Source organism: Triticum urartu, chromosome 4A (assembly GCF_056163025.1).
Source record: "Triticum urartu cultivar PI428250 chromosome 4A, HENAU_Tu73, whole genome shotgun sequence".
Taxonomy (NCBI): domain Eukaryota; kingdom Viridiplantae; phylum Streptophyta; class Magnoliopsida; order Poales; family Poaceae; genus Triticum; species Triticum urartu.
The window spans coordinates 481830218-481902306 of NC_141876.1; positions in this window are offsets into that span (position 1 = coordinate 481830218).

The following is a 72089-nucleotide window of genomic DNA, read 5'->3' on the forward strand; positions in this document are numbered from 1 at the left end:
ATCATGTCTTTCAAAATATCGACGCTAAAGAAAGCTATCCCTTCAAAATAATATAGTCTTGTCATGCTCTGTCTTCTTAACACAAAGTATTTATCATGCACAAACCCGATGATAAGCCGAGCAATTGGTTCATACTTTTTAACACGCTTCAGCTTTTTCAACCCTCACGCAATACATGAGCGCGAACCATGGATATAGCACTACAGATGGAATAGAGTATGATGATAGGGGTAAGTATATAGAAGACAAAAAAGTAAGAAAGTCTCACATTGACACGGCTAACCAACGGGCTATGGAGATGCCCATCAATTGATATCAACGTGAGGAGTAGGGATTGCCATGCAATGAATGCACTAAGAGCTATAAGTGTATGAAAGCTCAATATGAAAACTAAGTGGGTGTGCATCTAATCCTATAATGAAAAATTCCCACTAGTATATGAAAGTGACATAGCAGACTATCCAAATGAAAAACATGGTGCTACTTTGAAGCACAAGTGTGGTAAAGGATACTAACAGTGCCCCTTCTCTCTTTGTTTATTTTTCTTTTTCTTTTTTTCTTTCTCTTTTTTCTCTTTTTTGTTTTTTTGTTTTTCTCTCTCTCATTGTCCGGAGTCTCATCCCGACTTGTGGGGGAATCATAGTCTCCATCATCCTTTCCTCACTGGGGCACTTCTCTAAAAATGAACAATGATGATCATCACACTTCTATTTACTTATAACTCAAAATAAAATAAAAATTACAACTCGATACCTATGAGAGAGTATGACTCTATATGAATGCCTCTAGCATGTACCAGGATGTGCAATGATCTAGCGTAACATGTATGAAAAATGATGAACGGTGGCTGAGCCACACACGCTATGTCAGCTATATGATCATGCAAAGCAATATGACAATGAATGCTCAAGTCATCAAACGGAAGCGGTGGAAGTTGCATGGCAATATATCTCGGAATGGCCATGGAAAAGCCATAATAGTAGGTATGGTGGCTGTTTTGAGGAAGATATGATAAGGCTTGTGTGTGATAGAGGGTATCATATCACGGGGTTTGGATGCACATACAAAGTTTGCACCACGTCTCGATGTGAGAAAGGGCAATGCATGGTACCGTAGAGGCTAGCAATTTGCGGAAAGGTAAGAGTGCGTATAATCCATGGACTCACATTAGTCATAAAGAACTCATATACTTATTGCAAAAGTTTATTAGCCCTCGAAGCAAAGTACTACTACACATGCCCCTAGGGGGATAGATTGGTAGGAAAAGACCATCGCTCGTCCCCGACCGCCACTGATAAGGAAGACAATCAATAATAAATCATGCTCCAACTTCATAGCATAACAAGAGACTATACGTGCATGCTTCGGGAATCACAAACCTCAACACCAATATTCTTACTAAACACAACCATTTACTAGTACCTCCCACATGTTCCATCTCTATATCGCAAAACTATTGCAAGGAATCAAACATATCATATTCAGTGATCCATAAGTTTTATGTAGGATTTTTTGACTAACCATGCAATTGACCAATTCCTTTTTGAATCTCTAAATAGATCTAAGTGAAGCATGAGATTTTAATTATTTCTACAAAAGACCAATCTCTAACAAATATAAGTGAAGCAAAAGAGCATTCTTCAAACAACGGTTTTCTATGTGAAGAGAAACAAGCAATCCAAACTTCAAATGATATAAGTGAAGCACATGAAGCATTCTATAAAGCCATACACAAAAGATATAAGTGAAGTGCAGTGAGAATTCTATAAATCAACCATGGACTATCTCATACCAGCATGGTGCATAAAAGAAAAGTAAAAAATCTAAACACAAAAGACGCTCCAACATCTGCACATATCACATGAATGAAACGAAACTGAAAACATACCGATAAATGTTGAAGAAAGATGGGATGCCTTCCAGGGCATCCCCAAGCTTAGACGCTTGAGTCTCCTTGAATATTTACTTGGGGTGCCTTGGGAATCCCCAAGCTTGAGATCTTGCCTCTCCTCCTTCTCCTCACATCGAGACCTCCCCGATCTTCGAACACTTCATCCACACAAAACTTAACCGAACTTTTAGTGGCGGGGTTAGTGAATATGGCAATGAAATCCCATCATGCACTGCTGTAACATTATTGTATAATTATAAACAAACATTACCCACTGTATTCTATCATAATCCTATGGCCCCAAGTTAAGGAGGCCTCAACAAGAATTCAAACATATGCAAATAATGAAGCTATAACAGCAATCTGTGAAAACAGGACAGTCTGTAAAGATTTGAACATCCACCGTACTTCTGTAACTCAAACAATTCTGAAAAATTAGGACAAAATAAAAAATTTGTATAGAAAGACAGTGCAAAACGTTTCATAACCATTTGACATTCCAGTAAAAAAAATGTAAAATCAAGCACTATAGCCAAAGTTTCTGTTTTGCACCGCACAAGCCAACAAGCAATCTAATCATCCTAAAGGCAAATCTTGGCACATTATTTTTATAATACAATGGAATTGTACAAGGGGATAATTGTTTTTATGAGAATATTCATGAAAAATTCTACATTGTTTCCATGAGCATGAACACAAGTGTTCAAGGTTGACCATCACTTCTCCAATGCATAACTTCCAATCGCTTCTCTTTTGTGAAAAGGTTTTTAAGTTCCCCTCTAGTTTTTTTGTTTTTAAAATTTATAAAATCACTCAACAGAAAGAAATGACTCTCTAAAACTTCCGGGTTGTCTCCTTGGCAGCGCTTTCTTTAAATCCATTAAGCTAGGCATAAAGTGCTCAAGTAATGAACCCACCCGGATCCCAAGGTATATCAAAGCCAATTTTAATTAACAATAATTTGACATTTAGTAATGAGCACAAAGCAACATATATCATGCAATGACGAAGTCTAACTCTCTTCCTATGCATCGGCACATCATACAAGAACAATTCGTGAACATCAAGTAAATGCCAATACATAGCATAAGTAGTTTCTTGCAATTCTTTCGTGTCAGAAACATAGAGAGGCGGAGATGTAGTTCCTCTCTCATAATAATTGCAAGTAGGAGCATAAAGCACATGCATATTATATTCATCAAAATTATCATGTGAAATAGTAAAAGGCAACCCATCAATATAATCCTTAATAAGTGCAAGCTTCTCCTATATAGTGTAGTTTGGAGAATTAAAAAAGATAATAGGACTATCATGCGTGGGTGCAATAGCAACAATTTCATTCTTAACATAAGGAACAATAGCAAGTTCATCTCCATAAGCATAATTCATGTTGGCATCTTGGCCACAAGCATAGCAACCATCAAGTTGATCAAAAAGGGATATTTCAAAAGAATCAACGGGATCATAGCAATTATCATAGCATTCATCCTTCGGTAAGAACAAAGGGGCATTAAATAATGTATGAGTTGAAGAGTTACTCTCATTAGAAGGTGGGCGCGGGTAGCTAATCCGTTCTTCCTCCGTTTGTTCTTCGCTCTCCTCATCATCTTTTTCATCCAATGAGCTTGCAGTTTCATCAATTTCTCCTTCCATAAACTCCTGTAGAATATTAGTCTTTTCTTGGACAGTGGAGTTATTCCCAATAAATACATCAATATCATAATTGTATTTATAATTATCATAGCAATATTTAAGGATAGCAAGATTTTCAGGTCTATAAACCGAATCATCAAAATCTTCAAACTTTTCAAACAAAGATTCAATTTCATATGCACCCTTAAAAGTAACAAATTCTTCTATTCGTTCCACATCATAATAATCATATATACATCTAGCATAAGAAGCCAAGGTTTCATTATCATTAAATTCACATGAATAGGGAAGGTGTGTATCCTCAATCTTAGAGCAACAAGTATAATCATATCTCAAGCATAGATTCCAAGCATACCATTGCAATATTTCTATTTGATCCCATAAAAGTTTTCCCTTTTGAGTCAAGCAATAATCCCTAAAGTATTCACATTGATTCAACGTTACTCCCATTATCAAGTTGAATGGGGTTTTCTCAGGATTATCAAAGTGGTGCATAATATTTTTCACATAACGAGCATCGAGGGTTTTAGGAGGTTCCCCATCTCCATGAGTAGCAAGTACCACTATTTTTTTGGTGTTTCATGTTCCATATTCATAACTAAAGATAGAGAACAACTTAGAATGGGAAATAAATTATACTTAGTGATAAAGAAAACAAGCACACATGAGAATATTCATCCCACGCTATTGCTCCCCGGCAACGGTGCCAGAAAAAGGTCTTGATAACCCACAAGTATAGGGAATCAATTGCAGCCTCTTTCGATAAGTAAGAGTGTCGAACCCAATGAGGAGCTAAAGGTAGAACAAATATTCCCTCAAGTTCTATCGACCACCGATACAACTCTACGCACGCAAACCCAATGAGGAGCTAAAGGTAGAACAAATATTCCCTCAAGTTCTATCGACCACTGATACAACTCTATGCATGCTTGACATTTGCTTTACCTAGAACAAGTATGAAACTAGAAGTACTTTGTAGGTGTGATAGGATAGATTTGCAAGATAACAAAGAGCATGTAAATAAAATCTAGGGGCTGTTTAGATAAAGACACAACTAAGTTAGTTTTAGTAGAGAGCTTTTGTCAACAAGAAAGTTATTTGTCCCTAGGAAATCGATAACAAGTATCGGTAATCATTCTTGTAATTTTATATGAGGGAGATGCATGAGCTAACATACTTTCTCCTCTTGGATCATATGCACTTATGATTGGAACTCTAGAAAGCATCCAAAACTACTAAAGATCATTAAGGTTGTGAAACCCAACCATAGCATTAAGTATCAAGTCCTCTTTATTCCCATACGTCATACCCCACCTACTTGGGTTTAAGTTTCTGTCACTCTCGCAACCCACCGTAAGCGAACCATGAACATATTGCAACACCCTACAGCGGGGGCCCCTCACGTTTGCGCGAGAATGGAGGGCACGGTAGGGTAGCACCATAAATAAAATATACAACCATACCAACCAAGATCACGATTAACCCACATGACAAAACGGATCTACTCAAACATCATAGGATAACCATAGATCATTGGGAAATAATATATGGAGTTGAGCACCATGTTTAAGTAGTGATTACAGTGGGGATAAGAAGTGTTACACCGCTGCATAGAGGGGGAGAAAGTTGGTGTTGATGGTAGAAAGATTGTTGATGTAGATCGCCATCCCGATCGTTGCCCCTGGCGGCACTCCGGCGCCACCGGAAGCGAGGGGGAGAGAGCCCCCTCCTTCTTCTTCTTCCTTGGCCTCCCCCCTAGAAGGGAGGAGAGTTCCCCCTCTGGTCCTTGTTCTCCATGGCCGCAGAGGGGCGGGATCCCGTCCGAGATTGGATCTCCCTCTTTGTTCTCTTCTGTTTCGCGCTCCAGATCTGGCCGAAAACCGTTTCTTATATTCCTGGAGATCCGTAACTCCGATTGCGCTGAGATTTTAACAGGATTTTTTTCTGGATATAAGCTTCCATGTGCCCGAAGTACAGCCCCAACTGACGTACGAGGTGAGCACAACCCACCACGGCACGCCTGGCTCCTCTAGCGCGCCCTGGTGGGTTGTGCCCACCATGGGCCTCCGTTTGTGGTGATTCCAACTCCCCAAAATCACATATGTTCCAAAATAATTCTCCGTAAAATTTTATTGCATTTGGACTTCATTTGATATGGATACTCTGCGATACAAAAAACATGCAGAAAACAGGAACTGGCACTTGACACTGGATCAGTGGGTTAGTCTAATAAATCATATAAAAAGTTGCCAAAAGTATGTAAAACTTGTATAATATTGGCATGAAGCAATCAAAAATTATAGATACGACAGCGACGTATCAGTATGGACATGGTGGACTAGAGGCCAGTCCATACGACCACTCATACAAGCGCTTGCGGTCGTATGGAACACAGTCTTTTGCTCTACTGCACCTGTTGACTTGGGCTTCTTTAGGAAAGTTGCTCCAACTGGCTTGATTTGTAGCAGTCCTTGTTGGTTCCCCTCCATATTTGATATTTCCTGCCAAACATTGGGAAAGTTGATTTTCTACTCTTTCGAGGGATTAGCATTAGAAATATCTGAAGAGTAATAAAAATTCCAGTGAAACCAAGCAAAAATCACTACTAAAACATCACAAATTCTCAGGCCATCAGCTAACAAAACTATTTTGGGTCATGAGGCATAGGAGTTGCCGTGGCATGAGATGTCCCCAACAACAAGAGTCGTATGAAGATACGATTAGCAAGAGTTGCTTACCGAGTGATCTCATCTTCTGGCAGTGATGCAAAAGCTCACTAGTTGACATGCTGATCTTGGATCTGGAATCACTAAGTATCAACAAAGGGATGTTGATTATAGTTGGAGTAATTATCTTATTAAAATGTTTAATATGAATTACTCTTCATGAATACATGTCCTAGTGTTTTGCATATTTCTATTGTAGATCAACGGCACCACCTGCTCAAGTTACTCCTTTTGCGTTGAAATCAATCCTGGAAAAACATAAGTGTAATGGAACAAACTTTACCACCTAGTATAGAAACCTAAGAATTGTTCTTAGGCATGAGAAAAAGGAACAAGTTCTAGAGAATCTGCTTCCAGAGGAACCTACCGAGAATGCTAATGCCACAACCAGAAATGCCTACCAGAAACTCGTTGATGAATCAAACAAGATCAACTATCTCATGTTGGTTTCTGTGGAGCCCGATATGCAGCAGCAGTTCAAAAATATTGAGGCTTTTGATATGATCGAGAACATCAAAAGCATGTTTCAAATGCAGGCTAGGACCAAAAGGTTCAATGTCCGATGATCCTTGATTGATTGTAAGCTAAAATAAGGTGATCTACTGAGCCCACAAGTGATCAAGATGATCGGTTACATGCAAGCTTTGGATCGGTTGGGCTTCCCACTTGGGGATGAGTTGTCCACAAATACAGTTTTGGGTTCTCTTCTGGATAGCTATGGGACATTCATCTCGAACTACCATATGCATGGGATGGAAAAGAAGGTCACTAAATTTCATGGGATGCTCAAGGTGGCAAAACAGGATATCAAGAAAGGTATGCATCGTTAAGTGTTGATGGTGCAGAGCTCAGCTAAGTTCAAGAAGAGCTGGTCCAAGAGAAATGCTAAGGCAAAGGGCAAGGAGAAGGAGGCAACTCCAACTGCCACCGATGCGCCTAAGTCAGGACCGACCTCGGGGACCATTGCTTTCACTGCAAGGAACTTGGACACTGGAAAAGTAACTGCAGAAATTGGCTTGCCGAGAAGGGCAAAGTGTGACTTCTTCTTCAGGTACACTTGTTGTATATGTCATAGACATTTATATTGCTGATATTTCTAGTAGCTCTTGGGTATATGATACCGTATCAGTTGTTCACATATGCAACTTGATGCAGGGGCTAAGCTGAACTAGGAATGTCGCTAGAGGAGAAGTTGACATATGAGTTGGGAATAAAGCAAGAGTTGCTGCATTGGCCATCGGCACTATGCAACTTAATTTACCTTCATGATTTGTAGTGGAACTTGATAATTGTTATTGTGTTCCCACTTTGAGTCAAAACATTATTTCTACGTCATGTTTGATGGGACAAGGTTATGAATTCAGTATTAAGGACAATGGTTGTTCTATTTGCTTGAATAATAGGTTTCATGGCTTTGCACCCGCTGTGAACGAGTTATTTATCCTAGATCTTGAAGGTGAGTCAGTCTATACCATAAATGTCAAGAGGCATAAGCCTAATGAGAAAAATCTGACTTACATCTGGCATTGTCGACTAGGACACATTAGTCAAAAACGCATGAAGAAGCTCCATGATGATGGAATTCTAACTTCGTTTTATTTTGAATCATTCGAGACATGTGAGTCCTGCCTACTCGGCAAGTTGACTAAGACTCCTTTTGCAAAGAGTTGCGAGAGGGCATCCGAGCTGTTGGAACTTATACATAGTGATGTATGTGGACCAATGAGCATGACAGGCGGAGGTGGTTTCCAAATTGTGACTTTTACCAACGACTTGAGTAGATATGGATATGTCTACTTGATGAGGCACAAGTTAGAAACTTTTGAAAAGTTCAAGGAGTTCCATAATGAAGTGGAAAATCAACTCGGGAAGAGAATCAAAATTCTAAGATCTGATCATGGTGGTGAGTATATGAGCTAGGAGTTTGATGATCATCTGAAGAGTCGTGGAATAGTTCCAGAACTAACACCTCCAGGTACACCACAGAGAAATGGTGTGTTGGAGGAATCGGACTCTGTTGGACATTGTCCGATCAATGATGAGTCGGTCGAATTTACCCTTGTCATTTTAGGGATACGCTGTAGAAACTACAGCTTACACACTAAAAAGGGTACCATCAAAGTCCATAGAGAAGACATCATATGAGATATGAACTGCGAAGAGTCACAATTTGTCTTTTCTGAAAGTTTGGGGATGTGAAGCATATGTCAAGTGACTCCAGTCAGATAAGCTCACACCTAAATCAGAAAAGTGTATATTCGTGGGATATCCAAGGGAGACCTTGGGATATTACTTCTACAACCGTGAAGATGGCAAAGTGTTTGTCGCTCAACATGGAGTTTTCCTTGAGAAAGAGTTTCTCAATCGGAAGCCTAGTGGGAGGATGGCCTGACTCGAAGAAATTCGAGAACCACACGGGGATGTTCCAGTAGGTGATTCTGTCATACCAGAGTTAGTCAGGGAACACATAGTGGAGTCGATGCTGGTTCCATGAAGGATGGAAAGGTTGCACAATATGCACGACTGCAATGCGTTGTTCTTGGAGAACAATGAGCTGGATGTGTATGCGGAAGCGATGGTGAGCCCTGATTCCGAGTTATGGCTTGAGGCTATGAGATCCAAATTAAAGTCCATGGGTGGCAATTACGTTTGGAACTTGGTTGATCTGCCAAATGGCATTTGAGCCATTGAGTGCAAATGGATCTTCAATAAGAAAACATATATGGACGGAAATGTTACAGTCCATAAGGCTTGACTTGTCACTAAAGGTTATCGACAAGTTCAGAGAGTTGACTACGACGAGACTTACTCACCGGTATCAATTCCTAAATCAATTCAGATAATTCTTCATATAGCTGCATATTTTGACTATGAGATATGGCAGATGGATGTCAAAACGACTTTCCTTAATGTAAATTTAACCGAGGACGTGTATATGACACAATTTGAGGGTTTTGTCGACCCAAAGAATTCTAGCATGGTAAGCAAGCTTCAGAGATCCACTTATGGATTGAGGCAAGCATCTCAGAATCAGAACATTCGTTTTAATGAAGCGATCAAAGAGTTTGGCTTCATCAAGAACGACTGTGATCATTGTGTATTGAAGGAGGTCCGTGGGAGCTCAGTAGCATTTATGATCTTATATGTGGATGACATATCACTACAAAAAATACACTTCCGTGATGATACGTGTTTGTCACAGTAGGTCACGTTTTCTGTCAAGCATGTACATCCATGACGATTTTATGAAAGAATCAAGATAGTCATACAAGTGCTGTCGTAGAAGTGTTCCATGACATTACCAAAATTATCATCACAGAAGTGTCCACTTCCATGACGATAAATGGCGCATCATGGAAGTGTTTTCGTCAAGGGTAACCGACACATGGCATCCACCATAACGGGTCACCGTTAAGCTATCAGGTCCGGTTTTGGATCCAATAACCTATTAACAGCCCGGACCAATGGGGATTTTCCACGTGTAAAATTCTCATTGGCCGAAGGAAACACGTGTTGGGTCATCGTTGGGACAGATGTCCTCCACTCATTGGACAGGAGGTGCCTATGATATGTCAGCACGTGGCAAGGCCCAACAGAGGCCCATTCCGGTGAAAAGGCTAGCCTGTTTGACTTGGTCAAAAGGTAACGGGCCGGCCCACGGATAGCTTGTTAATGGCCTGTTCGTATATAGCCCATTTACAGCCTGCTAACTCATGACCCGTTACGGCCTATCAGAGTTAAGCCCATTAGCTTCATCTGGGACGTTGATGACCCACAAGTATAGGGGATCGCAACAGTTTTCGAGGGTAGAGTATTCAACCCAAATTTATTGATTCGACACAAGGGGAGCCAAAGAATATTCTCAAGTATTAGCAGCTGAGTTGTCAATTCAACCACACCTGGAAACTTAATATCTGCAGCAAGGTATTTAGTAGCAAAGTAATATGATAGTAGCGGTAACGGTAGAAAAAGGTAATGGTAGCAAAAGTAATGTTTTTGGTATTTTGTAGTGATGATAGCAATAGCAACGGAAAAGTAAATAAGCGAAGAACAATATATGGAAAGCTCGTAGGCAATGGATCGGTGATAGAGAATTATGCCGGATGTGGTTCATCATGTAACAGTCATAACCTAGGGTGACACCGAACTAGATCCAATTCATCAATGTAATGTAGGCATGTATTCCGAATATAGTCATACATGCTTATGGAAAAGAACTTGCATGACACCTATTGTCCTATCCTCCCGTGGCAGCGGGGTCCTAGTGGAAATTAAGGGATATTAAGGCCTTCTTTTAGTAGAGTACCGAACCAAAGCATTAACACATAGTGAATACATGAACTCCTCAAACTACGGTCATCACCGAAAGTGGTCCCGATTATTGTCACTTCGGGGTTGCCGGATCATAACACATAGTAGGTGACTATAGACTTGCAAGATAGGATCAAGAACTCTCATATATTGATGAAAACATAATAGGTTCAGATCTGAAATCATGGCACTCGGGCCCTAGTGACAAGCATTAAGCATAGCAAAGTCATAGCAACATCAATCTCAGAACATAGTGGATACTAGGGATCAAACCCTAACAAAACTAACTCAATTACATGATAAATCTCATCCAACCCATCACCGTCCAGCAAGCCTACGATGGAATTACTCACGCACGGCGGTGAGCATCATGAAATTGGTGATGGAGGATGGTTGATGATGATGATGGCGACGGATTCCCCTCTCCGGAGCCCCGAATGGACTCCAGATCAGCCCTCCCGAGAGAGTTTAGGGCTTGGCGGCGGCTCCGTATCGTAAAACACGATGAATCTTTCTCCTTGATTTTTTTCTCTCTGAACACGAATATATAGAGTTGGAGTTGAGGTCGGAGGATCTCCAGGGGGCCCACGAGGTAGGGGGGCGCGCCGAGGGGGGCAGGCGCGCCTCCCACCCTCGTGGCTAGGGTGTGGGCCCCTTAGCCTTGATCTTTTGCCAGTATTTTTTATTATTTCCAAAAATACACTAAGTGGAGTTTCAGGTCATTTCGATAACTTTTGTTTCTGCACATAAATAACACCATGGCAATTCTGCTGAAAACAGCGTCAGTCCGGGTTAGTTCCATTCAAATCATGCAAGTTAGAGTCCAAAACAAGGGCAAAAGTGTTTGGAAAAGTAGATACGACGGAGGCGTATCAACTCCCCCAAGCTTAAACCTTTGCTTGTCCTCAAGCAGTTCAGTTGACAAACTGAAAGTGATAAAGAAAATAAATTACAAACTCTGTTTTCTCTTGTTGTTGTAAATATGTAAAGCCAGCATTCAAGTTTTCAGCAAAGATTATAAACTAACCATATTCACAATAACGCTTAGGTCTCATGTTTACTCATATCAATGGCATAATCAACTAGCGAGCAATAATAATAAATCTCGGATGACAACACTTTCTCAAAACAATCATAATATGATATAACAAGATGGTATCTCGCTAGCCCTTTTTGAGACTGCAAAGCATAAATGCAGAGCACCTTTAAAGATCAAGGACTGACTAGACATTGTAATTCATGGTAAAAGAGATCCAGTCAAGTCATACTCAATGTAAATTAACAGTAATGAATGCAAATGACAATGGTGCTCTCTAACTGTTTCTTTTTAATAAGAGGATGATGACTCAACATGAAAGTAAATAGATAGGCCCTTCGCAGAGGGAAGCAGGGATTTGTAGAGGTGCAAGACCTCGGTTTTGAAATAGAGATGAATAATATTTTGAGCGGTATACTTTCATTGTCAACATAACAACCAAGAGATGGAGATATCTTCCATGCTACACACATTATAGGCGGTTCCCAAATAGAATGGTAAAGTTTATACTCCCCCTCCACCAACAAGCATCAATCCATGGCTTGCTCAAAACAACGAGTGCCTCCAACTAACAAGAGTCCCAGGGGGAGTTTGTTTGCAATTATTTTGATTTGATTTGCATAAAGCATGGGACTGGGCATCCCGATGACCAACCATTTTCTCGTGAGTGAGGAGCGGAGTCCACTCCTCTTGAGAATAACCCGCCTAACATGGAAGATACAGACAACCCTAGTTGATACATGAGCTATTCGAGCATACAAAACAGGATATTTATTTGAAGGTTTAGAGTTTGGCACATACAAATTTACTTGGAACGGCAGGTAGATAACATATATAGGTAGGTATGGTGGACTCATATGGCATAACTTTGGGGTTTATGGGATTGGATGCACAAGCAGTATTCCTGCTTAGTACAAGTGAAGGATAGAAAAAGACTGGGAAGCGACCAGCTAGAGAGCGACAACAGTCATGAACATGCATTAAAATTAATCAACACCGAATGCAAGCATGAGTAGGATATAATGCACCATGAACATAAATATCGTAGAGGCTATGTTGATTTTGTTTCAACTACATGCGTGAGCATATGCCAAGTCAAGCCACTCGAATCGTTCAAAAGAGGATACCACCCTATCATACCACATCACAACCATTTTAATAGCATGTTGGCACGCAAGGTAAACCATTATAAGCTCCTAGCTAATTAAGCATGGCATAAGCAACTATAATATCTAATTGTCATTGCAAACATGTTTATTCATAATAGGATGAATCAGGAACGATGAACTAATCATATTTACAAAAACAAGAGAGGTCGAGTTCATACCAGCTTTTCTCATCTCAATAAGTTCATCATATAATCATCATTATTGCCTTTCACTTGCACGACCGAACGACGTGGATAATAATAATAGTGCGCGTGCATTGGACCAAGCTGGAATTTGCAAGCATTCAATAAATAGGAGAAGACAAGGCAATATGGGCTCTTTTGTGAGATCAACAATAATGCATATAAGAGCCACTTTGACAATTTAATCATGGTCTTCTCCTATCGACCCCAAAGAAAAGAAAACAAATAAAACTATTAACACGGGAAAGCTCCCAACAAGCAAAAAGAAGAACATGAAACATTTTTGGGTTTTCTTTTTAATTACTACTGCAAGCATGGAAATTAAAACTAGCTAAAAGTTACAACTATTTTTTTGGGTTTTTCTTAAGGTTTATTAAACACACAAGAAGAAAGCATAAACAGAGAAAATAAACTAGCATGGATATCACAATGAAAAAGTATGAGCACCGACATCTAGCAATGTGTGTGTGAACATAAATCTAATGTCAGTGGGAAATACGTACTCCCCCAAGCTTAGGCTTTTGGCCTAAGTTGGTCTAATGTCACAGATGGCCTGGTGGATATCCAAAGTTGTAGTTGGGGTCGTACTGAGTTGCAGCAGTCATTGCATCATGGGCTGCAGCTTGGAGGCGAGCTATCTCAGCCCTCCTCTTATACTCTTCCGCCTCCTCTCTGGTTATACAATATCTCCCTTTTGCCTGAAAGTCAAAGAAAGTAGAAGCAGGGATAGCGACATGATATGTGCGTCGTCTGTCAAAGATTAGTCGGTACTGGAGGAACTGATCATTCCTCTCAACAAACTGATGACAAACCATAGCCTCATAATCCAAATAAGCAGGGGGCAACTCAATATCATCCTCTCGTATGGTTATACCAAGAAAATTAGCTATGCGAGTTGCATAAATTCCACCAAAGAAATCTCCATTAAATCTATTAAGATGCAACCTACGTGCAACAATGGATCCCAAATTATAAGATTTATCTCCTATCACAACACTCCTAAGAATACCGAGGTCAGGGACACACATGTGACATGCTTCATCTTTACCATTAATGCATCTACCTATGAAGAGAGCAAAATAATGTAGAGCAGGAAAATGAATGCTCCCTATGGTAGCTTGTGCTATATCTCTAGATTCCCCCACAGTTATACTAGCAAGAAAATCTCTAAATTCAGATTTGCGAGGTTCACTAGCACTACCCCATTGTGGAAGTTTGCAAGCAGTGGTAAAGTCCTCTAAGTCCATAGTATAAGAATTTTCATAAAGATCAAACAGGACAGTTTGAGAATTACGTGAAGATGAAAATTCAAACCTCCTCACAAAGGAACTAGTGAGATAGTGGTACTGACGGCATTTTTCTGCCTCAAGCTCACAAGATCAGCATTACGCAAATATGCGTTAAATTCTTCCTTAATTCCTGCTCGATCCATGAAGTCCTCTGAAGGCCATTCATAAGGCCGCACTGGAGTGTCCCATGGTGGCTCATCATCAGCATCACGCATTGCAAGCCTGGGTCCTTGTTTCCTTGAAGAACCACTGTGACGCCCCCGATTCAATCATACACTAATCATACACGCAAACATGTACGATCAAGATCAGGGACTCACGGGAAGATATCACAACACAACTCTACCAATAAAATAAGTCATACAAGCATCATATTACAAGCCAGGGGCCTCGAGGGCTTGAATACAAGAGCTCGATCATAGACGAGTCAGCGGAAGCAACAATATCTGAGTACAGACATAAGTTAAACAAGTATGCCTTAAGAAGGCTAGCACAAACAGGGATACAGATCGAAAGAGGCGCAGGCCTCCTGCCTGGGATCCTCCTAAACTACTCCTGGTCGTCGTCAGCGGGTAGCACGTAGTAGTAGGCACCTCCGATGTAGTAGGAGTCGTCATCGAAGGTGGCGTCTGGCTCCTGGGCTCCAACGTCTGGTTGCGACAACCAGGTAGAAGGGATAGGGGGAAAGGAGGGAGAAAGCAACCGTGAGTACTCATCCAAAGTACTCGCAAGCAAGGAGCTACACTACATATGCATGGGCAAATGTGTAAAGGGCCATATCGGTGGACTGAACTGCAGAAAGCCAGAATAAGAGGGGGATAGCTAATCCCGTCGAAGACTACGCTTCTGGCCACCTCCATCTTGCAGCATGTAGAAGAGAGTAGACTGAAGTCCTCCAAGTAGCATCGCATAGCATAACCCTAACCGATGATCCTCCCCTCGTCGCCCTGTGAGAGAGCGAACACCGGTTGTATTTGGCACTTTGAAGGGTGTATTTTATTAAGTATCTGGTTCTAGTTGTCATAAGGTCAAGGTACAACTCCAAGTCGTCCTGTTACCGAAGATCATGGCTATTCGAATAGATTAACTTCCCTACAGGGGTGCACCACATACCCCAACACGCTTGATCCCATTTGGCCGGACACACTTTCCTGGGTCATGCCCGGCCGCGGAAGATCAACACGTCGCAGCCCCACCTAGGCACAACAGAGAGGTCAGCACGCCGGTCTAAACCTAAGCGCACAGGGGTCTGGGCCCATCGCCCATAGCACACCTGCACGTTGCGAACGCGGCCGGAAGCAGAACTAGCCCCCTTAATACAAGAGCAGGCTTGCGTTCCAATCCGGCGCGCGCCGCTCAGTCGCTGACGTCACGAAGGCTTCGGCTGATACCACGACGCCGGGATACCCATAACTACTCCCGCGTAGATGGTTAGTGCGTATAGACCAAATGGCCAGACTCAGATCAAATACCCAGATCTCGTTAAGCGTGTTATGTATCCGCGAACGCCGACCAGGGCCAGGCCACCTCTCTCCTAGGTGGTCTCAACCTGCCCTGTCGCTCCGCCTCAAAGTAACAGTCGGGGGCCGTCGGGAACCCAGGCCCACCTCTACCGGGATGGAGCCACCTGCCCCTTCAGCCCCCATCTCCGAACATTATCATAAGTAATGTAACTGTGTAAAGTATATAGTATATGCCCGTGATCACCTCCCGAAGGGATCACGGCCCAGTAGTATAGCATGGCAGACGGACAAGAGTGTAGGGCCACTGATGGAACACTAGCATCCTATACTAAGCAGTAGGATAGCAGGTAATGGTAACAACAGTAGTAGCAAGGACAGGCTATGCATCAGGATAGGAATAACGGAAAGCAGTAACATGCTACACTACTCTAATGCAAGCAGTATAGAGAAGAGTAGGCGATATCTGGTGATCAAAGGGGGGGCTTGCCTGGTTGCTCAGACAAGAAGGAGGGTCGTCGTTGACGTAGTCGATCACAGGGGCATCAGCGGCAGTCTCGGGGTCTACCGGAAAAGTAACGGAGGGGGAACACAATAAATAACAGAGCAATCAAAGCATAACATGACAAACGTGGTGCTAGAGGTGATCTAACGTAGGGATAGGTGATACCGGCGAAGGGGAGAAAACATCCGGGAAAGTATTCCCGGTGTTTCGCGTTTTTGGACAGATAAACCGGAGGGGGAAAGTTGCGTATTTGCTATGCTAGGGATGTGTGGCGGACGAACGGAGAGTGTATCCGGATTCATCTCGTCGTTCTGAGCAACTTTCATGTACAAAGTATTTTCATCCGAGTTACGGATTATTTAATATTAATTTTCAAAGTTTCTAATTCATTTTTAGAACTAACAGAATTAATTTAATTTAAAAAATGCCATTATGATGTCAGCATGAGGTCAGCATGATGTCATCAGTCAACCAGTTAGTTGACTTAGTCAAACTGACAGGCAGGTCCCACATGTCATTGGCTGAAAACTAATTATCTGTCAACTTTTAATTAGCAGGTTTAATTAGAGTTAATTAGTTAACTAGATAGGGTTAGTTAAGTTAATTAATTATTTTAATTAACTAATTAACTAATATTTTTATTATAATTCCTTTTAATTCTTCTTCTTCTTTTTTTTAACAATACAGGGGCGTGGGCCCCATCTGTCAAGGGCCCGAAGGCCACAGTGGGCACTGGGCTATCGGGCGGTGGGTGTGGGCGCCCAGCGTGGCCAAACCCGCCCGGGTGCGGGGGCTGGGGAAGGCCGTGGCCGGAGCAGCAGGGGCCGTCGAGAGACGGAGGCGGCCGGAGCCGGGGCTGCGTGGCGGCGCCAGCTGTAGTAGCAGTTCTGGAGGAGCGGCGACAATGGGTGCAGGGCGACGGGCGTGACTAGCTGCGCTCGGAGGCGGTAGCAGTAGGAGGCGGCAGTGGTAGCGAGCAGGGACGGGGCTCAGGCGCGGCGCGGGCGCAGCCACACATGGTGGCGGGCAAACACGGCGAGGCCGCGCACGGGCACGGGGCGACGCGTCCAGGGTGGAGCAGGGTCGGAGCGCGGACGGCGACCTACGGTGGGAGGCGGAGGGGGATTGGGCAAGGGGCTCACAGGGGAGGTCGCGTGCGAGCTCGAGGGGGGGGGGCGTGGAGGCGTCGGAGCAGCAAGTCGATGCGGTCGTCATGTTGTTGGCCGACGCTGAGGAGCGACGACGATCCGATGATGGGGGGCACTGTGGCCTTGCGCTGGTGGGGTGGATGATGACCACGGGGCGCGGTGAGGTCCGAAGGCACCGGTGGTGGAGAGGTAGGGCGGGACGGTGGCATCGGCGAGCGGGGGCTCCAGGGAGGAGGCACCGTCATCGGGGGCGCAGGGCGGCGCGGGGTGGGGGCGCCGAGCGCTGGGCGCCAGTCGGGAGTAGGTGAGGATAGGGCGGCGCTGGTGTGGCGGTGGAGCGCCGGTGTGAGGCGGGGCGGTTCGGCAATGGTGTCGGGGGCGAGTGTAGCTGGGAGTGAGACGAGAGAGAGTGGGGGGGTTCGTGCGTGGGGTTCTCCTGGCGGCGCTGGAGGGAGAGGGTGGGGATCGAGCGATGTGGGGAGTAGCGGGCTAGGGTTTGCGGGTGGTGGGGGGGTTATGCGAGGATAGATGGGCCGGTCGGGGTGGGCTGGCCGACTGGGCCGGCCAGTTGGCTAGCTGGGCCATGAAGCCCACTGGGGAAGGGGGGTTCTGTTTTCTTTTTATTTATTTTATTTATAGTTCCTATTTTCATATTAGTTTTACTTTATTTTTAGTTTATAAAATATACCACTAGCCCCTAAATTAGTATTTATAAATACTCTACTGCCACATTAATTTCTCATACCTAATAAAATAGTTTAATGTTTTAATATTTATAAAATTCATTTAATTATTTGTTTAAGCCACTGTTTTATTTAGTTTAGTGCTTTTAATTATTCTATAAAAATGTGATCCTCCACCATAATTACCTATGCATTATTTGCCACCTCTAGAACATTATAATTTTAATGTTTGAAAACTTTACCATTTGACTCGATTTTGAATTTTGAATTCAAACGGGATTTGAATCATCGTGAGATCAACAACAGTAATCGTGGTGATGTGGCATCCTTAGTAGAGGGTTACTGTAGCCTAAATATCCGGGCGTCACAATTCTCCTCCACTACAAGAAATCTCGTCCCGAGATTTAAGAGGGAAGTAAAGGGGGAAGGTTCGGGTTACGAAATTCTAGGGAGTGTTCTTGGTCTTGGTTGTTCTTCTCGAAGATGTTGACCCATTACATTGATGTCTTCATTTCGCTGTTTCAGGGCATCATGATGAAGTTATCGTCCTTTCTTCGGGAACTCCATCGTACTTACGAATAGGTCAGGGGCAGCTTTACAACAATTGAATGTAATAAGGGAAAATTATCTTGGGGGGTATCCCAAGAATGATCATAAGAGTATCTCTCGAGTTGAACAAATGAAACACATCGAGAGCAAAGTAAGAAGGTACCATAAGAAGTTTGAAGCGGATAGACAATCGTCGTTGCCTGAAACAAAGTGTGAAAGGGGTTCAAGGCAACGAGAATAAGTATTGTGTTTAATACCAGGATTGAGGATCACACGGAAGGTGGCTCGTGAATTACATACAAAGCCAAGCGTGAGGAATATCTTTGGAAACAAGGGGTGTACAAGAGAGTCAGGTTTCGATCCTATGGAACTGTGGGTTATGGGCCCACCATGTGGGTTAAAAATAGGAAGGGCGGTGACGTCTTGCACGATCATGTAAGTAAGGCATGTCAGAGGGTAGACTGTCAGTTATGTTGGCAACAACGTCGGTACCAAGGGCGAGGGACGAAGAGAACCATTTTCCTGCTCGTTGAACGAGGCGGACCAATAGGTAAAGTTCTCGTCCATCGGTGGCTATCGGAATGTCATCAACAATAGTAACAGGGTCTTACCAATAGAGTTGTACATTGAGGTGTTTACATAAGCAGGAGAATATTACTGCTTAGATTATATGGATCACAAGGAAGGTTAAACAAATCAAATGGAAGGAAAAAGTGATCATCATATCAAACAGAACAATGGAAAGGAAAATGTGTTTGACACATATACCAGGGGTATACCCTTCCCAAGGACAAGCAGAGCATGCTATCCATGACAGGATATAATATAGAAAACCTTTTAGGTAGGGGAGAGAAATTTCATGACGTTACCCATACAACGGTGTTTGGATAATTGAGCAGGAAACATTTAGCATTGGGCTTCAAATGTTCTTATTAAAAATCGGAGTACCACAGACATGCTTCGAGATAGCATTGACATGGTCTTCAATCAAAGGTCGGACTTTGGGTACAAGAAGGATTCATCAGGAACAACTTGTAGAATAAGTCTTACAGTTTCCACATGGAAGAATGGGTAACCTTGCTGAAAAGGAAACTATAATAATAGGGCCTTCGGCCAGGTGTGCTAGGCATGACATCGCCTTACCGGGTCATATAAAGGCCAATGTTACAACTCTTGGAAATGTCCCAACCATCATATCTGACCGAGATTCAGATCCGATAGGTGTCATGATACCTCAGACTCAGGATGTCCGAGAAGAAAAGGTGCAACACAAATAGACGAAATGACATTGCAAGATTCTCAGGAAATGAACTATGGGAGCGGGTTCCTGAAACAATAGTTCATTATTAAACCAAGGAGGGGATGAGAAGGTGGCTGATGGGCTCAGCGACAATTCATCGAGAATTCCAAACGGATGGCTTTCCACAATAATGTGAACAAGAAGATGACACTAGTCATATCAAATGATATAACGATGTATGCTCGAGGAAAGACATACACAATTAAACATTGGTTGAAAGGTGCACCCGAAATATGGGCTGGGTTGCACGATCAATGTTAGAATGGTGACTTGACAAACAAAAGAATTAGAATGAAACTCGACCATTTACTTCAAAGCAATAGGGTTGCTAGAAGTTTATAATTCACACATCATAGTTCAATTGTCGGTATTCCGGTTAGAAACAACACGGGTACCAAGAAAGAATGGTGAGGGTGAGAAGTATCACTATACCAAGAATTCTTAAGAGGTGGTGAAATTATCACAACATTCTTGACATAAAAGATGGTAATACTCCAAGGTAAAGAAGAACAATGCAGGATAGCAAGGAACTCAAGGTTCAACACAAAACAAAAACAAGTGTTGTGTTGGAGGGAATGCAATAATGTTGTCGATGATAACCCAAATCATCGAGAGCAAAGGATGGTATTTCTTATCAAGAATTCGATAGATATCTTGGAAGACCTCAGAATGTTGATGATGATCCCAACACATTTGTCTAGAGGTTTCGAGAAGATGTAATTGATCGGCGATGACATCAAGTCAACGGAATGACGTAGCAAAAATTTATTGGAATCATGGGTACGACACAAACTCGAAATCAAGCTTGCTGTTCAAGGACAAACGATATGACAAGGAAGATAGATTGTAAGATTAGCTCCGCCGAAATTGTGCTCCCGGAAGAAGGACCAGATAGTACAGTTAAAATTAGCACTATCACGATATAGCCGAGCAGGTTAGGAATGACGTGATCGAGTTCAAACTCATAAGTAATGAAGGTTACTAAGAGTTGTTGAATCGCAGTGTGGACTCGATTCAGCTGTCGGTGTCCTTGAGGGGTTCTGACAACTCAGAACCCGTTGGAAAAATGGAATCGGCGAGAATAATAGTTGATGAAGAACTCATAAGAAGTTATGTAGTTCCGTGGTATTCTTGAGATACCAGAGTGTAATGCTCGACGGTAGATCAAAGTAAGGGTTGGACAGGTGCAATGATCTGTAGAAGACAAGTACTTCAACTTGTCCGAGAATTGGCATTTAAAAGGAGAACATGACCGGAACAACGGTTGCAAAATGCCAGAAAGATAAACTTATACCAAGGAAATATTTATTTGAAGAGAAGCTTTGATGAGAAGATCTACATCATGTCCATGGGCATGAACACAAAGTTCAAGGTCGACTCCCACTTCTTCAATGCATAACCTTCATTTTACTTCTCGCTTTCGATGAAGCTATAGTGTAGAAATTTTATCTGGCGAAACAACAGAAGAGTATGACTCGTGAAAACTTTCGGGTTCACACGGTTTAGAAAAGGCATAGGTTCAACTCATCAGGGTATCTTAGAAACATATACCACAAACTTCGAAGTAAACAATACAAGCTCGAAAGTAGAGCATTGTTCAAAAGCAGATGATACAATTTACCAAAGGCATTATATACCCATGCAAAGGCTCACAAGGTTATTCAATATGAAGCACACTGTCGGATAAAATCCAACAAAGGAACCGATGGTCCACAAGGGATATGACGTGAGCATGAGTACTCAACTAGAGGAAGAAGAATGCAAGGAGATCTGATTATAGAAACACCTGACTAATTCAAAGTTCAAATGCAAAAGGATTATGATTTCCGATCAAGGGATCAGAAGCAAATGCTCTGACTTAAAGATGGATAAGTTGCATAGACTTAGGGGTACAATCAATGGCAATCCGACTGGTCAGGAACCAGCTCATGTTTAAAAGGATGTCTGAGCCGGAAAGATAATTTAGAAGGGTTGATAGACGATTGTGTGCATTCGCACACATGTTGAATCAATAGGATCAAAATGACGGTGTCAAAAGATACTAGTGAATATTGCTAGTGATATGGGAGCATCCATAATATAAGCATACAAGTATTTGCAGAGCATTAGTTGCTAAGGATTTTAGGAGGATTGAATAGTATTTCCAAGACTTTTGTGAAACACCTGAACAACTGGGGATGAGCGGATACTCGGAAAGTGCGAGAAATTATTCTTAGGGATAATCAGGTGGCAAAGAACTGCAAGGCAGTAGGGACAAAATATTCTCGGGGTATCTTGTAATAACAAGATCGACTGGGAATAAAAGTAAGCACGACAGGTGTAAGTATTTATCCATAGGGATATTTCAGGGAAGGGGAATTGCAAACGCGATGAACACAACTTCTCGGGTTAACAGCGGAGAGTATCTTCAGGGTCTTCACGTACAGCAGACGATCATCAGTAATAAGGGGCTCTCCGGGTGAAGGTGATAACGAGATCCTAATGTTAGATTTAGCAAAATTCATTTAACCCGAATAGAAGAGAGCTCAGAGTCCCAGAGTAAGGATCGAGGAGTAAAAGATCCTAATACCACCCAGATGGCGACGTGGGCCCAAGGGACGCACAGCCAAGTTAGTAAAACAATTTTCATCGACTAGACTCAACTTCGGCCAAGGAGTGTGGAAGGGGGATTCCTACAGGCAGTCGGCTCTGATACCAACTTGTGACGCCCCCGATTCAATCGTACACTAATCATACACGCAAACGTGTACGATCAAGATCAGGGACTCACGGGAAGATATCACAACACAACTCTACCAATAAAATAAGTCATACAAGCATCATATTACAAGCCAGGGGCCTCGAGGGCTCGAATACAAGAGCTCGATCATAGACGAGTCAGCGGAAGCAACAATATCTGAGTATAGACATAAGTTAAACAAGTATGCCTTAAGAAGGCTAGCACAAACAGGGATACAGATCGAAAGAGGCGCAGGCCTCCTGCCTGGGATCCTCCTAAACTACTCCTGGTCGTCGTCAGCGGGCAGCACGTAGTAGTAGGCACCTCCGGTGTAGTAGGAGTCGTCGTCGAAGGTGGCGTCTGGCTCCTGGGCTCCAACATCTGGTTGCGACAACTAGGTAGAAGGGATAGGGGGAAAGGAGGGAGAAAGCAACCGTGAGTACTCAACCAAAGTACTCGCAAGCAAGGAGCTACACTACATATGCATGGGCAAATGTGTAAAGGGCCATATCGGTGGACTGAACTGCAGAAAGCCAGAATAAGAGGGGGATAGCTAATCCTGTTGAAGACTACGCTTCTGGCCACCTCCATCTTGCAGCATGTAGAAGAGAGTAGACTGAAGTCCTCCAAGTAGCATCGCATAGCATAACCCTAACCGATGATCCTCCCCTCGTCGCCCTGTGAGAGAGCGAACACCGGTTGTATCTGGCACTTCGAAGGGTGTATTTTGTTAAGTATCTGGTTCTAGTTGTCATAAGGTCAAGGTACAACTCCAAGTCGTCCTGTTACCGAAGATCACGGCTATTCGAATAGATTAACTTCCCTGCAGGGGTGCACCACATACCCCAACACGCTTGATCCCATTTGGACGGACACACTTTCCTGGGTCATGCCCGGCCGCGGAAGATCAACATGTCGCAGCCCCACCTAGGCACAACAGAGAGGTCAGCACGCCGGTCTAAACCTAAGCGCACAGGGGTCTGGGCCCATCGCCCATAGCACACCTGCACGTTGCGAACGCGGCCGGAAGCAGAACTAGCCCCCTTAATACAAGAGCAGGCTTGCGTTCCAATCCGGCGCGCGCCGCTCAGTCGCTGACGTCACGAAGGCTTCGGCTGATACCACGACGCCGGGATACCCATAACTACTCCCGCGTAGATGATTAGTGCGTATAGACCAAATGGCCAGACTCAGATCAAATACCCAGATCTCGTTAAGCGTGTTAAGTATCCGCGAACGCCGACCAGGGCCAGGCCACCTCTCTCCTAGGTGGTCTCAACCTGCCCTGTCGCTCCGCCTCAAAGTAACAGTCGGGGGCCGTCGGGAACCCAGGCCCACCTCTACCGGGATGGAGCCACCTGCCCCTTCAGCCCCCATCTCCGAACAGTATCATAAGTAATGTAACTGTGTAAAGTATATAGTATATGCCCGTGATCACCTCCCGAAGGGATCACGGCCCAGTAGTATAGCATGGCAGACGGACAAGAGTGTAGGGCCACTGATGGAACACTAGCATCCTATACTAAGCAGTAGGATAGCAGGTAATGGTAACAACAGTAGTAGCAAGGACAGGCTATGCATCAGGATAGGAATAACGGAAAGCAGTAACATGCTACACTACTCTAATGCAAGCAGTATAGAGAAGAGTAGGCGATATCTGGTGATCAAAGGGGGGGCTTGCCTGGTTGCTCAGACAAGAAGGAGGGTCGTCGTCGACGTAGTCGATCACAGGGGCATCAGCGGCAGTCTCGGGGTCTACCGGAAAAGTAACGGAGGGGGAACACAATAAATAACAGAGCAATCAAAGCATAACATGACAAACGTGGTGCTAGAGGTGATCTAACGCAGGGATAGGTGATACCGGCGAAGGGGAGAAAACATCCGGGAAAGTATTCCCGGTGTTTCGCGTTTTCGGACAGATAAACCGGAGGGGGAAAGTTGCGTATTTGCTATGCTAGGGATGTGTGGCGGATGAACGGAGAGTGTATCCGGATTCATCTCGTCGTTCTGAGCAACTTTCATGTACAAAGTATTTTCATCCGAGTTACGGATTATTTAATATTAATTTTCAAAGTTTCTAATTCATTTTTAGAACTAACAGAATTAATTTAATTTTAAAAAATGCCATTATGATGTCAGCATGAGGTCAGCGTGATGTCATCAGTCAACCAGTTAGTTGACTTAGTCAAACTGACAGGCAGGTCCCACATGTCATTGGCTGAAAACTAATTATCTGTCAACTTTTAATTAGCAGGTTTAATTAGAGTTAATTAGTTAACTAGATAGGGTTAGTTAAGTTAATTAATTATTTTAATTAACTAATTAACTAATATTTTTATTATAATTCCTTTTAATTCTTCTTCTTCTTTTTTTTAACAATACAGGGGCGTGGGCCCCATCTGTCAAGGGCCCGAAGGCCACAGTGGGCACTGGGCTATCGGGCGGTGGGTGTGGGCGCCTAGCGTGGCCAAACCCGCCCGGGTGCGGGGGCTGGGGAAGGCCGTGGCCGGAGCAGCAGGGGCCGTCGAGAGACGGCGGCGGCCGGAGCCGGGGCTGCGTGGCGGCGCCAGCTGTAGTAGCAGTTCCGGAGGAGCGGCGACAATGGGTGCAGGGCGACGGGCGTGACTAGCTGCGCTCGGAGGCGGTAGCAGTAGGAGGCGGCAGTGGTAGCAAGCAGGGACGGGGCTCAGGCGCGGCGCGGGCGCAGCCACACATGGTGGCGGGCAAACACGGCGAGGCCGCGCACGGGCACGGGGCGACGCGTCCAGGGCGGAGCAGGGTCGGAGCGCGGACGGCGACCTACGGTGGGAGGTGGAGGGGGATTGGGCAAGGGGCTCATAGGGGAGGTCGCGTGCGAGCTCGAGGGGGGGGGGGCGTGGAGGCGTCGGAGCAGCAAGTCGACGCGGTCGTCATGTTGTTGGCCGACGCTGAGGAGCGACGACGATCCGATGATGGGGGGCACCGTGGCCTTGCGCTGGTGGGGTGGATGACGACCACGGGGCGCGGTGAGGTCCGAAGGCACCGGTGGTGGAGAGGTAGGGCGGGACGGTGGCGTCGGCGAGCGGGGGCTCCAGGGAGGAGGCACCGTCATCGGGGGCGCAGGGCGGCGCGGGGTGGGGGCGCCGAGCGCTGGGCGCCAGTCGGGAGGAGGTGAGGATGGGGCGGCGCTGGTGTGGCGGTGGAGCACCGGTGTGAGGCGGGGCGGTTCGGCAATGGTGTCGGGGGCGAGCGTAGCTGGGAGTGAGACGAGAGAGAGTGGGGGGTTCGTGCGTGGGGCTCTCCTGGCGGCGCTGGAGGGAGAGGGTGGGGATCGAGCGATGTGGGGAGTAGCGGGCTAGGGTTTGCGGGTGGTGGGGGGGTTATGCGAGGAGAGATGGGCCGGTCGGGGTGGGCTGGCCGACTGGGCCGGCCAGTTGGCTAGCTGGGCCATGAAGCCCACTGGGGAAGGGGGGTTCTGTTTTCTTTTTATTTATTTTATTTATAGTTCCTGTTTTCATATTAGTTTTACTTTATTTTTAGTTTATAAAATATACCACTAGCCCCTAAATTAGTATTTATAAATACTCTACTGCCACATTAATTTCTCATACCTAATAAAATAGTTTAATGTTTTAATATTTATAAAATTCATTTAATTATTTGTTTAAGCCACTGTTTTATTTAGTTTAGTGCTTTTAATTATTCTATAAAAATGTGATCCTCCACCATAGTTACCTATGCATTATTTGCCACCTCTAGAACATTATAATTTTAATGTTTGAAAACTTTACCATTTGACTTGATTTTGAATTTTGAATTCAAACGGGATTTGAATCATCGTGAGATCAACAACAGTAATCATGGTGATGTGGCATCCTTAGTAGAGGGTTACTGTAGCCTAAATATCCGGGCGTCACAACCACCTTGGCACATTTTCCTAAACATATTTCTTAGTCTGAAAAATTTCTGAAATTTTTAGTAACTTCAAAATAAAAGTGAACCAAACTAAACAAAATTGATAGCATCTACTCCTACAAGTGCCTAGAGCCTATATCATGCATCAAAACTACTTGGAACCACATAAATTTGACATGCAAGCTCAAGAACAGGGTCACCTAAGCAGCAAAAATATGCAATGAATAAAGCACTAGAACATAAACTAATTGGACCATTGGAGGAGTCACATACCAAGGAACAATCCCCCAAAGCAGTTTTGTGAGAGGTGCTTTGAGCAAGGAGATCGAAAATCGCAGCAAAATGAGCTAGAACTCGTGCTTGAGCTGGATAATGGTGTTTGTGGGAGGAAGAAGGAGTGTGTGGGTGCAGGAATAAGTGGAGGAGGGCCATCGTGGGCCCACGAGGCAGGGGGCGCGCCCAGGGGGGTAGGGCGTGCCCTCCACCCTCGTGGCCAGGTGGATGCCCCCCTACTGTGTTCTTAGTTCCAAATATTCTCAAATATTCCAGAAAAAAATCATATTTAAATTTCAGGGCATTTGGAGAACTTTTATTTCTGGGGTATTTTTATATTGCATGGATAATAAGAAAACAGACATAAATTACTATTTTTGCTTTATTTAATATAAATAATGGAAAGTAAAAAGAGGGTACAGAGAGTTGTGTTTTCTACATTCATCCATCTCATGATCATCAAAAGGAATCCACTAACAAGGTTGATCAGGTCTTGTTAACAAACTCATTCCGAATAACATGGAACCTGAGAATTTTCGAATAACACTAGGTTACCTCAATGGGGATATGCACATCCCCAACAATAAGAATATCATATTTATTCTTGACAGTAGGAAGAGGAAATTCAAAACCTCCAAAAATAATCCATGGAATTTTTCCAATAGAATTGATACTGTGGACTTGAGGTTGTTTCCTCGGAAAGTGTACCGTATGCTCATTACCATTAACATGAAAAGTGACATTGCCCTTATTGCAATCAATAACAGCCCCTACAGTATTCAAAAAGGGTCTTCCAAGAATAATAGACATACTATCGTCCTCGGGAATATCAAGAATAACAAAGTCCGTTAAAATAGTAACATTTGCAACTACAACAGGCACATCCTCACAAATACCGACAGGTATAGCAGTTGATTTATCAGCCATTTGCAAAGATATTTCAGTAGGTGTCAACTTATTCAAATCAAGTCTACGATATAAATAGAGAGGCATAACACTAACACCGGCTCCAAGATCACATAAAGCAGTTTTAACATAGTTTCTTTTAATGGAGCATCGTATAGTTGGTACTCCGGGATCTCCTAGTTTCTTAGGTATTCCACCTTTAAAAGTATAATTAGCAAGCATGGTGGAAATTTCAGCTTCAGGTATCTTTCTTTTATTAGTAACAATAACTTTCATGTACTTAGCATAAGGATTCATTTTGAGCATATCAGTTAATTGCATACGCAAAAAGATAGGTCTAATCATTTCAGCAAAGCGCTCAAAATCCTCATCATCCTTTTTCTTGGATGGTTTGGGAGGAAAAGGCATGGGTTTCTGAACCCAAGGCTCTCTTTATTTACCGTGTTTCCTAGCAACAAAGTCTCTCTTATCATAACGTTGATTCTTTGATTGTGGGTTGTCAAGATCAACAACAGGTTCAATTTCTATATCATTATCATTGCTTGGTTGAGCATCATCATGAACATTATCATTAACATTATTACTAGTTTCAAGTTCATTACCAGATTGTGTTTCAGCATCAGAAATAGAAATATCATTGGGATTCTCAGGTGTGTCAATAACAGGTTCACTAGAAGCATGCAAAGTCCTATCATTTTTCTTTTTCTTCCTTTTAGAAGGACTAGGTGCATCTATATTATTTATCTGAGAATCTTGCTCAATTCTCTTAGGGTGGCCTTCATGATACAAAGGTTCCTGAGTCATTTTACCAGTTCTAGTAGCCACTCTAACAGCATAGTCCTTATTCTTACTATTCAATTCATTGAGCAAATCATTTTGAGCTTTAAGTACTTGCTCTACTTGAGTGGTAACCATATAAGCATGTTTACTAATAAGTTTAAGTTCACCTTTGACATTAGCCATATAATCACCCAAGTGTTCAAGCATATCAGCAGTGCGTTTTAATTCTCTACCGAAATAAGCATTAAAGTCTTCTTACTTAACCATAAATTTATCAAACTCATCTAAGCATGGGCTAGCAAACTTGGTGAATGGGATTTCAACTTTATCATATCTATAGAGAGAATTTACCTTTACTACCTGTGTCGGATTATCAAGACCATGTGTTTCTTCAATAGGTGATGGATTAAGACCATATATTTCTTCAACATGCGGTAAATTAAGACCATGTATTTCTTCAATAGGAGGTAAATTCTTAACATCTTCAGCTTTAATACCCTTTTCTTTCATGGATTTCTTCGCCTCTTGCATATCTTCAGGACTGAGAAATAGAACACCCCTTTTCTTCGGAGTTGGTTTAGGAATAGGTTCAGGAGTTGGCTCAGGAAGTGTCCAATTATTTTCATTTTCAACATATTATTCAATAAAATTTCAGCTTCATCCGGTGTTCTTTCCCCGAAAACAGAACCAGCACAACTATCCAGGTAATCTCTGGAAGCATCGGTTAGTCCATTATAAAAGATATCAAGTATTTCATTTTTCTTAAGAGGATGATCAGGCAAAGCATTAAGTAATTGGAGAAGCCTCCCCCAAGCTTGTGGGAGACTCTCTTCTTCAATTTGCACAAAATTATATATATCCCTTAAGGCAGCTTGTTTCTTATGAGCAGGGAAATATTTAGCAGAGAAGTAATAAATCATATCCTGGGGACTACGCACACAACCAGGATCAAGAGAATTAAACCATATCTTAGCATCACCCTTTAATGTGAATGGAAATATTTTAAGGATATAAAAGTAGCAAGTTCTCTTGTCATTAGTGAAGAGGGTGGCTATATCATTTAATTTAGTAAGATGTGCCACAACAGTTTCAGATTCATAGCCATAAAAAGGATTAGATTCAACCAAATTAATTATCTCAGGATCAATAGAGAATTCATAATCTTTATCAGTAACAAAGATAGGTGAAGTAGCATAAGCAGGATCATATTTCATTCTAGCATTCAGAGTTTTTTGTTTAAGCTTAGCTAATAATTTCTTAAGATCACTTCTATCATTGCAAGCAAGAAAGTCTCTTTTAGTTTCTTCATCCATAACATAGCCCTCAGGCACAACATGTAATTCATATTTATTAGGAGAGCCTTCATAATCACTTTCATCAGTATTATTAGTTTCAATAATTTCATTCTCTCTAACCCTAGCAAGTTGTTCATCAAGAAATTTACCAAGTGGCACAGTAGTATCAGGCATAGAAGTAGTTTCATCATAAGTATCATGCATAGCAAAAGTGGCATCATCAATAACATGTGACATATCAGAATCAATAGCAGAAGCAGGTTTAGGTGTCGCAAGCTTACTCAAAACAGAAGGTGAATCAAGTGCAGAGCTAGATGGCAATTCCTTACCTCCCCTCGTAGTTGAGGGATAAATCTTGGTTTTTGGATCTCTCAAGTTCTTCATAATGATAAGCAGATATAAATCCCAAGTGACTCAAAGAATTGAGCTATGCTCCCCGGCAACGGCACTAGAAAATAGTCTTGATGACCCACAAGTATAGGGGATCACAACAGTTTTTGAGGGTAGGGTATTCAACCCAAATTTATTGATTCGACACAAGGGGAGCCAAAGAATATTCTCAAGTATTAGTAGCTGAGTTGTCAATTCAACCACACCTGGAAACTTAACAATATATGGAAAGCTCGTAGGCAATGGATCGGTGATAGAGAATTATGCCAGATGTGGTTCATCATGTAACAGTCATAACCTAGGGTGACACAGAACTAGCTCCAATTCATCAATGTAATGTAGGCATGTATCCCGAATATAGTCATACGTGCTTATGGAAAAGAACTTGCATGACATCTTTTGTCCTACCTTCCCATGGCAGCGGGGTCCTAGTGGAAACTAAGGGATATTAAGGCCTCCTTTTAATAGAGTACCGGACCAAAGCACTAACACACAGTGAATACATGAACTCCTCAAACTACGATCATCACCGGAAGTGGTCCCATTATTGTCACTTCGGGGTTGCTGGATCATAACACATAGTAGGTGACTATAGACTTGCAAGATAGGATCAAGAACTCTCATATATTGATGAAAACATAATAGGTTCAGATCTGAAATCATGGCACTTGGGCCCTAGTGACAAGCATTAATCATAGCAAAGTCATATCAACATCAATCTCAGAAAATAGTGGATACTAGGGATCAAACCCTAAAAAAACTAACTCGATTACATGATAAATCTCATCCAACCCATCACTGTCCAGCAAGCCTACGATGGAATTACTCACGCACGGCGGTGAGCATCATGAAATTGGTGATGGAGGATGGTTGATGCTGACGATGGCGACGGATTCCCCTCTTCGGAGCCCCGAACGGACTCCAGATCAGCCCTCCCGAGAGAGTTTAGGGCTTGGCGGCGGCTCTGTATCGTAAAACGCGATGAATCTTTCTCCTTGTTTTTTTTCTCTCCAAACATGAATATATAGAGTTGGAGTTGAGGTCGGAGGAGCTCCAGGGGGCCCACGAGGTAGGGGGGCGCGCCCCCACCCTCGTGGCTAGGGTGTGGCCCCCCTGGCCTTGATCTTTTACTAGTATTTTTTATTATTTCCAAAAATACGCTCCGTGGAGTTTCAGGTCATTCCGAGAACTTTTGTTTCTGCACATCAATAACACCATGGCAATTCCGCTGAAAACAGCGTCAGTCCGGGTTAGTTCCATTCAAATCATGCAAGTTAGAGTCCAAAACAAGGGCAAAAGTGTTTGGAAAAGTAGATACGACGGAGGCGTATCATCCGTCCAATATAATTCCAGCCCATTGTAACTTCCGGCCCATGTATGGCCCATGATGTCTTTTGGCCCATATGAGGCCCTTTGTAACTCTTGGCCCATTAACGGCCCATGGTGAATCTAGCCCGTAATGAACAATGTACCGCTTTATACCCATTAACAACCCATTATTCCATTGGGCCGTTTCCAACCCGTGTTATCTTTCGGCCTTCTTTGGGCCCATTTTTTCTTGGGGTCATTTACAACATTCGGTTACTTATGGTCCGTTACTGGCCTTTTCTGCTTGTGGGCTAAATTCAACTCGTGGTTACAATCGGCCCATTTGTGGCCCGTTAATCCGTTGGTCTGTTTTCATAGCGTCATCAAATACGGCCGATTAACGACGACCCATTATGGTCGGCCCTTGAATGGACGATTCCAAATCTAGCCTGTTTACGACCCATGATGCGGTCTGTTATTGGCCCATGTTTGGCCGATGGATCATACGACCCGTAGAAGGCCCATTGATGCTATGGCCCGTAGAAGGCCCATTGATTCTACGGCTCGTAGAAGGCCCATTTTTTCTACGACCCTTAGAAGGCCCATTGTTTCTACGACCCGTAGGAGGCCCATGGTAACTACACTAAATATGTAGCCTGTGGTTATTGTGGCCTAGTTTTAAAAAATAGGTTATTGCGGCCACTAGCAAACCGTGAAAAAAGAACTGCACTGACTACAAGCAAACAGATAAACAAGACAATAAGGAAATAAATAAGCAAGCGACTTACGCTAGGCTATCACGACTATTACACATATTACATCCACTGGGCATCAAAGTTCGCCACCAGTGCAAATATAGGGAACAATGCAGCATATCACATATGCTGGTTGTCAAAGTTGGCGACCAGTGGAAATAAACGCCACAGAAAAACAAGTCCAGAACTGAAACCACTTCAGAAGAGCTCAAGAAACAATATCCTGGGTACCCATAATGCTGGCAAGATGCTTAGCAAGCTTATTAACTTTCTCTTGTTTGGCGCTTAAATCCTTGAGCGCTTGCTGTTACACAAGAAATTATGCGCCTGAATTCTGCAGGGACTTCCTCAGTCCTTCGGCTTCTTGCCGCGACATAGCTGACTGATGCCTTTCAGCTTGTAGCTGAGACTGAAGAAGCCGAAGTGATTCAGGCAGCGAGTTCGAAGAGCTTGTGCCAGCGGTACTGTCCAGTAACTCGAACACTACATCAACGCAGGACTGTGGGGTTTTCTCACTATCTACAAGATCATTTTTATCACCTTTCTTGGAGACCAACAGGGTTGTCTCACTATCTTGAACCTTATCTGCATTACTTTCTCTACCATTGCATAGTGGGGGTGCTCTTCTCCAATATTTTGTTCGCATACTACAAGAGAAACAAGCAGACACATCACAGGTTTAGCATGTACTATACAAAACTCATTTTGGTAAACCAGTTCAGTAGTAAGGTGGACAGGATAGCAGCATGAAACAAACATGTATCTATGTACTATGGTCACTGTATTGTCCATATCATTCTAGTTTATGTTGCCAAATCAAGATAGAGACACATTTTAACTCATGTATTTTTAAGACACAACAACATAGACAGAATATACGTGTGAGAAACTACACAACATTGGCAACACTTGTAATGTGCATCACATGAGAACATAACTGTTTATACAACTGAAACTGAAATCACATAGAGCAAGAAGTTAGAATAGCAATCCAGTTAAAGAAATAGGTTTAAAATATACCTGTTGCGCCATTGGAGTTTCAATTGGATCCTTCAAATTCGAAAGTAGTTGGTCTGAGTAAATACAGTGATGCAACAGCAAAGGAGTATGGACCATAGCTACGGAATCTGACCCGAGAATGGTTGCTCTTATGCTTTAAACATGGAGTTGGGTTCGCTGTGGTGGTACGGTCTTCGAGCTTTGGGCAATGCACTTGCTTTACAAACTGCTCGTGTAGGGGTACTCTGTGGTGGACATGGTGCTGTGTCAACTAGAGGTGGGCTACTATCCACTGGGGTTGGGGTTAGATGGGTTGTAGCTGGTTCTCTGTCCAACAGTGTAAGTGTGCAATCTGGAAGAGTCTCGATTATGTCTGGTGGGGCTAATTCATGGGCTAGTACAATGATACGTTTCCAACGTATCTATAATTTTTGATTGCTCCATGCTATATTATCTACTATTTTGGACATTATTGGGCTTTATTATCCACTTTTATATTATTTTTGGGACTCACCTATTAACCGGAGGCCCAACCCAGAATTGCTATTTTTTTGCCTATTTTAAGGTTTCGAAGAAAAGGAATATCAAACGGAGTCCAAACGGAATGAAACCCTCGGAAACGTGATTTTCTCATCACATAAGACCCAGGAGACTTGGACCCTCCGTCAAGAAAGCCACGAGGCGATCATGAGGGTGGAGGGCGCCCCCTAGGGCGCGTCCCCTACCTCGTGGGCCCCTCGAAGCTCCACCGATGTACTTCTTCCTCCCATATATATCCACGTATCCCCAAACGATCAGATACGGAGCAAAAAACCTAATTCCACCGCCGCAACTTTCTATATCCACGAGATCCCATCTTGGGGCCTGTTCCGGAGCTCCGCCGGAGGGGGCATCGATCACGAAGGGCTTCTACATCATCATCCAAGCCTCTCCGATGAAGTGTGAGTAGTTTACTTCAGACCTACGGGTCCATAGTTAGTAGCTAGATGGCTTCTTCTCTCTTTTTGGATCTCAATACAATGTTCTCCCCCTCTCTCGTGGAGATCTATTCGATGCAATCTTCTTTTTGCGGTGTGTTTGTTGAGACCGATGAATTGTGGGTTTATGATCAAGTCTATCTATGAATAATATTTGAATCTTCTCTGAATTATTTTATGTATGATCGGCTATCTTTGCAAGTCTCTTCAAATTATCAGTTTGGTTTGGCCTACTAGATTGGTTGTTCTTGCCATGGGAGAAGTGCTTAGCTTTGGGTTCAATCTTGCGGTGTCCTTTCCCAATGACAGAAGGGGCAGCAAGGCACGTATTGTATTGTTGCCATCGAGGATAACAAGATGGGTTTTTTTTATCATATTGCATGAAACTATCCCTCTACATCATGTCATCTTGCTTAAGGCGATACTCTATTTTTAACTTAATACTCTAGATGCATGCTGGATAGCGGTCGATGAGTGGAGTAATAGTAGTAGATGCAGGCAGGAGTCGGTCTACTTGTCTTGGACGTGATGCCTATATACATGATCATACCTAGATATTCTCATAACTATGCTCAATTCTATCAATTGCTCAACAGTAATTTGTTCACCCACCATAGAATACTTATGTTCTTGAGAGAAGCCACTAGTGAAACCTATGGCCCCTGGGTCTCTTTCTCATCATATTAATCTCCATCACTTTATTATTGCTTTGATTTTACTTTGCCTTTACTTTTTACTTTGCATCTTCTTGATAACCCACAAGTATAGGGGATCGCAACAGTTTTTGATAAGTAAGAGTGTCGAACCCAACGAGGAGCTAAAGGTAGAACAAATATTCCCTCAAGTTCTATCGACCACCGATACAACTCTACGCACGCTTGACGTTCGCTTTACCTAGAACAAGTATGAAACTAGAAGTACTTTGTAGGTGTTTTTGGGTAACCTTGCAAGAAAGTAAAGAGCATGTAAATAAAAGCTAGGGGCTGTTTAGATAAAGACACAACTAAATTAGTTTTAGTAAAGAGCTTTTGTCAACAAGAAGGTTATTTGTCCCTAGGCAATCGATAACTAGACCGGTAATCATTATTGCAATTTTATTTGAGGGAGAGGCATAAGCTAACATACTTTCTCTACTTGGATCATATGCACTTATAATTGGAACTCTAGCAAGCATCCGCAACTACTAAAGATTCATTAAGGTAAAACCCAACAATATCATTAAAGCATCAAGTCCCCTTTATCCCATACGCAAACAACCTACTTACTCGGGTCTGTGCTTCTGTCACTCACGCCACCCACCATAAGCAAATCATAAGCATATTGCAAACCCTACAACGGGAATCCCTCACGCTTGCGCGACACGGAGAGCACCATAGGACAGCACCAATAATAAAACATACAACTCAAACCAATCACGATCATCAAATAGCCATTAGGACAAAATAGATCTACTCAAAAATCATAGGATAGCCATACATCATTGGGAAATAATATATAGCGTTGAGCACCATGTTTAAGTAGAGATTACAGCGGGTAAGAGAGAGGTTACACCGCTGCATAGAGGGGGGAAGAGTTGGTGATGATGGTGGTGAAGTTGTTGGTGAAGATGGCGGTGATGGTGATGGCCCCGGCAGCGCTCCGGCGCCAGCGGAAGCAAGGGGGAGAGGGCCCCCTTCTTCTTCTTCCATGACCTCCTCCCTAGATGGGAGAAGGGTTTCCCCTCTGGTCCTTGGCTCCCATGGCGTGGGAGGGGCGAGAGCCCCTCCGAGATTGGATCTATCTCTCTGCCTCTCTCTGTTTCTGCGTTCTGTTCTAGCTCTATTTCACCGTTTCGTATATATATGGAGATCCGTAACTCTGATTGGCCTGAAACCTTCGCCGTGATTTTTTTCCGAATATTAGCTTTCTTGCGGCAAAAGAAGAGTGTCAACCGCCTTACGGTGGGCTCACGAGGGTAGGGGCCGCGCCCTAAGGGGGGGGGGCGCCCCCTGCCTCGTGACCACCTCGGGCACTGGTTCGCGTTGATTTTCCTTCCGAATTTTCCATATTTTCCAAAAATAAGCTCCGTCCGTTTTTATCCCGTTTGGACTCCGTTTGATATGGATATTCTGCGAAACCAAAAACATGCAACAGACAGGAACTGGCACTGGGCACTGGATCAATATGTTAGTCCCAAAAATAGTATAAAAAGTTGCCAAAAGTATATGAAAGTTCGATAATATTGGCATGGAACATTCAAAAATTATAGATACGACGGAGACGTATCAGCATCCCCAAGCTTAATTCCTACTTGTCCTCGAGTAGGTAAATGATAAAAAAGATAATTTTTGATGTGGAATGCTACCTAGCATAATCTTGATCATATGTCTAATCATGGCATGAATATTAAGACACGAGTGATTCAAAGCAATAGTCTATCATTTGACATAAAAACAATAATACTTCAAGCCCACTAATAAAGCAATCATGTCTTTTCAAAATAACAAGGCCAAAGAAAGTTATCCCTACAAAATCATATAGTCTGGCTATGCTCCATCTTCACCACACAAAATACTCACATCATGCACAACCCCGATGTCAATCCAAGCAATTGTTTCATACTTTTGACGTTCTCAAACCTTTTCAACTTTCACGCAATACATGAGCGTGAGCCATGGACAAAGCACTATAGGTGGAATAGAATATGATGGTGGAGAAGACAAAAAGGAGAAGATAGTCTCACATCAACTAGGCGTATCAACGGGCTATGGAGATGCCCATCAATAGATATCAATGTGAGTGAGTAGGGATTGCCATGCAACGGATGCAATAGAGCTATAAGTATATGAAAGCTCAAACTGAAACTAAGTGGGTGTGCATCCAACTTGCTTGCTCATGAAGACCTAGGGCATTTGAGGAAGCCCATCGTTGGAATATACAAGCCAAGTTCTATAATTAAAATTCTCACTAGTATATGAAAGTGATAACTCAAGAGATTCTCTATATGAAGAACATGGTGCTACTTTGAAGCACAAGTGTGGTAAAAGTTTTTTTTCTTTTTTTGTAGGCTTCTTTGGCCTCTTTCTCTTTTTGTTGGGGGCTTATTTGGCCACTTTTATTTTGATAACCTCACATGGGACAATGTTCTAATAATGATGATCATCACACTTTTATTTACTTACAACTCAATATTACAACTCGATATCTAGAACAAAGATATGACTCTATATGAATGCCTCCGGCGGTGTGCCGGGATGTGCAATGATCTAGCGTAGCAATGACATCAAAAAACGGACAAGCCATGAAAACATCATGCTAGCTATCTTACGATCATGCAAAGCAATATGACAATGAATGCTCAAGTCATGTATATGATGATGATGAAAGTTGCATGGCAATATATCTCGGAATGGCTATGGAGATGCCATGATAGGTAGGTATGGTGGCTGTTTTGAGTAAGGTATATGGTGGGTTTATGGTACCGGCGAAAGTTGCGCAGTACTAGAGAGGCTAGCAATGGTGGAAGGGTGAGAGTGCGTATAATCCATGGACTCAACATTAGTCATAAAGAACTCACATACTTATTGAAAAAGTCTATTAGTCATCGACACAAAGTACTACACGCATGCTCCTAGGGGGATAGATTGGTAGGAAAAGACCATCGCTCGTCCCCGACCGCCACTCATAAGGAAGACAATCAATAAATAAATCATGCTCCGACTTCGTTACATAATGGTTCACCATATGTGCATGCTACGGGAATCACAAACCTCAACACAAGTATTTATACAATCCACAACTACCCACTAGCATGACTCTAATATCACCATCTTTATATCGCAAAACTATTGCAAGGAATCAAACATATCATATTCGGTGATCTACAAGTTTTATGTAGGATTATATGACTAACCATGTGAATGACCAATTCCTGTCATCTCTCTAAATAGATATAAGTGAAGCACGAGAGTTCAATTATTTCTACAAAAGATATGTCCGTGCTCTAACAAATATAAGTGAAGCAAAAGAGCATTCTACAAATGGCGGTTGTCTAAGTGAAGAGAAACAGGCAATCCAAACTTCAAATGGTATAAGTGAAGCACATGAAGCATTCTATAAAGCCATGCTCAAAAGATATAAGTGAAGTGCAATGAGCATTCTATAAATCAACCAAGGACTATCTCATACCAGCATGGTGCATAAAAATAAAAATAAAAACCTAAATGCAAAAGATGCTCCAAGACTTGCATATATCGCATGAACGAAACGAATCCGAACACATACCGTTTCTTGTTGAAGAAAGAGGGGATGCCTCCCCAGCATCCCCAAGCTTAGACACTTGAGTATCCTTGAATATTTACTTGGGGTGCCTCGGGCATCCTCAATCTTGAGCTCTTGCCTCTCTTCCTTCTTCTCACATCGAGACCTTCTCAATCACCGAACACTTCATCCACACAAAACTTCAACACAAAACTCGGTAAGATCCGTTAGTATAATAAAGCAAATCACTACACTAAGTACTGTTGCAAACCAATTCATATTTTGCTTTTGCATTGTGTCTACTGTAATATAACTTTTTCATGGCTTAATCCACTGATACAAATTGATAGTTTCATCAAAACAAGCAAACTATGCATCAAAAACAGAATCTGTCTAAAACAGAACAGTCTGTAATAATCTGAACATTCACCATACTTCTGATACTTGAAAAATTCTTCCAAAATTAGAAAAAATAAACAATTTGTACAGAAATACAGTGCAAAAAGAATCAGAACCATTTGACATTCCAGCTAAAAACTTAAAATCACGCACTACAGCCAAAGTTTCTGTCCTGCACCGTACAAACCATCAAGCAAATGTAAACATCCTAAAGGCAAACCTTGGCACATTATTTTTATATTTAAACTTTATAAAAGCACACAACAGAAATAAATGACTATCTAAAACTTCCGGGTTGTCTCCCTGGCAGCGCTTTCTTTAAAGCCATTAAGCTAGGCATATAGTGCTCAAGTAATGGATCCACCCGGATCCCAAGGTATATCAAAGCAAATTTTAATTAACAATGATTTGTAATTTAGTGGTGAGCACAAGGTAACATATATCATGCAATAACGAAGTCTAACTCTCTTCATATGCATCGGCATGTCATAAAAGAACAATTCATGCACACAAAGTAAAGGCCAATGCATAGTATAAATAGTTTCTTGCAATTTTATCATTTTGGAAACATAGAGAGGTGGAGATATAGTTCCTCTCTCATAATAATTGCAAGTAGGAGCAGCAAGCACATGCATATTATATTCATCAAAATCATCATGTGCAACGGTAGAAGGCAACCCATCAATATAATCCTTAATAAGTGCAAACTTCTCTGATATAGTGTAGTCGGGAGAATTCAAAAAGATAACAGGACTATCATGTGTGGGTGCAATAGCAACAATTTCATGTTTAACATAAGGAACTATAGCAAGTTCATCTTCATAAGCATTATTCATATCGGCATCTTGGCCACAAGCATAGCAAGCATCATCAAAAAGGGATATTTCAAGAGAATCAATGGTATCATAACAGTCATCATAGCAATCATCCTTCGGTAAGCACGAAGGGGAATTAAACAATGTATGAGTTGAAGAGTTACTCTCATTAGAAGGTGGGCACGGGTAGCTAATCCGCTCTTCCTCCTTTTTTTCTTCGCTCTCCTCCTCATCTTTTTCATCCAATGAGCTCACAGTTTCACCAATTTCTTCTTCCATAGACTCCTGCAAAATATTAATCTCTTCTTGGACAACGGAGTAGACCTCGATATATGGTTTAACATAAGCATTAGAAGCATAATTATCATAGCAATATTTAAGTATGGCAAAATTTTCAGATTTGTGAAAAGTAGCATCATACTTTTCAACCAAAGAAGCAATTTCATAAGCACCCTTAAAAGCAACAAATTCTTCAATTTGTTGAACATCATAGTAACTATAAACACCTTTAGCATACGAAGATACGATTCCATAATCACTAAACTCACATGGGTAGGGAAGGTGTTTCTTAGGGTTTTCAGAACAACAAGTAAAATCATATATTTCACATAAATTCCAAGCATAAGATTGCAAACGATGAATTTGACCCAATAGAATTTTCCCTTTTTCAGATATTCGGTGTCGCACATAACACGCATGCTCATCTAAAGATTTGCCCTCAACTAAGCTAGTTGGGGTTTCAGCACGAGCACAAAGGGATCGAAGATGATCCAAGTAATAAGCTTCAGCAGTGTGATAGATTTTGAGTGGTTCTTCAACCATTGGTTTAGTAGGTACAACTAATTTTTTTGGTATTTTGCATTTCCTACCCATAACTAAAGATAGAAAACAAATAAGAACAACAAATAAAAATTACTTAGTGATAAAGCAAACAAGCACACACGAGAATATTCACCCCACGCTATTGCTCCCCGGCAACGGCGCCAGAAAAAGATCTTGATAACCCACAAGTATAGGGGATCGCAACAGTTTTCTATAAGTAAGAGTGTCGAACCCAACGAGGAGGTAAAGGTAGAACAAATATTCCCTCAAGTTCTATCGACCACCGATACAACTCTACGCACGCTTGACAAGAAGGTAAAGGTAGAACAAATATTTACCTAGAACAAGTATGAAACTAGAAGTACTTTGTAGGTGTTTTTGGGTAAGCTTGCAAGAAAGTAAAGAGCATGTAAATAAAAGCTAGGGTTTTTTAGATAAATACACAACTAAATTAGTTTTAGTAAAGAGCTTTTGTCAATAAGAAGGTTATTTGTCCCTAGGCAATCGATAACTAGACCGGTAATCATTATTGCAATTTTATTTGAGGGAGAGGCATAAGCTAACATACTTTCTCTACTTGGATCATATGCACTTATGATCGGAACTCTAGCAAGCATCCGCAACTACTAAAGATTCATTAAGGTAAAACCCAACCATAGCATTAAAGCATCAAGTCCCCTTTATCCCATACGCAAACAACCTACTTACTCGGGTCTGTGATTCTGTCACTCACGCCATCCACCATAAGCAAATCATAAGCATATTTCAAACCCTACAACGGGAATCCCTCACGCTTGCGCGACACGGAGAGCACCATAGGACAGCACCAATAATAAAACATACAACTCAAACCAATCATGATCATCAAATAGCCATTAGGACAAAACAAATCTACTCAAACATCATAGGATAGCCATACATCATTGGGAAATAATATATAGCGTTGAGCACCATGTTTAAGTAGAGATTACATCGGGTAAGAGAGAGGTTACACTGCTGCATAAAGGGGGGAAGAGTTGGTGATGATGGTGGTCAAGTTGTTGGTGAAGATGGCGGTGATGGTGATGGTCTCGGCAGCGCTCCGGCGCCACCAGAAGCAAGGGGGAGAGGGCTCCCCCTTCTTCTTCTTCTTCCTTGACCTCCTCCCTAGATGGGAGAAGGGTTTCCCCTCTGGTCCTTGGCTCCCATGGCGTGGGAGGGGCAAGAGCCCCTCCGAGATTGGATCTATCTCTCTGTCTCTCTCTGTTACTGCGTTCTATTCTGGCTCTGTTTCACCGTTTCGTATATATATGGAGATCCGTAACTCCGATTGGCCTGAAACCTTCGCCGTGATTTTTTCCGAATATTAGCTTTCTTGCGGCAAAAGAAGAGTGTCAACTGCCTTACGGTGGGCTCACGAGGGTAGGGGGCGCGCCCTGGGGGGGCCCACCTGCCTCGTGACCACCTCGGGCACTGGTTCGCGTTGATTTTCCTTCCGAATTTTCCATATTTTCAAAAAATAAGCTCCATCTGTTTTTATCCCGTTTGGACTCCGTTTGATATGGATATTCTGCGAAACCAAAAACATGCAACAGACAGGAACTGACACTGGGCACTGGATCAATATGTTAGTCCCAAAAATAGTATAAAAAGTTGCCAAAAGTATATGAAAGTTCGATAATATTGGCATGGAACAATCAGAAATTATAGATACGACGGAGACGTATCACATCTCTATACCAAAAATACCAAAAATATTATTTATCATCTCTATCAGATCTCACTTTCGTAAGTGACCATGAAGGGATTGACAACCCCTAAGTGCGTTGGTTGCGTTGAGCTATTGTTTTTGTGTAGGTACGAGGGACTCGCGCGTAGCCTCCTACTGCATTGATACCTTGGTTCTCAAAAACTGAGGGAAATACTTACGCTACTTTGCTTCATCATCCTCTCCTCTTCGAGGAAATCCAACGCAGTGCTTAAGAGGTAGCAAGAAGAATTTCTGGCGCCGTTGCCGGGGAGTCTGCGCAAAAGTCCACATACCAAGTACCCATCACAATCCCTATCTCCCGCATTACATTATTTGCCATTTGCCTCTCATTTTCCTCTCCCCCCAATTCACCCTTGCCGTTTTATTCGCTCTCTCTCTATCCTCCCTCTCCTTCTCTATTTTTCTCTTTTTGCCCGTTTGCCTTTTTGTTTGCTTGCTTGTCGCGATGGCTCAAGATAATACTAAATTGTGTGACTTCACCAATACCAACAATAATGATTTCCTTAGCACTCCGATTGCTCCTCTTACCGATGCTGAATCTTGTGAAATTAATGCTGCTTTCTGAATCTTGTCATGAAAGATCCGTTCTCCGGCCTTCCTAGTGAAGATGTCGCTACCCATCTTAATAGTTCATTGATTTGTGTGACATGCAAAAGAAGAAAGATGTCGATAATGATCACTGTTCAAGATATCTTCCGATATTCCGATAAATCGACCGATTTATTGCTTATCGTGGTCTGACCGATAAGATAAATCGGCCGATAAATCAACCGATATGGCAATAAATCGGCTGATATGCCGATAAACTGGCTGATTTACCCCTCATCGTAGGTCGACCGATAAGTTCATCCCCAACATTGATAATGATATTGTTGAAGCTATTTCCTTTTTCGCTTAGAGATCGTGCTAAAGCTTAGTTTTCATCTTTGCCTAAAAATAGTATTGATTCATGGAACAAGTGCAAAGATGCTTTCATCTCTAAGTATTTTCCTCCCGCTAAGATCATCTCTCTTAGAAACGATATTATGAATTTTAAATAACTTGATCATGAACATGTTGCACAAGCTTGGGAGAGAATGAAATTAATGATACGTAATTGCCCTACTCATGGTTTAAATTAGTGGATGATTATACAAATTTTTTATGCCGGATTGAATTTTGCTTCTAGAAATCTTTTAGATTTGGCCGCGGGAGGCACTTTTATGGAAATCACTTTAGGAGAAGCTACTAAACTCCTAGATAATATTATGGTTAATTTTTCTCAATGGCATACTGAAAGATCTACTAATAAAAAGGTGCATGCGATAGAAGAAATTAATGTTTTGAGTGGAAAGATGGACGAACTTATGAAATTATTTGCTAATAAGAGTGTTTCTTATGATCCTAATGGTGTTCCCTTGTCTACTTTGATTGAGAATAATAATGAATCTATGTATGTGAATTTTGTTGGTAGGAACAATTTTGGTAACAACGCGTATAGAGGAAATTTCAATCCTAGGCCTTATCCTAGTAATCCCTCTAATAATTATGGTAATTCCTACAATAATTCTTATGGAAATTATAATAAGATGCCCTCTGATTTTGAATCTAATACTAAAGAATTTATTTCTTCGCAAAAGAATTTTAATGCTATGATTGAAGAAAAATTGCTTAAGATTGATGATTTGGCTAGGAATGTTGATAGAATTGCTCTTGATGTTGATTCTTTGAAACTTAGATCTATTCCACCTAAGCATGATATCAATGAGTCTCTCAAAGCCATGAGAATTTCCATTGACGAGTGCAAAGAAAGAACCGCTAGGATGTGTTCTAAGAAAGATGCCTTTATAAAAGCGTGTTCTTCTAGTTCCTATGAAAATAATGATGAAGATCTAAAAGTTATTGATGTGTCCCCTATTAAATCTTTGTTTTGCAATATTAATCTTGATAATAATGGGACTGAATATGATCCACCTTTACCTAGAAGGCGTTCTAAGAATTCTGAATCTTTTGATCTTGATGCTAAATTTGATAAAAGTGGGATTGAAGAAATTAAAACCCTAGATGTTGCTAAACCCACTATTATGGATTTCAAGGAATTTAACTATGAAAATTGTTCTTTGATTGATTGTATTTCCTTGTTGCAATCCGTGCTAAATTCTCCTCACGCTTATAGTCAAAATAAAGCGTTTACTAAACATATCGTTGATGCCTTGATGCAATCTTATGAAGAATAACTTGAATTGGAAGTTTCTGTCCCTAGAAAACTTTATGATGAGTGGGAACCTACTATTAAAATTAAAATTAAAGATCATGAGTTTTATGCTTTGTGTGATTTGGGTGCTAGTGTCTCTACTATTCCCAAAACTTTGTGTGATTTGCTAGATTTCCGTAATTTTGATGATTGCTCTCTAAACTTGCATCTTGCGGATTCCACTATTAAGAAACCTATGGGAAGAATTAATGATGTTCTCATTGTTGCAAATAGGAATTATGTGCCCGTAGATTTTATCGTTCTTGATATAGATTGCAATCCTTCTTGCCCCATTATTCTCGGTAGACCTTTCCTTAGAACGGTTGGTGCAATTATTGATATGAAGGAAGGGAATATTAGATTTAAATTTCCATTAAAAAAGAGCATGGAACACTTCCCTAGAAAGAAAATAAAACTACCATATGAATCTATCATGGGAGCCACTTATGGATTGCCTACCAAAGTTGGCAATACCTAGATCTATTCTTGCTTGTTATGCCTAGCTAGGGGCGTTAAACGATAGCGCTTGTTGGGAGGAAACCCAATTTTATTTTTATTCCTTGCTTTTTGCTCCTGTTTAGTAATAAATAAATTATCTAGCCTCTTTTTTGGTTGTGTTTTTTGTGTTTAATTAGTGTTTGTGCCAAGTAGAACCGTTGGGAAGACTTGGGGAAAGTCTTGTTGAACTTGCTGTAAAAAACAGAAACTTTAGTGCTCACGAGAACTGCTGTCATTTTTATTTGGAGAGTGATATTTAGTTAATTATTTTTGCAGATGATTAATAGATAAATTCCTCACGTCCAGAAATTTATTTTAGAATTTTTAGGGTTCCAGATCTTGCGCTAGCTACAGATTACTACAGACTGTTCTGTTTTGGACAGATTCTGTTTTTGTGTGTTGTTTGCTTATTTTGATGAATCTATGGCTAGTAAAATAGTTTATAATCCATAGAGAAGTTGGAATACAGTAGGTTTAACACCCATATAAATAAAGAATGAGTTCATTACAGTACCTTGAAGTGGTCTTTTGTTTCTTTCGCTAACGGAGCTCACGAGTTTTCTACTTTAAGTTTTGTGTTGTGAAGTTTTCAGGTTTTGGGTAAAGATTTGATGGATTATGGAACAAGGAGTGGAAAGAGCCTAAGCTTGGGGGTGGCACCCCCAAGATAATCTAAGGACACCTAAAATCCAAAGCTTGGGGATGCCCCGGAAGGCATCCCCTCTTTCGTCTACTTCTATCGGTAACTTTACTTGGAGCTATATTTTTATTCACCACATGATATGTGTTTTGCTTGGAGGGTCTTTTATGATTTGAGTCTTTGCTTGTTAGTCTACCACAATCATCCTTGCTGTACACAACTTTTGAGAGAGCCATACATAATTTGGAATTTGATAGAATACTCTATGTGCTTCACTTATATCTTTTGAGCTCTATAGTTTTACTCTAGTGCTTCACTTATATCTTTTGAGTTATATAATTTTGCTCTAGTGCTTCACTTATATCTTTTAGAGCACGGTGGTGGATTTGTTTTATAGAAACTATTGATCTCTCATGTTTCACTTAGATTATTTTGAGAGTCTTAATAGCATGGTAATTTGCTTAATAATAATATGCTTGGTATTCAAGATTTGTAGAACTTTCTTTTGAGTGCGTTGAATACTAAGAAAAAAATTGATGCTTGATAATTGTTTTGAGATATGAGGATGGTGATATTAGAGTCATGCTAGTTGAGTAGTTGTGAATTTGAGAAATTCTTGTGTTAAAGTTTGTGATTCCCGTAGCATGCACGTATGGTGAACCGTTATGTGATGAAGTCGGAGCATGATTTATTTATTGATTGTCTTCCTTATGAGTGGCGGTCGGGGACGAGCGATGGTCTTTTCCTACCAATCTATCCCCCTAGGAGCATGCGCGTAATACTATGCTTTGATAACTTCTAGATTTTTGCAATAAGTATATGAGTTCTTTATGACTAATATTGAGTCCATGGATTATACGCACTTTCCTTCCTTCCACCATTGCTAGCCTCTCTAATACCGCACACTTTTTGCTGGTATCATACACCCACCAAATACCTTCCTCAAAACAGCCACCATACCTACCTATCATGGCATTTCCATAGCCATTCCGAGATATATTGCCATGCAACTTTCCAACGTTCCGTTCATTATGACACGCTCCATCATTGTCATATTGCTATCATGATCATGTAGTTGACATTGTATTTGTGGCAAAGCCACCATTCATAATTCTTTCATACATGTCACTCTTGATTCATTGCATATCCCGGTACACCGCCGAAGGCATTCATATAGAGTCATATTTTGTTCTAAGTATTGAGTTGTAATTGTTGAGTTGTAAGAAAAATAAAAAGTGTGATGATCATCATTTTTAGAGCATTGTCCCAAGTGAGGAAAGGATGATGGAGACTATGATTCCCCCACAAGTCGGGATGAGACTCCGGACGAAAAAAGAGGCCCTAAAAAAAGAAGAGAAGGCCCAAACAAAAAAATGAGAGAAAAAGAGAGAAGGGACAATGTTACTATCCTTTTACCACACTTGTGCTTCAAAGTAGCACCATGATCTTCATGATAGAGAGTCTCTCATTATGTCACTTTCATATACTAGTGGGAATCTTTCATTATAGAACTTGGCTTGTATATTCCAATGATGGGCTTCCTCAAAATGCCCTAGGTCTTCGTGAGCAAGCGAGCTGGATGCACACCCACTTAGTTTCTTTTGTTGAGATTTCATATACTTATAGCTCTAGTGCATCCGTTGCATGGCAATCCCTACTGACTCACATTGATATCTATTGATGGGCATCTCCATAGCTCGTTGATACGCCTAGTTGATGTGAGACTATCTTGCCCTCTTTTTTCTTCTCCACAACCACCATTCTATTCCACATATAGTGCTATACTCATGGCTCACGCTCATGTATTGCGTGAAGATCGAAAAAGTTTTGAAAATGTCAAAAGTATGGAACAATTGCTTGGCTTGTCATCGGGGTTGTGCATGATTTAAATACTTTGTGTGGTGAAGATAGAGCATAGCCAGACTATATGATTTTGTAGGGATAGCTTTCTTTGGCCATGTTATTTTGAGAAGACATAATTGCTTTGTTAGTATGCTAGAAGTATTATTATTCTTATGTCAACATGAAATTTTTTCTTGAATCTTTTTGGATCTGAATATTCATACCATAATTAAGAAGATTTACATTGAAATTATGCCAAGTAGCACTTCATATAAAAAAATCTGTTTTTATCATTTACCTACTTGAGGACGAGCAGGAATTAAGCTTGGGGATGCTTGATACGTCTCCAACGTATTTATAATTTTTGATTGCTCCATGCTATATTATCTACTGTTTTGGACATTATTGGGATTTATTATCCACTTTTATATTATTTTTGGGACTAACCTAATAACCGGAGGCCCAGCCCAGAATTGCTGTTTTTTCCTGTTTTAGGGTTTCGAAGAAAAGGAATATCAAACGGAGTCCAAACGGAATGAAACCTTCGGAAACGTGATTTTCTCATCAGATAAGACCCAGGAGACTTTGACCCTCCGTCAAGAAAGCCACGAGGCGGTCACGAGGGTGGAGGGCGCACCCCCTGCCTAGTGGGCCCCTCGAAGCTCCACCGACGTACTTCTTCCTCCCATTTATAACCACGTATCCCCAAACGATCAGATATGGAGCCAAAAACCTAATTCCATCGCCACAACTTTCTGTATCCACGAGATCCCATCTTGGGGCCTGTTCCGGAGCTCCGCCGGAGGGGGCATCGATCACGGAGGGCTTCTACATCATCATCCAAGCCTCTCCGATGAAGTGTGAGTAGTTTAATTACTTCAGACCTACGGGTCCATAGTTAGTAGCTAGATGGATTCTTCTCTCTTTTTGGATCTCAATACAATGTTCTCCCCCTCTCTCGTGGAGATCTATTTGATGCAATCTTCTTTTTGCGGTGTTTTTGTTGAGACCGATGAATTGTGGGTTTATGATCAATTCTATCTATGAATAATATTTGAATCTTCTCTGAATTCTTTTATGTATGATTGGTTATCTTTGCAAGTCTTTTTGAATTATCAGTTTGGTTTGGCCTACTAGATTGGTTGTTCTTGCCATGGGAGAAGTGCTTAGCTTTGGGTTCAATCTTGCGCTGTCCTTTCCCAGTGACAGAAGGGGCAGCAAGGCACATATTGTATTGTTTCCATCGAGGATAACAAGATGGTTTGTTTATCATATTGCATGAAACTATCCCTCTACATCATGTCATCTTGCTTAAGGCGTTACTCTGTTTTTAACTTAATACTCTAGATGCATGCTGGATAGCAGTCAATGAGTGGAGTAATAGTAGTAGATGCATGCAAGAGTCAGTCTACTTGTCTCGGACGTGATGCCTATATACATGATCATACCTAGATATTCTCATAACTATGCTCAATTCTGTCAATTGCTCAATAGTAATTTGTTCACCCACCGTAGAATACTTATGTTCTTGAGAGAAGCCACTAGTGAAACCTATGGCCCCCGGGTCTCTTTCTCATCATATTAACCTCCATCACTTTATTATTGCTTTGCTTTTACTTTGCTTTTTCTTTTTACTTTGCATCTCTATACCAAAAATACCAAAAATATTATTTATCATCTCTATCAGATCTCACTTTCGTAAGTGACCGTGAAGGGATTGACAACCCCTAAGCGCATTGGTTGCGTTGAGCTATTGTTTTTGTGTAGGTACGAGGGACTCGCGCGTAGCCTCCTACTGGATTGATACCTTGGTTCTCAAAACTGAGGGAAATACTTACGCTACTTTGCTGCATCATCCTCTCCTCTTCGGGCAAATCCAACGCAGTGCTCAAGAGGTAGCATACAACCATGGTTCTATCTGCATCGATGGGTAGCGCCGTCTTTTGTGAAGAACAGGTTTTTGCTCCCTTAGATACTGCCATCACCCCCTCCAATTCAAATGGCTGATAAACAAGAAAAGAAATTGAACGCACATACATTGTATGATAGACAGATGTGGTAATTCACATATATGTTGTCTAACCAAATAGGACAGCATGACACAATTTCACATATATGATGCCTAACTAAACATGATAGCATGACACAGTTCCAGATATATGATGGATAACTTAATAGGATATAATGGCATAATTCAACATATGATGAGTATCTAAATAGGATGACATGACAAAACTATATGATGTCTTTCTAAAATAGGTTGGGATGAAATAATTCACATACATGTTGTCTAAGTATACAGGATGGCATGATATAATTGACATAATTGATTCATATACTAAGCAGCTGGCACTCGCATGTATGATCTCTAAACTAAGCAGATTGAATTCAATATTGTGAATATGATGTCTAAACTAAGCAATGCAAGACACCATATGCATGATATGAGAAATATAAACATTGCAACTTAGAGCATACACCTCAGATGGGATATAGGACTGGTCATCTATCTCTGAATCCTCCTCTCAGAAGCTACCTGTAACCATCGAGATATATGCTTCAATAGGTACCATTGCCTGCTCTGAAGGCCTTTTTTTCACTCCTGATTTTTCCATAACCGGCTCAAATGGCTGATACACATGAAGAGTAGTTCAATATACACAGATTGTCGACAAATGGAATACGTAATGAAAAAAAGATGGCATGAGATAATTCACATATATGATGCCTGGCTACATGGCGGTGCATAATTCACATATATGATAACTGGCTGAAAAACATGTCATTGCATAATTCACATATCTGATATAGAAAGCAAACATGAGGCATTCACACAAAGCATGTCTAATCTAAGCAGATGGCATGGCAATGCAAGACACCATATGCATGATATGAGCAATATAACCCTGCCAAGTTAGAGCATGCACCTCGGGGGGGGGGGGATACGACTGGTCATCTATCTCTAAATCCTCCTGTGAGGAGCTATCCATAACTAGCAAGAAATCTGCATCGACATGTAGCACTGACTGCTCAGAAGACCTTGTTTTCACTCCAGATTTTCCCATGACCGACTCAAATGGCTGATTCATAGGAAGAGTGGATGAATGTGTAAACATTGTTGACAAATGGAATACATTATGAAAAAAATATGGCATGATACAATTCACATATACGATGACTGGCTAAACAGGATGGCATTGCATGATTCACGTATATGATGCCCGGCTAAAGAAGATGGCATTGCATAATTCCCATATACTCCCTCCATTTCTAAAATATTTCTCTTTTTAGAGATTTCAAATGGACTACCACATACGGATGTATATAGACATATTTTAGAGTGTAGATTCACTCATTTTGCTCTGTATGTAGTCACTTGTTAAAATCTCTAGAAAAACAAATATTCAGGAACGGTGGGAGTATGATATAGAAACCAAACAGGTGCCATTCACACAAAGAAAATCTAAACTAAGCTGATGACATATAAGATGTATAATGTAAGCAATGCGAGGCACCATATGCATGATATGACCAACATCAGCATGCCATGTTAGAGCAAACACCTCATGTGCTAAATTAGAGTGGTCGGCTCCCTCTGAATCCCCATCTAAACAGTTATCTTCCTCTAGAATACAATTTGGAATGGCGGGAGGGGGGCCACTTAGCCCACCATGGAGCGGCGTCTGCATCACATTATATTCCCACACGACGGTCTTCTCTTTTTCTCTACATGTGCAGTACGATTGTGTACAATAACTGACATGCATAATAAAAAAACATAGTTAGATTATGTAAGGCCTAAGGGGTGCTCATAACCCACAAGTATAGGGGATCAATTGTAGCTTCTTTCGATAAGTAAGAGTGTCGAACCCAACGAGGAGCTAAAGGTAGAACAAATATTCCCTCAAGTTCTATCGACCATCGATACAACTCTACGCATGCTTGACATTCGCTTTACCTAGGACAAGTATGAAACTAGAAGTACTTTGTAGGTGTTGTTGAATAAGCTTGCAAGATAATAAAGATTACGTACATAAAAGCTAAGGGCTGTTGTAAGTAAAGAAGCAATAAAGTAAATATAGCAAGTGTGGAAAAGTGGTGGTAGGAGTTGTGAAATTGTCCCTAAGCAATTGACTACTTTACTAGCCCGATAGCAAGTATTATGTGGGAGACGCCACTACTAGCATGTCATCCCTAACTTAGAATTCTATGCACTTATGATTGGAACTATTAGAAAGCGTCCGCAACTACTAACGTTCATTAAGGTAAAACCCAACCATAGCATTAAGATATATTGGTCCCCTTCAATCCCGTATGCATCAATTTTTCTATGCTAGGTTGAAGCTTCTGTCACTCTTGCCCTCCAATTCATAGTCCTATCAACATACAACTAACCCTATGGTGTGATCCACGCACGCAGTCATATGATGGGCACCAAAGGACAGCAACATAAACACAAGCAAATTAAATCAATCATAGCAATTCATCAACCACCGATAGGACAACAAAAATCTACTCAGACATCATAGGATGGCAACACATCATTGGATAATAATATGAAGCATAAAGCACCATGTTCAAGTAGAGGGTACAACGGGTTGAGGGAGAGTGGACCGCTGTAGATAGAGGGGGGAAGGTGATGGATATGTTGGTGAAGATGGCAGAGGTGTTGGTGTAGATCGCGGTGATGATGATGATGGCCACGACAGCGTTCCGGCTCCACCGGAAAAGAAGGGGAGAGGGGGCCCCTTCGTCTTCTTCTTCCTTGACCTCCTCCCTAGATGGGAGAAGGGTTTCCCCTCTGGTCCTTGGCCCCCATGGCATAGGAGGGGCGAGAGCCCCTCCGAGATTGGATCTGTCTCTCTGTTTCTGTGTTCCGTTCTGCTGCCCTTTCACCGTTTCGTATATATATGGAGATCCGTAACTCCGATTGGACCGAAACCTTCACCGTGATTTTTTTTACCAAAAAATAGCTTTCTTGCGGCCGAAGAAGGGCATCGACCGCCTTACGGGTGGACCATGAGGGTCAGGGGCGCGCCCAGGGGGGTGGGGCACGCCTCCCTTCCTCGTGCCCACCTTGGACACCGTTTCGCGTTGATCTTTCTCCCGGATTTTCCAAATATTCCAAAAATAAGCTCCGTTAGTTTTTATCCCATTTGGATTCCGTTTGATATGGATATTCTGCAAAACATAAAACATGCAACAAACAGGATCTGGCACTGGGCACTGGATCAATATGTTAGTCCCAAAAATAATATAAATAGTTACCAAAAGTATATGGAAGTTGTAGAATATTGGCATGGAACAATCAAAAATTATAGATACGACGGAGACGTATCATCATGCCCAAGCTTAATTCCTGCTCGTCCTCGAGTAGGTAAATGATAAAAAAGATAATTTTTGATGTGGAATGCTAACTAGCATAATCTTGATCAGATATCTAATCATGGCATGAATATTAAGATACGAGTGATTCAAAGCAATAGTCTATCATTTGACATAAAACCAATAATACTTCAAGCCTACTAATAAAGCAATCATGTCTTTTCAAAATAACATGGCCAAAGAAAGTTATCCCTACAAAATCATATGGTCTAGCTATGCTCCATCTTCACCACAGAAAATATTCACATCATTCACAACCCCGATGACAAGCCAAGCAATTTTTTCATACTTTTGATGTTCTCAAACCTTTTCAACTTTCACGCAATACATCAGCGTGAGCCATGGACATAGAACTATAGGTGGAATAGAATGGTGGTTGTGGAGAAGACAAAAAGGAGAAGATAGTTTCACATCAACTAGGCGTATCAACGGGCTATGGAGATGCCCATCAATAGATATCAATGTGAGTGAGTAGGGATTGCCTTGCAACAGATGCACTAAGAGCTATAAGTGTATGAAAGCTCAGACTGAAAACTAAGTGGGTGTGCATCCAACTTGCTTGCTCATGAAGACCTCGGGTGTTTGAGGAAGCCCATCATCAGAATATACAAGCCAAGTTCTATAATGAAAATTCCCACTAGTATATGAAAATGATAACTCAAGAGACTCTCTATATGAAGAACATGGTGCTACTTTGAAGCACAAGTGTAGTAAAATGATAGTAACATTGCCCCTTCTCTCTTTTTCTCTCATTTTTTTGTTTTTTTGGTGGGCTTCTTTGGCCTCTTTTTTATTTGGGCTTCTTTGGCCTCTTTTATTTTGATAACCTCAGATGGGACAATATTCTAATAATGATGATCATCACACTTTTATTTACTTACAACTCAGTATTACAACTCGATACTAGAACAAAGATATGACTCTATATGAATGCCTCTGGCGGTGTACCGGGATGTGCAATGATCTAGTGTAGCAATGACATCAAAAAACGGACAAGCCATGAAAACATCATGCTAGCTATTTTACGATCATGTAAAGCAATATGACAATGAATGCTCAAGTCATGTATATGATGATGATGGAAGTTGCATGGCAATATATCTCGGAATGGCTATGGAAATGCCATGACAGGTAGGTATGGTGGCTGTTTTGAGGAAAGTATATGGTGGGTTTAAGGTGCCGGCGAAAGTTGCGCGATACTAGAGAGGCTAGCAATGGTGGAAGGGTGAGAGTGCGTATAATCCATGGACTCAAAATTAGTCATAAAGAACTCATATACTTGTTGCAAAAGTCTATTAGCTATCGAAACAAAGTACTACACGCATGCTCCTAGGGGGATAGATTGGTAGGAAAATACCATCGCTCGTCCCCGACCGCCACTCATAAGGAAGACAATCAATAAATAAATCATGCTCCGACTTCATCACATAACGGTTCACCATACGTGCATGCTACGAGAATCACAAACCTCAACACAAGTATTTCTACTAATCCACAACTACCCACTAGCATGAATCTAATATGACCATCTTTATATCACAAAACTATTGCAAGGAATCAAGCATATCATATCCAGTGATCTACAAGTTTTATGTAGGATATTATGACTAACCATGTGAATGACCAATTCCTGTCATCTCTCTAAATAGGTATAAGTGAAGCAAGAGAGTTTAATTCTTTCTATAAAAGATATGCCCACGCTCTAACAAATATAAGTGAAGCAAAAGAGCATTCTACAAATGGCGGTTTTCTATGTAAAGAGAAACAGGCAATCCAAACTTCAAATGATATAAGTGAAGCACATGAAGCATTCTATAAAGCCATACTCAAAAGATATAAGTGAAGTGCATAGAGCATTCTATAAATCAACCAAGGACTATCTCATACCAGCATGGTGCATAAAATAAAAATGAAAACTAAATGCAAAAGATGCTCCAAGATTGCACATATCACATGAACGAAACGAATCCGAAAACATACCAATACTTGTTGAAGAAAGAGGGGATGCCTTCCAAGGCATCCCCAAGCTTAGACACTTTTGTCTCCTTGAATATTTACTTTGGATGCCTCGGTCATCCCCAAGCTTGAGCTCTTGCCTCTCTTCCTTCTTCTCACATCGAGACCTTCTCGATCATCGAACACTTCATCCACACAAAACTTCAACAGAAAACTCGGTAAGATCCGTTAGTATGATAAAGCAAATCACTACTCTAAGTACTGTTGCAAACCAATTCATATTTTGTTTTTGCATTTTGTCTACTGTAAAATAACTTTTTCATGGCTTAATCCACAGATATGAATTGATAGTTTCATCAAAACAAGCAAACTATGCGTCAAAAACAGAATCTGTCTAAAACAGAACAGTCTGTAATAATCTGAACATTCACCATACTTCTGATACTTGAAAAATTCTACCAAAATTAGGAAAAATCAATTTGCATAGAAAGACATTTCAAAAAGAATTAGAACTAATTGACGTTGCAGTAAAAAATGTAAATTTGCGCACTACAGCCAAAGTTTCCGTCCTGCACCGCACAAACCGACAAGCATTGTAAACATCCTAAAGGCAAACCTTGGCACATTATTTTTATAATACAATGGAATTGTACAAGGGGACAATTATTTTTGTTGAAAAGTTTCTGTAATCAAGATTCACAAAGTTGCCGTGAGCATGAACAAAGTTCAAGGAGCTCTCCCCACTTCAACAATGCTTGTCTTTCTCACTTTCACTTTCCTTTTTGAAAATGTTTTGGGTTCCCCTCTTTATATTATTTTGTTTTTAAACTATATAAAAGAACTCAACAGAAATAAATGACTCTCTAAAAATTCCGGGTTGTCTCCCTGGCAGCGCTTTCTTTAAAGCCATTAAGCTAGGCATATAGTGCTCAAGTAGTGAATCCACCCGGATCCCAAGGTATATCAAGGCCAATTTTAATTAGCAATGATTTGTAATTTAGTAGTGAGCACAAAGCAACATATATCATGTAATGATGAATTCTAACTCTCTTCCTATGCATCGGCATGTCATAAAAGAACAATTCATGCACACATAGTAAAGGCCAATGCATAGTATAAACAGTTTCTTGCAATTTTATCGTGTTGGAAACATAGAGAGGTGGAGATATAGTTCCTCTCTCATAATAATTGCAACTAGGAGCAGCAAGCACATGCATATTATATTCATCAAAATCATCATGTGCAACAGTATAAGGCAACCCATCAATATAATCCTTAATAAGGGTAAACTTCTCCGACATAGTGTAGTTGGGAGAATTCAAAAAAGATAATAGGACTATCGTGCGTGGGTGCAATAGAAACAATTTCATGTTTAACATAAGGAACTATAGCAAGTTCATCCCATAAGCATAATTCATATTGTCATCTTGGCCACAAGCATAGCAAGCATCATCAAAAAGGGTTTTTCAAAAGAATCAACGGGGTCATAGCAATTATCATAGCATTCATCCTTCGGTAAGCATTAAGGGGAATTAAACAATGTATGAGTTGAAGAGTTACTCTCATTAGAAGGTGGGCACGGGTGATCAATCTGCTCTTCCTCCTTTTGTTCTTCTCTCTCATCCTCATCTTTTTCATCCAATGAGCTCACAATTTCATCAACTTCTTCTTCCATAGATTCCTGCAAAATATTAGTCTCTTCTTGGACAGTGGAGACTTTCTCAATAAGCGCATTAATATAGGAATTATATTCATAATTATCATAGCAATATTTTAGGATAGCTAAATTTTCAGGCCTATAAACATCATCATCAAAAGCTTCATACTTTTCAAACAAAGATTCAGTTTCATAAGCACCCTTAAAAGTAACAAATTCTTCTATTTGTTCCACATCATAGTAATCATATATACCATTGGCATAAGAAGCTAAGGTTTTATCATCATTAAATTTGCATGAAAAGGGAAGGTGTGGAGCCTTCATCCTAGAGCAACAAATATAATCATAACTCAAGCATACTTGCCGAGCATACCACTTCAATATATAAATTTGATCCCATAATAGTTTCTCTTTTTGTGTCAAGCAATAATCCCTAAAGTATTCACGTTGATCCAACATTACTCCCATTACCAGATTGAATGGGGTTTTCTCCGGATTATCAAAGTAGTACATAATTTCTGTCACATAACGAGCATCGAGGGTTTTGGGAGGTTCCTCATCTCCATGAGTAGCAAGTACACCTAATTTTTTTGGTATTTCGTGTTCCATATCCATAACTAAAGATAGAGAACAACTAAGAACAGCAAATAAAAATTACTTAGTGATAAAGCAAACAAGCACACACGAGAATATTCACCCCACGCTATGGCTCCCCGGCAACGGTGCCAGAAAAAGGTCTTGATAACCCACAAGTATAGGGGATCAATTGTAGCCTCTTTCAATAAGTAAGAGTGTCGAACCCAACAAGGAGCTAAAGGTAGAACAAATATTCCCTCAAGTTCTATCGACCACCGATACAACTCTACACACGCTTGGCGTTGGCTTTACCTAGGACAAGTATGAAACTAGAAGTACTTTGTAGGTGTTGTTGGATAAGCTTACAAGATAATAAATATTACGTAAATAAAAGCTAAGGGCTGTTGTAAGTAAATAAGCAATAAAGTAAATATAGAGAGTGTGGAAAAGTGGTGGTAGGAGTTGCGAAATTGTCCCTAAGCAATTGACTACTTTACTAGACCGATAGCAAGTATTATGTGGGAGAGGCCACTGCTAGCATGTCATCCCTGACTTGGAATTCTATGCACTTATGATTGGAACTATTAGCAAGCGTCCGCAACTACTAAAGTTCATTAAGGTAAAACCCAACCATAGCATTAAGATATATTGGTCCCCCTTCAATCCCGTATGCATCAATTTCTATGCTAGGTTGAAGCTTCTGTCACTCTTGCCCTCCAATACATAGTCCTATCAACATACAACTAACCCTATGGTGTGATCCACGCGCGCGCTCATATGATGGGCACCAAAGGACAACAACATAACTACAAGCAAATTAAATCAATCATAGCAATTCATCAACCACCAATAGGACAATGAAAATCTACTCAGAATCATAGGATGGCAACACATCATTGGATAATAGTATGAAGCATAAAGCACCATGTTCAAGTAGAGGGTACAACGGGTTGCGGGAGAGTGGACCACTGTAGATAGAGGGGGGAAGAAGATGGAGATGTTGGTGAAGATGGCGGAGGTGTTGGTGTAGATCGCGGTGATGATGATGATGGCCACGTCAGCGTTCTGGCGCCATCGGAAGAGAAGGGGAGAGGGAGCCCCTTCGTCTTCTTCTTCCTTGACCTCCTCCCTAGATGGGAGAAGGGTTTCCCCTCTGGCCCTTGGCCTCCATGGAATGGGAGGGGCGAGAGCCCCTCCGAGATTGGATCTGTCTCTCTGTCTCTCTCTGTTTCCACAGTCCGTTCTGCTGCCCTTTCACCGTTTCGTATATATATGGAGATCCTTAACTCCGATTGGACCGAAACCTTCGCCATGATTTTTTTTACCAAAAATTAGCTTTCTTTCGGCCGAAGAAGGGCATCAACCGCCTTACGGGTGGACCACGAGGGTCAGGGGCGCGCCCAGGGGGTGGGGCGCGCCTCCCTGCCTCGTGCCCACCTCGGACACCGTTTCGCGTTGATCTTTCTCCCAGATTTTCCAAATATTCCAAAAATAACCTCCATCCGTTTTTATCCCGTTTGGACTCCGTTTGATATGGATATTCTGCGAAACATAAAACATGCAACAAACAGGAACTGGCACTGGGCACTCGATCAATATGTTAGTCCCAAAAATAATATAAAAAGTTGCCAAAAGTATATGAAAGTTGTAGAATATTGGCATGGAACAATCAAAAATTATAGATACGATGGAGACGTATCAGGTGCATGCAGAAATTAAGACTGATGGTAGCAAACAAGTGGATGATTCAAAACTAATGATAGCAGGTAGATTATAGCTCCAGTTTAAAAAGATAGACAATGGATCATCTACTATTTGTTGCCCACCCAACATGAACCACATAGAAGACCCTAGATGAACCAGATAGTAGATAGATACTATTCGTTGCTGCCTCGATATGTGCCCCACGGGCATTTTAAAACTCAAGTTCTAATGATAAAGTAGCAGGTAATAATAATCGATGTATAACATAAGCAAACACAAAAGAGTGTGACCTCTCTTCCAGAACTGTATAGTCCTCAGGTTCATCTGCTCAGTTGATGATGTTAATGCAGTTGGCATGGCTGCCGGCAATGGGGAAGATGATCTGAGGCGGTGAAAGAAAGTCCGCAGGGGGAATTTCTGTTGCAGTGAATGCTTCCGTCGATGGTGCACCTCAGGTGGGGTGGATGACGGCACGACAGGAGTAGGACATAAGACACAAAGTTTTCTTTGACGCCTATCTGAAAATGAAATAAATATGTAAGGGCTCCTTAGATTTGGAGGATTCTATAAACGTAGGGACAGGAAAAACACAGGAATAGGATATGAATGCACGTGCAAAACAGAGCATTTGGAAACATAGGATTTCTGTCAACCTGGGTGTTTGGTTTGGAAGAACACATGAATGGAGAAACATGGTCAAATTAAAGTCAAACCATGTGAAAATGAAAAAAAAATAAGAATCTTATTATGACAGTAATGCAATTAGTCCTGTTCTTCATGCATATTAATTTGAAAAGGTCGTCCAAGTGGATATTAAAATTCCTACATTTTTTCTTTGAAAGAGACACCAAAGGAAAAAATCCTCTAGTTTTGCTTTGCTCCACTCCTAACCAATTGCACGAATAGTAGTACCATAGTAGTTCCATAGAAAAGGATCCCTGAGGGATCGACATGACTGCAGAGTAACAAAGTGATGCGTGTGTACAACCTCTTTGGCATAGCCTTGTCGTCCTCAACATCATTGGGTTGGGCGTGGAGGATGGTGATGCTGGTGTGACTGTCGGAGGCGGGGAAGAAGATCTGAGGCCTCTAGAAACGACACCGAGGGTACTGCTCTACTATGATGGACGGTTCCGTCATTGGAGCAGCTCCGGTGAGGTGTACGGCGGCGAGGCTGAAGCAGGACAAGACATACAACATTAATCTGAAGTGGGACTCTAATATCATCTGCAATAGATGATGTAAAATACATCACCAAAAAGTGCTAGATGTAAAACGCATCAGCCGGGCCACGGCCGCTCCGACATATGTTGTAAATACCGTTCACTCTGGACTTAACTGAAGAAACTTAACTTTACAGTCAAAACTGAATTTTACTGTCAAAACTGATTGAACTAGTAGCAGAGCATTGCAATAGATGTTTAGGGCGTTCGAGCACTAGTAGCAGAGAAGCAGTGATCTAAATCAGCAGCCACTCGAGCAGGGAACGCACTAGCAGAGAGCAAGTCATGTAACAGCACCATGAGCGAGTGCAAAAGCAGCAACTCCTGTAGGTGCCGGAGGTCGTGCAGCAGCAGTGATACGTCTCCAACGTATCTATAATTTTTGATTGCTCCATGCTATATTATCTACTGTTTTGGACATTATTGGGCTTTATTATCCACCTTTATATTATTTTTGGGACTAACCTATTAACCGGAAGCCCAGCCCAGAATTGCTGTTTTTTTGCCTAGTTTAGGGTTTCGAAGAAAAGGAATATCAAACGGAGTCCAAACGGAATGAAACCTTCGGGAACGTGATTTTCTCACCGAACATGATCCAGGAGACTTGGGCCCTACGTCAAGAAATAAAGGAGGAGGCCACGAGGTAGGGGGGCGCGCCTACCCCCCAGGCGCGCCCTCCACCCTCGTGGGCCCCCTGTTGCTCCACCGACGTACTCCTTCCTCCTATATATACCTACGTACCCCCAAACGATCGGATACATAGCCAAAACCCTAATTCCACCGCCGTAACTTCCTGTATCCATGAGATCCCATCTTGGGTCCTGTTCCGGAGCTCCGCCGGAGGGGGCATCCATCACGGAGGGCTTCTACATCAACACCATAGCCTCTCCGATGAAGTGTGAGTAGTTTACCTCAGACCTTCGGGTCCATAGTTTTTAGCTAGATGGCTTCTTCTCTCTTTTTGGATCTCAATACAATGTTCTCCCCCTCTCTTGTGGAGATCTATTCGATGTAATCTTCTTTTTGCGGTGTGTTTGTTGAGACTGATGAATTGTGGGTTTATGATCAAGATTATCTATGAAAAATGTTTGAATCTTCTCTGAATTCTTTTATGTATGATTGGTTATCTTTGCAAGTCTCTTTGAATTATCAGTTTGGTTTGGCCTACTAGATTGATCTTTCTTGCAATGGGAGAAGTGCTTAGCTTTGGGTTCAATCTTGCGGTGTCCTTTCCCAGTGACAATAGAGGCAGCAAGGCACGTATTGTATTGTTGCCATCGAGGATAACAAGATGGGGTTTTTATCATATTGCATGAATTTATCCCTCTACATCATGTCATCTTGCTTAAGGCGTTACTCTGTTTTCATGAACTTAATACTCTAGATGCATGCAGGATAGCGGTCGATGAGTGGAGTAATAGTAGTAGATGCAGGCAGGAGTCGATCTACTTGTCTCGGACATGATGCCTATATACATGATCATACCTAGATATTCTCATAACTATGCTCAATTCTGTCAATTGCTCAACAGTAATTCGTTCACCCACCGTAAAATTCTTATGCTCTTGAGAGAAGCCACTAGTGAAACCTATGGCCCCCGGGTCTCTTTATTATCATATCAATCTCCATCACTTTATTATTGCTTTGCTTTTTTACTTTACCTTTTACTTTTTACTTTGCATCTCTATACCAAAAATACCAAAAATATTATTTATCATCTCTATCAGATCTCACTTTCATAAGTGACCGTGAAGGGATTGACAACCCCTAAGCGTGTTGGTTGCGTTGAGCTATTGTTTTTGTGTAGGTACGAGGGACTCGCGCGTAGCCTCCTACTGGATTGATACCTTGGTTCTCAAAAACTGAGGGAAATACTTACGCTACTTTGCTGCCTCATCCTTTCCTCTTCAAGGAAATCCAACACAGTGCTCAAGAGGTAGCAAGAAGATTTCTGGCGCCGTTGCCAGGGAGTCTACGCAAAAGTCAAACATACCAAGTACCCATCACAACCCTTATCTCCCACATTACATTATTTGCCATTTCCCTCTCGTTTTCCTCTTCCCCACTTCACCCTTGCTGTTTTATTCGCTCTCTCTCTCTACCCTCCCTCTCTTTCTCTATTTGCCTCTTTTTGCCCGTTTCTTGTTTGCTTGTGTGTTGGATTGCTTGCTTGTCATGATGGCTCAAGATAACACTAAATTGTGTGACTTTAGCAATACCAACAACAATGATTTTATTAGCACTCCGATTGCTCCTCTTACCGATGCTGAATCTTGTGAAATTAATGCCGCTTTGCTGAATCTTGTCATGAAAGATCCGTTTTCCGGCCTTCCTAGTGAAGATGCCGCTACCCTTCTAAATAGCTTCGTTGATTTGTGTGATATGCAAAAGAAGAAAGATGTGGACAACGATATTGTTAAGTTGAAACTATTTCCTTTTTCGCTTAGAGATCGTGCTAAAGCTTTGTTTTTGTCTTTGCCTAAAAATAGTATTGATTCTTGGAACAAGTGCAAAGATGCTTTTATCTCTAAGTATTTTCCTCCCGCTAAGATCATCTCCCTTAGAAACGATATTATGAATTTTAAGCAACTTGATCATGAACATGTTGCACAAGCTTGGGAGAGGATGAAATTAATGATACGTAATTGCCCTACTCATGGTTTGAATTTGTGGATGATTATACAAATTTTTTATTCCGGATTGAATTTTGCTTCTAGAAATCTTTTAGATTCGGCCGCGGGAGGCACTTTTATGGAAATCACTTTAGGAGAAGCTACTAAACTCCTAGATAATATTATGGTTAATTATTCTCAATGGCATACTGAAAGATCTACTAATAAAAAGGTGCATGCGATAGAAGAAATTAATGTTTTGAGTGGAAAGATGGATGAACTTATGAAATCTTTGCTAGTAAAAGTGTTTCTTCTGATCCTAATGATATGCCCTTGTATACTTTGATTGAGAATAATAATGAATCTATGGATGTGAATTTTGTTGGTAGGAACAATTTTGGTAACAACGCGTATAGAGGAAATTTTAATCCTAGGCCTTATCCTAGTAATCCCTCTAATAATTATGGTAATTCCTACAACAATTCTTATGGAAATTATAATAAGATGCCCTCTGATTTTGAATCTAATATTAAAGAATTTATTACTTCGCAAAAGAATTTCAATGCTTTGATTGAAGAAAAATTGCTTAAGATTGATGAGTTGGCTAGGAACATTGATATAATTTCTCTTGATGTTGATTCTTTGAAACTTAGATCTATTCCACCTAAGCATGATATCAATGAGTCTCTCAAAGCCATGAGAATTTCCATTGATGAGTGCAAAGAAAGAACCGCTATGATGCATGCTAAGAAAGATGCCTTTATAATAGCGTGTTCTTCTAGTTCCTATGAGAATAAAGATGAAGATATAAAAGTTATTGGTGTGTCCCATATTAAATCTTTGTTTTGCAATATGAATCTTGATAATGATGGGACTGAATATGATCCACCTTTACCTAGAAGGTGTTCCAAAAATTTGGAGTTTTTAGATCTTGATGCTAAATTTGATGAAAGTGGGATTGAAGAAATTCAAACCCTAGATGTTGCTAAACCCACTATTTTGGATTTCAAGGAATTTAATTATGAAATTTGCTCTTTGATTGATTGTATTTCCTTGTTGCAATCTGTGCTAAATTCTCCTCATGCTTATAGTCAAAATAAAGCGTTTACTAAACAAATCGTTGATGCCTTGATGCAATCTTATGAAGAAAAACTTGAGTTGGAAGTTTCTATCCCTAGAAAACTTTATGATGAGTGGGAACCAAAAATTAAAATTAAGATTAAAGATCATGACTTCTATGCTTTATGTGATTTGGGTGCTTGTGTTTCCATGATTCCAAAGACTTTGTGTGATTTGTTAGGTTTCCGTGATTTCGATGAGTGCTCTCTAAACTTGCACCTTGCGGATTCCACTATTAAGAAACCAATGGGAAGAATTAATGATGTTCTTATTGTCGCAAATAGGAATTATGTGCCCGTAGATTTTATTGTTCTTGACATAGATTGCAATCCTTCATTTCCTATTATTCTTGGTAGACCTTTACTTAGAACGATTGGTGCAATTATTAATATGAAGGAAGGAAATATTAGATTCCAATTTCCGTTAAGGAAAGTCATGGAACACTTTCCTATAAATAAAATTAAATTACCTTATGAATCTATTATGAGAGCCACTTATGGATTGCCTACCAAAGATGGCAATACCTAGATCTATCCTTGCTTTTTATGCCTAGCTAGGGGCGTTAAACGATAGCGCTTATTGGGAGGAAACCCAATTTTATTTTTATTCCTTGATTTTTCTCCTGTTTAGTAATAAATAATTTACCTAGTCTCTGTTTTGGTTGTGTTTCTTGTGTTTAATTAGTGTTTGTGCCAAGTAGAACCGTTGGGAAGACTTGGGGGAAGTCTTGTTAACCTTGCTGTAAAAAAACAGAAAATTTAGCGCTCACGAGAACTGCTGCCATTTTTATTTGGAAAGTTCTATTTAGTTAATTCATTTTGAAGATGATTAATAGATAAATTCCTCACGTTCAGAAATTTATTTTAGAATTTTTGGGGTTCCAGATCTTGATCTAGCTACAGATTACTACGGACTGTTCTGTTTTTGACAGATTCTATTTTTCGTGTGTTGTTTGCTTATTTTGATGAATCTATGGCTAGTTAATGTCGGGGGACTAATCCACGAAAACCTATGGGACCGGCGGACCGAGTCCCTTTCGGTTTGGCGGGCGCGAAGGTCGCACGAAGAGCAGATCGAGGCGAAGCACACGAGCAGTTTACCCAGGTTCGGGCCGCACGGATGCGTAAAACCCTACTCCTGCTTTGTGGTTTGTATTGAGTTCTTGCTCGGGAGCGTGGAGTGCTACAGTACACACCAGCAGCTAACGAGACCGAGCGTGAGTGTTCTCCTCCAACCCCCCTCTACGTTGCGCATGGGCCTCCTTTTATATGCTCAAGGGGTCACGACAGGTGGCAACGTAGAGAAGGGTAAAAATGGAAAGGTGCTGTGGTTGGTACAGCTACTTGCTACAGTGTATCATACCTAACCCTGACGGCAGGGGACAAGGGCCTTAAATGCCCGTCTACGTCGCCTAAACAGTGCAAAAAGGGACCGTCAGAGACGCCATCGCTCGCCACGATGGCGATCTTGTCAGCGCCGCTTGCCACCGCGCACCGTAGGCTTCACAGCCTCCCGCCACGTACGCCTGGAAGGGCCCCAGAGCGACACGTTGGTGGATGTGCTGGAGCGCGGGCAGAGTGGTGTCTTGGCGCGGTAAGCGCCTTGCCGCGGTTGTTGTCTTGTCGCGCCCGGGAGCTTGTCGCTCACCGGGCCTTGCCGGGACGTGCGACGCGTCGCGGAAAGTTCCTTGAGGTGCCTTGCGTGGCCTTCCCGGCAAGCTCCTCTTGCCGGGGTCTTGTCTCCTTAAGTGCCTTGCCTTGGTTGGCCTTCCCGGCAAGCTCCTCTTGCTGGGGTCTTGTCTCCTTAGCTTGGATACTTTGTTCTTGAATGGCTCCAAAGGAACCACGAAGGACCTTGGCGGTCACCCGGCAAGCCTTGCGGTGGGATGCTGCGACTGCCCGTGCACAAGTCCGGGATACTAGGGTACCCCTACTCTAGTACACCGACAGGAGCCCCCGGGCCTGGGCCATACACGGTGCCGAGCGCTGTTGGGCCAGGCCCAAAACAGGGCACGGGCACGCGCGGCCTAGGTTACGCCGTATCTCTCTCCGTATCCACCGCGCCCTCCCCGAACGGCACGCGTTTGAATGCGGCGTCGTGGGAGAGATCGTGGGTGGTTTCTTTATTCGGAAATGCGGAACGTCCGCCCCCTCCCCCTTTATAAGCAGAGGAAACAGGGGTAGTTCGCCCATTCGCCAGTTGCTGCTTCAATCTCGGAGATCTCCGCCGCTCCCTTGCCTTCCCAAAGCCGAAAGAGAGCAGCGCTCCGCCCTCCATCGCCACCAGCACCACCAACGCCGTCGACCTCCTCCACCACTTCCGCCATGGCTCCAAAAGCCGACAAGGGCAAGGTTGTGAAGTCAACCGAGGCGCAGCGGCTTACGGCGCTGCGAAAGGAGCGGGCGGTCTTCCCCCCCAAGCTCGCCGCGAAGGAGCTGAGGGAGAACTACTACCTCTTCTGGTCGATGGAGACGCGAGCGCACCCGCGCACGAAGGTACTCCCAGCCGCCGCTTGGAAGAGGGCTCCAAACGGATATCCTTTCTTCGCCTTGTTCTTCTACTACGGGCTCTGCCCGCCCTTCTCTGAGTTCTTCTGCGACATTATGAACACCTACGGGTTCCACCTCCTTGATTTCACCCCCAATGCCGTTCTGACCATGGCAGTTTTCGCACATCTCTGCGAAAACTTTGTCGGAGTCCATCCCAACGTAGCCCTCTTTCGCCATTTCTTTATACCCCGAGTAGAGAGAGGAGAGCCTTTATCCGGTGGAATCACCTGGATCTCAAGGGCCGGCAAGAAGGAACTTATCTGGAGGGAGAGTTCCGCGGCAAGTGGGAGGAATGGAGAGCAGACTGGTGCTGGATTGACGAGGAGAACCCGCAGCCGTTTACCACCCGGCGCCAAACCCCAGTAGCCCGCGACAGCGATTGGAGTGACGTGGCCCCGAAAGACGACAGGCTGAAGATTGCCGTCACCCGGATCCTCCGCCTCAGGCTTGCCGGGCTCACTGTAGGCGCTGTTGGCGCGGATTTTCTTCGCCGCCGCATCGCCCCCCAGCAGGAATGAGGAAGACCCGCCTGGGAGTTCAAGAATGCGGCGGATATCATGAGGCTGCGGCCGGGCCTCAACTTCAACTTCACTGTTCTGGAGCTCAACGCGATGCTCCAGGAGCTGTTCAAGTATGACCCCCAACATCCCGAAGTATTCAGGTTGCCGGGGGGTGTCATTCCGCTGTGCAACAACTCTGCGCTCGACCGCATCCGTGCAATGATGCCGCTGTGCGACTCGCATGGAATTGTCCCAACTTGGCAAGAGCCTGCGGACGACGTCGTGCAACAATTCTTCGATGGCTTGGTAGAAGTGGCGATCCGCCCCGACGAGAAGGACAACCTCACTCGCGACACCACCGATGAGGAGATGACACGCATCGCCACTAGGCTGGAAGAGGCGGCAGCAGCCGCGACCGCGGGCGAATTTGGATTCACCGTGGAGGAGGCAGATGCAGCAGAGGCAGGAAGCTGTGCCGAGCGAGAGCAGCGTGTCGGCGAGAAAGAACTTGCCGGGCATGGCGTCGGGTCGAGCGAGCCCGCCAAGGATACGAGCGGCTCGCTGGAGATCAACTCGTCTTCCACCTCATCTTCAGACAGCTCGCCGCAAGCAGAGCCTCCATCTCCACCAAGAAGGCGTCTCCGCAAGGCCGGGGACGTAGCGGAGCGGCAAGCGAGTCAACAGCCGCCGCGCCGCGCGACACGCTCAACCGCGGCAAGCACTGTTGCCGCGGGAGCACCTCACGCTGTGACAGCAACTGGAGCGGGGCCCTCCCGGACCACCGCTTCTACTCCTGCCGCTTCTCACACCGCGGCGGCAGCCGGAGCGGGGTCGTCCCAGACCACCGCCACTGTTCCCGCCAAGCGGCCAAGGGAAACCACTCCTCCGCCTCCTCGCGCCGGACGTGAGCCGGACTTCGACTTCTCCGTGTTCAGCTCCGACGAGGAAGAAGAAGAAGAGTAAGATTCTCTTGTTGTACTTGTAGTTCTTCAATTCTTGCTATTGTCTTGTATCTTATTTGCTTTACTCTGAACTTGTTCTTCTTTAGGACTCTGGCCCAGAGAGCAGCAAAGAGAGCCAAGGTCCCGGTGATTGTCATCGAGGACGAACCTACTGCGACAGCAGGGGGTGCGCCCGAGACAACCTTGCCAGACCCGGCAACTTTTCTCCAGAGCAGCCCCCAGCGTAAGTATATGGTTCACTTTCCGCCGTCAGGCGCGCATGGATACTCTGTCTTTGCTGATATCTAACTGCTGGCTTGTGTAGGAGCAGAGCAGCCTCACCATGAGCCAAGGGAGAGTCCTCCGGCAAGGGAGAGCTTTCCGGTAAGGGAGAAGTCTCCGGCAAGGGACAGCACCAGCGGCCCCCCGACGGCGGAGACCACGACTGCAGAACCTGGTACAGGTAATCCTCTTGCTTCAAGACTTCCCTTGGGTTCTTCTTCTTTTTGATCTTCTTGGGTTTTTGCTTGACTCTTCTCCCTTTTCCGGCTATCAGACCCATCTGCTACGGAGCCGATGGAGACTGAGGTTGTCGCTGAAGAAGCAGCCGGTGCTGACGATCCCGCCGGCGCAAAGGCCGCCAAGGCTACCGCCGCAGCAACTGGCGAGGGGTCTGGCGATCGCACTGACGGCCCTGAGGCCGCAGGAGCGCCAGGTGCTATGTCGACCGCCGACCCATCCGCCGCCGCCGCAGCGCCAGGCTCCTAAGAGCCCCAGCCAGGCGTCTACTTGAATGCCGGCGATGGCGTCTTCATCAACCTCCCCTGGGCGTCAAGCTCCAGGGCGCCGGTCGAGGGAGAGATCTTTGATGGGGAGGTGCTTGCCTCCGCTGGTTGACGCGCCGAGCAGCAGCAGCAACGAGCCCGAGGAAGAGCGGCTGCTGCGGAAGTTGTTGTCGCTCTACCGCGCGCGGCAAGCCAAGCTAGAATCCCGCGAGGCGCTTGTCGCGAAGGCGGGAGCAGACATCGAGAAGCGCGCGGAGGAGCTCGGGGGTTTCCACCAGGAAGCCCTCCGGTCCCTGGCGGAGGAGCGGGAGCAGCTCGCCGAAGCATAGAAGGCCTTCCTCCTCGAGAAGGCTGAAGTCAGAGAGCAACAGCGGCTTGCCGCTGAGAAGCTGTCTGCGCAGGAGGGCGAGCTGGCGCAGCGGAAAGTCAACCTTGACGCCCATGAGGAGGAGCTTGCCGCGCGCGAGCGAACATTCGGCGGAGCCCTCAAGCAAGCGGAGGATGCTGCCGCAGCCGCCGAGGCCGCCAAGAAGGAGCTAGAGACGAAGGTGGCGCAGCTGGAGGCCGATCTCGCTGAGAAGGGCAAAGAGCTCAGCGCCGCCAAGGACTCCAACGCGGATCTTGAGTTGAAGCTGACCGCTTTGACCAAGACGCCGGACGGCGCCAAGGAGGAGGAGGTGGCCTTGAAGGAGGAGATCAAGGCCGACAAGGCGCTGCTAGAGAGTGCTGTCGCCGCCCAGAATGCTTTCAAGGAGACTGTGGAGCACTGGACGGAGAGTCTTGTAAATGTTGCCGCAGACATTGACAGGGAGCTGGCGTAGCTGGGGATGGAGGATCTCGGGTATCCCTCCGACGAGAACCTCCAACCCAGCGCCAAGCTCGTCTTGTTCTTCGAAGGCATGGCGACGGCCCTTCAGCGGCTCCAGGAGAAGATCCCAAAGTAGCTGGCCGACGAGTCGCGCAAGATCTACGCGGGAGCTCTTCAGAAAGTGTTGGTGAAGGTGGTCTTCCACAATCCGGGCCTCAACCTCACCAACGTCCTCAAGACCCTGCCGCTGGATGCTGATCTAGAGGCGCTCAAGGCCCTTGTCGCACCCATTGTGGACAAGGTGAGCGGGATCAAGAGGATCGAGGGCGATCGCGTAGACTAGGCCGCCCGTTTCTTCTTTTCTTGTCGCTGTCTTTTCTGTTGTTTGCTTCCTGGTAAAGCAAAACTTCCTTGAACGACGCCTGGTCCATACCACTATCTTCTCCTTTCCCCCCGGCAAACTTGTGGGCGAGGGAACCTTTCTTTCCTTGAGAAAAAAGAAAGAAGAGAAAATAAAGATATGGAGCCTTACGGCTCGTTATTGCTTACCGGGGAGTAGGTGCTGCACAAAGTGTCAGATAACACATGCAAAAAATAGAAAGCATGAAATTGACAAGATGTGCGGAGCACATGAGCTTTACTTATGCACGGGGTCTGCGCCCGACTTTGTACAAAGGATTACATGCAACAGCGGCAAGACTTGTACAAAAGGTGGTTGCCGGAAGAGGTTCCGGCAACCGCGCCTTACGGGTAAAACTTACGAAGATGCTCAATGTTCCAGGAGTTGCTCACCAGAATGGCATCTTCGGTCTCAAGGCGGACAGCGCCAGGCCTAGTGACTCGTTTCACCCGGTAAGGGCCTTCCCACTTCGGCGTCAACTTGTTGGAATTCTTGGCGGACTAACACGCCGAAGAACAAGGTCGCCTTCCTCGAAACTTCTGGCATTAACTTTGCGGCTATGGTAGCGGCGCAAAGCTTGCTGGTAGCGAGTAGCTCGTATAGCAGCCTGAAGACGGTCTTCCTCAAGGAGCAGCGCGTCATCTTGTCGCAGCTGCTCTTGCTCAAGCTCATCATAAGCGAGCACTCGAGGTGACCCGTATACGAGTTCCGTGGGGAGAACTGCCTCTGCTCCATAGACTAGAGCGAAAGGTGTCTGGCCAGTGGCTCGATTTGGCGTCGTCCTGATCGACCAAAGAACCACCGGCAGCTCCTCGATCCAGTTTCTTCCGCACTTGTGCAGCCTGTCGAAAGTTCTGGTCTTGAGCCCACGCAGCACTTCAGCATTTGCCCTCTCCGCTTGACCGTTGCTTCTCGGGTGAGCAACAGAAGCGAAGCAGACCTTGGCGCCAAGATCTTGGACGTACTGCATGAAGGTGCGGCTCGTGAATTGTGTACCATTGTCGGTGATTATCCTGTTAGGGATCCCGAAGCGGCAAACAATCGACCTGAAGAACTTGACTGCTGACTGTGCTGTCACCTTCCTCACTGGTTCCACTTCCGGCCACTTTGTGAACTTGTCGATTGCGACGTACAAGTACTCAAAGCCCCCGACTGCTCGGGGAAAGGGGCCGAGGATATCGAGCCCCCAGACCGAAAATGGCCAGGATAAAGGGATCGTCTGGAGAGCTTGAGCTGGTTGGTGTATCTGCTTGGAATGGAACTGGCACGCTTCACACTTGGTTACTTGTGCAGTTGCATCCTGGAGGGCTGTCGGCCAAAAGAAACCTTGCCGGAATGCTTTGCCGACAAGTGCTCTTGCGCCAATGTGGTGTCCACATATGCCTCCATGTATCTCTGCCAACAGCTTTTGTCCGTCTTCCCGGTGAATACACTTCAATTTCACACCGTTGAGTCTTCTTCTATACAGTGTCTTGTCGACAAACTGGTACATACTTGACTGCCGGGCTACTCTTTCCGCTTCTTCTTGCTCTTCAGGAAGTTCTCCTGTCTGAAGGAAACGGACAGTCTGCTGTGCCCATGCTGGAGCTTGTGGCTCGACAACAAGGACTAAAGGCAAATCTGCTGCTGCGGGAACATCCGCTTCTACGGCGAGAACCTGCGACTCTGCCGGAGCTTGACGTTCCCCGGCAAGCTTGCCGGAGCAAAACTTGTCGGGAGCTTCTGCTTCAACGGAACAAACCCTAGGGCTTGCCGGAGCATACTGCTCCTCAGCGCTCTTGGCGTTGATCTTGGGGACCTTCTTGGCGGCGGCTTCGGGGAGCTCTGCCGGCAAATAGTCACCAGAAATCAACTTCCTCTTCTTGCTCTGTCCAATTGATGGCGTTACGGACGGTTGAGTCAGCTTGAGCACAAAGATCCCTGGTTCCACAGGTAACTTAAGTGCGGCGCACTTTGACAGGCCATCGGCAACGGCGTTCTGAGCTCTTGGAACATGCTCCATCTGTAGGCCGTCAAAGTGCTCTTCTAGCTTTCTCACTTCGTCGACGTAAGCTTCCATCAACGGACTCTGATAACTCTTGTTCATTTGGCGGACGACAAGCTATGAGTCACCCCGGACAATGAGCTTCTTGATCCCAAGGTCTGCCGCGATCCTGAGACCGGCAAGCAAGCCTTCATACTCTGCAGTATAGTTTGTTGCTTGCTCCTTGGGAAAGTGCATCTGGACTACGTACTTGAGGTGCTCTCTGGTGGGTGCGACAAGCAGCACGCCAGCGCTAGCGCTTTGCAGCGAAAAGGCACCATCAAAGTACATCAGCCACTCTTTGCTTGCTTCCTCGACGGGGATGCTCATTTCTGGAATTTCTTCATCTGGTGTTGGCGTCCATTCTGCTATGAATTCTGCCAATGCTCTGCTTTGGATAGTTGAAGTACTTTCA